Source organism: Erigeron canadensis, chromosome 2 (assembly GCF_010389155.1).
Source record: "Erigeron canadensis isolate Cc75 chromosome 2, C_canadensis_v1, whole genome shotgun sequence".
In the NCBI taxonomy this organism is placed as follows: Eukaryota; Viridiplantae; Streptophyta; class Magnoliopsida; order Asterales; family Asteraceae; genus Erigeron; species Erigeron canadensis.
The window spans coordinates 40,774,727-40,846,815 of record NC_057762.1 but is presented as its reverse complement, the minus strand read 5'-3'; the positions used below and the strand labels follow the sequence as shown (position 1 = coordinate 40,846,815).

Genomic DNA, 72,089 nt, shown 5'->3' with positions numbered 1-72,089 from the left:
ATATATATATATATATAAATGCATATTCACCTCGAACACAATTAAATCATAGCCAAACTTGATCATATATAGAGTAAAGGATCATCATTAATCAAATGTACACAAAACTAATGAGTCAACAAAAGTCAAATTTCTCGAATGTTACACTCGCTTTCTCTCTGTGAGCTTCCAAGTGACTTCTCTGACGTTTCTTCTGTTGGACGAACTGGGCTATGAACTTCTCCTTCAAATCTTCGTAGTCTTTGATGCTCTTCTTAGGAAGCTTGGTGAACCACTCTAAGGCATAACTTGCAAGGTGCTTGGGAATAAGTGGCATACCACGAGCTCCATCCACGTTTCAGTTAACACGGCCGGATCAGATTGCTAGAAGGTCCTCTGGGTCCCTAGTACCATCATAAGCACTGACGATAATGGTAACCTTCTGACCGTCTGGGAAGGCGTAATTTGCCACCCAGTCGCAAAACCTTGACTTTGTTGCAGACTGTGGCACTTTGGTCACCCTTGCTTGTTCATCAGCCTCTTCTCCTGCTGCAATATTTAGCATTTTTAGCAACTCCTTTGTCGGATTGACCGGTTTAGGAGCAGGCTCGACTGGCTTTTGCTTTTTATCTCGTCCACCAACAACTTCATTATGGACTCCATGCCTGTAGGATGTGGAGAAGGTTGTGGGGCCGGCTGAGGTGAAGTTGGTGTTAACGCAACAGAGAGTTGATAAAACCAATCGGTTGGAGGAGGGGGTGGTGCTTGAACTTGCTGAGTGCTTTATCAATTCCAACAAATTGAGAAAACCAATCGGTTGAAGGAGGGGGCAACTAGCCTTATCAATTCCAACAAATGGCTCTCCTGGATGGTCACAAATTGAGAGGAGCTAGCCATTGATTGCAAGTATGTCTGACCTCCAGTAATGGGTGGGCTAGCCATGTTAGTCATGTGAGAATTTAATTTAATAGGGTCAGAAGAAAGCATAGTGATAAAAGATGTACTAGTTGGGGGTGTTGAAAACAAAGATACAAAAGGAGATATAAAAGGTGAAGGTGTGGAAAAGAGTGATCCAACACTAGAACTACGAGACCCCAGGCTAGATCCAAAGCTCACCTTGGGCGGTAACCTAGACTCATCACCAGAAACAACATTAGTTGTATTTGTTATCACTTCACCAGATCTAGAACCATAATCTCAAAATTTTTCACCAGAGATATTTTAAACGTTGGAGATCTCAGAGGTTTCGAGATTTTTTACTGAAGAACCACCTCCATCAAGACCCTTCCCAGACCCAGAAAGTATAACTTGAGAAATAGGAGTCAATTCCTCAGCCATGTGAAGCTAAACAAGAAATAAACAAGAAAAAAAGATGAATTTTGCTTTGTAACAACAAAAAACCGTCAAGTGATCAGTAAATTCACGGATGGCGCCAATGTTTGAGCATGAAATGTTAAGCTTAATTACAAAAAAGGGTTAACCACGAAAATCATCAAAATCTCAAAATAAGAGTGCAAACCTACTAAGTTCTTAACGAACCTAAGGTGAATGATGATTTTCCCAAAAAGATGTTTCGATCTTTGGAGGATATGAAATATGAGTATTTTTTGTGTTATGAATGAATGATTGATTGATGATATGAATGTATTGGTTTTAATGAATGTGTGAATTGAATGAATGATTGATGATATGAATGTATTGGATTTAATGAATGTGTGCGAAATATCTGAGTTGTATATTGTTGAATTGAAATTGTCTTCCTGATAATCGATGATGAGGAACATTTATAGACAGCAATTTAGGGTAACCTCGTATTTTGGGCCTTGGGACCTGGCCCAAATTCCAAAAGGTAGTACTAGGTGAAGAACATTCGGGAAGCATTAGTTGTTTATGTTGCACCGAAACTCCAAACAGGTAGACGTACCCATTTCCGAAACTTCATGGAAACGTTTCCGCATACGAAACACGTATGAAACGTCTCCTTGAAATTTCTGTAGATACCGAAACATTTCTTTTAAGTTTTCATACTGTTTCCAACTAATATCAAGGTTTTAAGGTGCTTTTTCTATTCCCCAAACAGGCTATATTATATACAATTTGATCAACATTAAATTTTTTCTATTCTAAAACCAATCATTAAACACTAAACATTCAATGAGTGATCACTGATCAAACATATATTATTATAGTTATACATATCCAATTATACATGATCTCTCAAGTCTCAAGTCTCTCTCTATAAAAATCGATATAATTTATATTTGTATATTTTTGTATTGTCGTACCCGTATCCTGAATTTTTTAGTTTTGCCGTTCCCTGTTACCATATTGTTCCCGTACCCCTTTGTCGTACCCGTTTCGGTGCTACATATGTTGTTAGTACTTATCACGTCATGTTACTCAACCACGTTTTGAGAGTAATACGTGTAGTAATACTTACGTTTGAACGTTTTGAGGCTCGCTAGAGACTTTCGAGGCAGAAGGCTCGCTAGAGGCTTTCCAAGTAGATGGCTCGCTAGAGGCTTTCCAGGCAGAAGGCTCTCCAGTGGCTTTCCAGGCAGAAGGCTCTCCAGTGGCTTTCCAAGCAGAAGGCTCTCTAGAGGCTTTCCAGGCGGATGGCTCTCCAGAGGCTTTCTAGGCAGAAGGCTCTCCAGAGGCTTTCAAGGCAAAAGGCTCTCTTTGGCCCCACTCTAAGCCTTTTCAAAGCTTTCCATACATAAACTTATATATGTAAATTAACTAATCCACCAGAAGGTTCGATCCATTTGAAGCCTCGACAGTATTTGTCTTTTTTTAAGGTTAGATAAAGGCTCTCTTGGGGCCCACTTCCAGCCTTCACACTTTTTGTCGTTTCCTAAGGTTAAATGAAGGCTCTCCCGGGGCCCACTTCCAGCCCTGACACTCTTTGTCTTTTCCTAAGGTTAGATGAAGGCTCTCATTTGTCTTTTCCTAACGCTAGATGAAGGCTCTCCGGGGGGCCACTTCCAAGGCTTTCAGTCTCACCTTAAGCCTTGCCAAGGTCTTTACATCAAACCCTCTTTAGCCAAGGTCTTACCCTAGCCCATCAGAACTTAATAAGAGTAAATTGGCCACTATAAGAAAGAGTTTTAGATTTCCATGTATATTAACTTTTTGCAAAACTTTTTACAAGAATATCCCAACTAGTGTATTTAGTCATTTTTGAATGAATAGGAAGATCGAGATAGATAGAAGGAAATTAAGAATCTTGTCAACCAAGGATGGATGTGAGAAAACTAATCTTGATATAAAGAAATTACGACGACAAAAAGCTTACTTTTGGAGTAATTTACTTTCAATCTCAAAGCTAAGTGGTAGATATTGAGCATTCTAGACAAACTTCATTCATTATCAACGTCTACTTACCAATGATAATAGCATCATCCGTAAATTGTGAATGTGACAAGTTGACATGCTTCTTCTCAGCCATTACTTCACGAAAAATGCCTTTTGAAATAACATCAACCGTGGTGATGTTGAGTGCTTCTATTGCAAAAATGAAAAGATAGGGAGATACGGGTCGCCTTGACGAAGACCTATCTTGTTAGTCCCTATTATTCTTTTTTATAAATAAACACTTGAACACACTTAAAAGTACATATAAGGAAATAGAATCGAAAGTATATAGTCTTCTGTTTGTCTCTTCCTTACTCCCTTTCTCTCCCTCTTCCAATCTTTTCTTGAAGAAGAAGTGTCTTTATTTATAGGCAATTGTTCCCATTGATACTTGAGTGGATTCCATGTGCCAATCGTTTAGCGGATTCATGCCATTGTCGTTTAATGTTTGATGTTGCACATCCATCGAATGTTAACTAGAGTCATATAGTGCATGTCTTAGTCATCTTGCAGATACGCAAGTGCTTTCTTGGCGTTGTTTCGTGTTAGAAGCTATAAGGGGTCATCAAGTGATTTGTCAATACTCAATGATCAAAGAAATGGTTGTCTTGTTTTGATTATGAGTCGTGAAGGCTAAGACCACATCAGCAATGTACGTCATGTCTTCAAGAAATTCTTTAAAGTTTTTGAACCTTACCTTTCACTACATACCAACATCGACCCCGTAGAGTACTCTTTATAATTACATCACTTAGTGGGGATTTTAATCTCAGCAGATCTCAAACTCACTAATTGGAGATCGATTTACCAAAACAGATGCACGAACGTTGGTAAGACACCTCAAATCCACATCCTCCTTTTGTTGCTAAGGCCCATTTGATATAGACTTAGTAAAAAAAACCATATTAAGGAATCAAAGTCTTTTCTGTAAGATGGTAATAAATCTCTTAGGGTTTTCCCTTCTCATTGATTTTAATTTATATAAATTTACAAATTAAATTCGACCAACTTGAATTATTACATTCGACTACCTTTAACTATGACATAAAAGACACTAATAATATGGTCTAGACTCATACAATATACACGGGCTAATATACCTCTGCAGTCTAAGACGGGGGATTCTGAAGACTAAGACTAGACCGAAAATCATTAAATAAAACTCTTGGTAGTCCTTTGGTAAATATGTCAGAGAAGTTATGACGGGACAGAATGTGGAGAACACGAACGTGACCACGTTGGACTTTTTCTTGAACAAAATGTATATCAATCTCGATATGTTTAGTCCGTCGATGTTGAACCGGATTTTTCGAAAGATAAATGGCACTAACATTATCGGTGTATACCAAGGAGGCTCGACGAAGAGGACATCCAAGTTCGAGCAATAAATTGCGAATCTAACATATCTCATAAACATCTGCAACGCCCCGATATTCCACTTGAGTACTAGACCGAGAAACAACTTACTGACATTTGGAGGACCAAGAAAGAAGATTGTCCCCGAGGAAAACACAATACGTGGATGCATGTGCATGCACACCTGCCGAACGACATACGAAATATCAGGTCGGGTAAAAGTTAGATACTGAAGAGCACCTGCTAAATTGTGATACAACGTAGGATCATCAAAAGGAACACCAGCTTGAGCACAAAGTTTGCCTGCAGTGTTAACGGGAGTAGAGACTTGGTTACAATCTTGCATCATAGCCCGTTGGAGAATGTGAGGGCATAGTGCCTTTGAGACAAGAATAACCCATTTAAAGATCGGGTAACATAACTAAAAGGACCCAGATCTTTCATAGGAAGCTTACTTGATAAATGAGACATAAATGTTGCTTTAGTTGAGCCGACGAAGTAACCATAATGATGTCATCAACATATAAGATAATGTAAGTCGTATCCATACAACGTTTGTAAATAAACAGTGAATGATCATTGGAACTCTGATGAAATCCCAACAAGTCGGTAAAGTGCTCGTACCAAGCCCATGGTGCCTGTTTTAAGTCGTACAACGATTTACACAACCGACACACATGATCCGGAAAGCAAGCATCCCAAAAACCGGGGGGTTGATGCATAAAGACCGGTTCTAACAAATGCCCATGGGGAAACGCGTTTTTAACATCAAGTTGAGTAACAGACCAATCGTGAGTAAGTGCCAAAGATAGAACTGTCTGGATGGTTGTTGGTTTGACAACCGGACTAAAAGTGTCTAAACAATCAATTCCCACCTGTTGTTTTCTACCATCCCCCATTAAACGGGCCTTGTACTGCTCAAGAGTACCGTCTAATTTCAATTTCTGCTTATAAATACACTTGCAACGAATAATATTCATACGTGGAGAACGAGGAACTAAGTTACACGTTTTATTATCAATAAATGCTTTAAACTCATTAGTCATAACATGGTTCCAAACGGGATTAAAAGCCTCGGTCAGGTTTTTTAGATAAGGGAGCAATAGTGGTAGAGGTATGCAAACTAACTAGTTGTTTTGTTTGAAATGACTAGTTTTGCTTCATGTCTACATGGGATAAACATTAGCCGGGAGTGTTGGCGAAGACGGCGAAGAGGGGATATGGGAGTGGGCGGTAGATGTAGGTGGTATGACAGAGGCCTGGATGGTGGTGGGATTAGTCTGTGATGGTAGACGGATTCGGTGTCGGGTGTAAGTCTGGGCGAATCAGGAAGGAGTGACCAGGTATAGTGACTGGTCGGCTGGGGCGTTTCATCATGGGAGGAGCGAGGGTGTGTGGTCGGATGATGGAGAATATGAGGATGGAGATCCGAATCAGCAGTCTAGTGAAGGAAATCATATGACCGAGAAATATGGATTTTTTTGGTCGAAAGGTTATAACATTTGTACCCCCGATGATTGGGGGGGTAACCAAGATAGACGCATGGAGTTGACCTTTGTTGAAGTTTATTGATGGTGGTGGCGGAAAGAAGGTGATAATACAAACACCCGAAGGTGCGAAGATGTGTGTAGGAGGGGGATTTATGATAAAGAAGATGAGTCGGGGTGTTGAAAGATTTTAATTTGGAATGCCATATGTTAAGAATGTAGATGGCCATGTCGAGGGCATGACGCCAAAACGACGGTAGATTAAAAGCATGGGTAAGCAATCTGCGAATTATATAATTAATGGAGCATATTTTACGTTTAGCCTTCCCATTTTGAGCAAGGTGTGAGGGCACGAAAAACGAAATTGCATTCCAAATTGTTTACAAGAATTATGAAATTGGTCATTGTTGTACTCGGTTCCATTATCACATTGAATGGTTTTAATAGATTTTTCAAACTCAGTCTTAACGAGACTATGAAATTGTAGAAAAATCGAATAGACACTCGATTTATTTGTTAAGGGATAAGTCCACAGATAGTTTGTAAAATCATCTAAAAGAAGTATGTAATATCGGTGACCCCTTTGAACTAACAACGGGAGAGGTCCAATGATCACTATGAATAATATCAAACAGCGAGTAAATAACAGATAGTGAATTGAAAAATGGAAGCTTAATATGTTTACCAAACACACATGACTGACAAAGTTTTTTGGTATTCGAACTGGACAACGAAATAGACGAATTATTATGTAAAAAACAAAGTGAAGTAGAATCCGGGTGCCCTAGATGACGATGCCAAATGTATTGAGTAAAGGCTGCAAAAGCTGATGGAGAACAGTTGGTTGGAAGAGATAGCGGATAGAGATCCCCAGAACTATTGCTTATAAAATAGAACGTTTGGTCTGAAAATCCTTCACTAGAAAACCATATGGATCAAATTGAATGGAAACATTGTTGTCCCTAGTGAGTTTTCTAACATAGATTAAGTTTTTGATAAAAGAGCGTGAAATAAGGGTGTTAGGTAGTTTTAAAGGTGGAAACGGTGGTTTTAGGGTGGTTTGACCAATTCCGGTAGTTTTTGGGGGCCATTGCCAACGACGCTCTGTTTAGAATTATTATTGACATAAGGACGCATACCTGAGCTGTTGGACATGTGGTTCGTTGCTGCGCCGTCCATATACCAAGTGTGATGAGTAGTCAAAGACATCGTCTGGAAGGCATAGTCGATGTTAATGGGCGTGTAAGAGTAATCTTGTGCCGACACATATGATGCTGATGGAGCTGTCCAAGGATCCCTGGATTGCGTGACAGTGGTCGAGTTGGGGGAACACTAGGATAGGGGCATGGTGGAATCGGCCATTATGGGTGATACAGAACCTGCCATTGCTGCCATTGAGGTGAGTAGCTAAAGTTTCCGAACTCGGAGTTTCCATTATTACCATGTCCACATCCATGACCACGTCCCCCGCGTCGTCCACCCTTGGAATTTTTGGCCGAGAGATTTGTCTTTACTACAAAGCATGCCATGCACGAACTGGAATTTTAGTTCTGTATGAATTCTTGTAATATAACTTTGCTTTGATACAACTAACTGAAATTCAATACAAAATCGATGATAGTTAAATAAAACACAAAACATAGTGAAAACTACTCAACAAATTTAAATCTGGTTATTATATGAGTAATTACAACAGACTACCAAAATGAATAATATGAGACTCTCATGCTTACACTTTGTCGTCATTTTACAAGAATGGTGATGCTAGCTTGCAACCTTTCTTGAATTCTCATAAACTCTCAACTCTTTGAAGACTCGAATCTCTCTCCTTTTGGCTTCAAAGGAAAGTCGCATCTAATCGATCATGTCTACATATAAATAAGCACAACTACTCAAAACCCATGAGGAATAAAATGACTTATTACCCACGAATAGTTGTTTTTCCTTTGCCGCCTCTCGAAGTTCCACCATTACTTCTTGTTGAGCCATTGTGTTTCTCTTAATCTTCAAACGAGTCTCCTCGGTGACTTTCTGGATGAAGATGCATCCGATGAATCAATACTCTTTTCCCTTTTCCGGCTCAAATCTTTTTCTAGTAGTCAACAAAGATCGGGTTGAAATAACGCTTCGATGCACATGTTTTGAATCAAATTCGGGTTGGGATTCGTCTGAAACCCTGCCACCTCTTCTACATCAAGATGTATTGATTCTTCCATTTCTTGGAGTAACCGTGCTAGTGTATTAACACCGAAGTCATTCCAAAACATGGAAAAGTGTGAGATTTCTTCTAAGTTTTTTTAACTTGATCAAATAAGATTAAAATTTAGAAAGGAAATGCAATATTCTTTAACAATACCTTCTTGGCTAATTTCAATAATCTTCTCCAATGCGAATTTCGTATTGGCTGCTATTTTTCTTTCTGATGAACAGTGTCCGATGAATAGACATCGATGAACAACAATTTTTTTTGCGCTATCACAGGTCGCAAGAAAGACGACTCTGATACCAATTTGGTATGCATCAAACTGATTAAGAAGAAGAAACAGAAACTTGATATGTATCCAATTGATTAGGAAAAAGAAACAAAAGTAACACAACAGTAAATACTAAGAAACAATAAATTTATGATAGGTAAATAAGTGGGTTCGAGCTCCACCAACTCCTAGATTGGATTAGAGTTTGAGTGACTCCTAATTATCCTCATACACAATAATAATCTCAACAACCTGAATAATTAGCTCAACCTTATTTTAAGAACCACCATACAAGATCTAATTTGTCCAACAACACATTACTATAATTAATTAACTAATTATTTAAAATGATACTTAACATCTGAATTTGTTTTCCTATCTTCTAATCTATATCAATATGGTAAGAGAATTGTTGAAGAAAATGTGATGGGCGGATGGGGTTAAAGTTATTTTTTTGATAATATGCTTGTGACTATTGGTTAACCGAGTATCCATCAAAACCGGATTGAGACGCCATGTTACTTGGCGGTGGTTTGCTCGTTTGAGTAGACGAAAATTTGGCCGAGTATCTGTCAAAACCGGGTGGAGACGCCACGTGGCTTTTCATCCTAATTTAACTATTAAGATCCCTCTTAAAATTTAATTTTCGAGCCATTATTTTGTCTTACAATTTCTTAATTAATATTGAAACAAAATGTGCTTTAGTAAAAGTAAGTAACATCTGATGTCGTCTTAGGTCTCAATAAGGAGTATATCGGGTGTTACTCTCTATCTTAGACGGTGGATCAAACACTTAATCTTTGTCTCTAAAAGCAAAAATAATTAACTATATAGTCCAACCTTTCTCCCGTAGTCCCATTGTTGTAGACTTCATCTTCTCAAACCTAAAACTCTCTCTAACATACATATAAGGTAGGTTTACTCCTTTCATTTAAACTACATTTTAATTGTTCCATATTAAATTACCAGAATTTTCTCACAAGTCACAACTTGGTCCATTCCAGTTAAATTATAATTACCTATGCAAGCTGCCAAAGCTCGTTTCCTTGGTTTGGTTCATTGGTTGCTTAAACTTTTTTGTCATTTGAATTGATTTTACCTTGTAATTTTACACCTTTATTATTAGCAACAGAATGGAAAGGATCATTGAGAGGTACGAAAGGTATTCGGATGCAAAGATGCAACTTAATTCGACTAATGAATCACAGGTATGTTCAACTTTTTTTGTTTTAAGTATATCCACAAAATCAAGCCTGATTTACTTAATGAAATACTTGTAGGGAAACTGGTCTCTGGAGCATGCCAAGCTCAAAAGTAGAATTGAGCAATTGCAGAAAACCCAAAGGTATTTGCAAGAAAATATGTAACGTAAATGTTAAAACATGCGAGTATATATCATGCAAGATTTTCTCATTTCATGGTAAAACATATTTGATGTTTTTAAAGGCATTTCATAGGAGAAGAACTTGATTCCTTGAACCTCAAAGAGCTTCAAAGTTTGGAGCAGCAACTTGATTCAGCTCTCAAAAACATTAGGTCAAAAAAGGTAAGAATTTGAGATATTGTGCTTCACTTGTTTTTGTTATGTGTGGCCCATCTTCGTTTAATGAGCGCTGATATGTACACAACGTTTGTCCATTTACAATATTTACGAACTCTTGCACATTGTACATCCAGGTGAACGATAAGTTTACCGCGTATGGTAAACTGTGTTGTGTGCATGTCACTTCCATTTCATTTTAAGTTAAATGGCATACGACTATGATTATTATCATATTTTCCTTGCTTTGAATATCTTCATATTATATCGGGGCCAATGAAATTACTTCACTGGAACTTTGCTATTATCTGCAGAATCAAGTCATGCTTGAAACCATTTCTCAGCTCCAAAAGAAGGTACGACCATTTTCACATCTTAGAAAAGTCAAGCTTTATTAAGTAATTCTATGTGAACCAAGTAGCCGTGTCTTTACTTGACAAGGATTTAGGATAAGAGGAATGGTAACTTATCTACCAATTGCTTTTGGGATATAGTTCTATTGCGGAAAAGCTCTAAATATGTGTGGTTATGTAGTTATGTGTGGATATTCTCCTTTCATGAAAGAAAAAAAAAACTGATAAATGCATTCATGTATGATGCATCTCCAGGACAAAGATTTGCAGGATCAAAACAACTTGCTTTCTAAGCAGGTAAATTTTCTATAAGCAACTGGTAACGATACTCATTTTTTGTTTAAAACATTGCCTTACGAAGTAGATAAAACAACGCAGATCAAGGAACAAGAGAAAGAAGTAGCACGCCATGAGTTAGAGATGCAGAACCATGGTATCGTGCCCTCATTTCAGTTAAATAGCTTGAACAACTGGTAACGATACTCATTCCTTGTTTACAGTTACAAAATATAAGATAAAACCTAAACCTAACGGGGGTGTTTACATACGCAGTGACTCATACATGGCAGGAGGCGATGGGGAAATAGAAGAAAACCCAAGACAAGGTCAACCATCTACTGTCATGCCCCCCTGGATGATTCAATACATGAACCAGTAAAGTGTTTCATATTATTTTCTATTTGAAATGGCATAAGAATGCATATGATGCAGCAATATATCACATATATATATATATATATTGATCGGCCATGGATTTAAAATGGTTTGTAATATCAGAATATAGATGTTAAAAGTAAAATGTGTACGGTTTCTTTTTGTTATGTATATAAGATAAGATGTAACAAAAACGGAATCAGACAACATGCTCGATCGTGTCGTTTGCTACGCCTTTATTTGATATATTTTGTTTGTCTTCTCAAATGAACAACTTTGTTTTCTTTGAAAGGCAATGCATGCAATCCCAAATATGGTATAAGACGGTACCCTTTAGAAACAGCGTTCAAATACAAAACACACACACAAAAAAAAAAAAAAAAAAAAAAAAGCTCAACTGTACAAGTTTGTTTATAAAATAGAACATTAGAACATTCCATATTTCATCATTTATGATTCTTAATTTCTTATAACTAACAAATATGTACAGCTTCAGATGCTTTTGATAAGTTAAGCACCAACTCTAACGGGGTGGGCAATATTGTAGTTGGATTTCTCCGTAAGATGTTCCAAATTGAAACCTTGATCGTATTTTCTTTGGATCACGTCGTCATTCAAGCTTGTAGCTTGGTTGGTTTTCAAGATTGGGTCATTTCATAGTAGCTCAGCTGAATCTTATCATCAAAAGAAGTTCCTTCAACTTGGACCAATTAGTTGGATCATTCACCTGAGAAGGGTATACTAACCAAACTTGATTTACCTCTCACGTGATAGACATGAGACATCTTTTAGCCAGATGGGGTTGCCAAAACATCAACGTATTGGAAAGAGTTACTTGGGCACAACTTAGAGGCTTCGCTTACTGACTTCAATTTCCCGACAGTTTTGCGACGTTGAGGAAGATCTGGTCATTGACTGGTATTAGAAACGAGTCCAATAGCTTGTGCTTGTGGCTGTTGCCTCACTGAATGCATTCTTGGTTTGGGTTTAAATCATCAGCAAATGAGATTTTACAGTTGCAAGTAACCAAACATCTCTTGGATCTACAATAACACCGCCTCATTTTGCCAAAAGGGAAGTGGAGCTAGGAAAACTTGGTCACACTTACCAATATCTCTTATCTCAATTTTACACTACTTTTGAAAGAACAGAAACACTATCACTAAACATCTATAGTTGACTCTGCAAGATAGCATGCTTTTATATTTAATGACTATAACAATTGCATCAATGAATGGACGACAAAAAAAATCTCATCCATGCTTCTACTCGTATCCCGGTGATGTTTATGCGCCAACAAGAAACACAATGGGTGATAACCAGACAGAAATCAAATTTAATGAATGGTGTTACTATTGAGTTACACCCGGTTCTCATCAAACTGTACAATTCCAATGCAAGAATTTCTCTTCTTTTTTTAATCATACTAAAACTTCATCATTTCTGCTTTTTGTAAATCTTTCCAAGTACACAAATGTACAAGTTAGGCCATTTACCTTGACAGCTATCTGATACATCTCCCTCCATTCAACTATTCACTGGCTTACTTCGAGACTTTTTTTAATTCGATACAGTTTATCATACCCTGCAAGAACTCCAGCCCCAGCTACGCCAACAAGCATGTTTGCAGTAACTCCTCGGTATAATGACCAGAAACCCTCATAACGAATGATTTCAGTCAATGCATGTACAGTGTGACGATACTTAGATGGTTGACCAGAAGTCAACATCATTCTCCGCCTTAATGTGTCAAATGGGTAAGCACAAACACCAGAAAATGTTGTCACACTCCAACCCAAGAAAAAACTGGCAACAAAATTATCCTGCAATTTGGTCCCAGAGTTCATAATTAGAAGAAGTGAAGAAGAGAAACCAAAACACCTTTTAAAGAAAATGCTAATAAAACACACCTGAAATGATCCAACTAAGACAACAGGCTTCAAGCTGTCATATAACCCAAAATACATCCCTCTATACAGAGTAATCCCCACTATTGAAATCCCAAATCCACGGTACAACCCTCGAATGCCATCAGTTGCAAGGGTCTTGCGGTATACATCGAATAGCCCATTATATTGTCGCTTTTTGATGGTTGAATTACCAACCGAATCAGTTGCTAAACGGGTACGGGCGTACTCCAAATGATACAGAAAAAATGAAGTGGTGGCCCCCGCAGCACTCCCTGAAGCAACATTGCCAACAAACCACCTCAGATACCCATCTCTCTCTTTTGACTGCCCAAATAGACTTTTGAAGTAACCCTTGAATGCAAAATTGAAAGCCTACGGATATTTTTCAACAATAGTTTCTTCAGGAACCTAACATTTCTAAAACGTTTTATAATTAGATATTACTTCATGAGTTCATGAAATAGACAGTTGTTATATGAAATACTAAAGGGTTACCTGAGTTGGAAAATATCGAATGACATTGACGTGATTACCCCTCCAAAATGAGAAAAAGCCTTCTTCTTTGAAAACCCTTTTGAAGCAATCACCGACTCCCATATATGGTCTGTTCAGTTGACCTCTTTTCAACAGCTCACCTTGATTTTGCAGTATAAGTTTTACTCTATCAATTGGTGCTGCCGCACTTTTTGATATGATGGCTGCTGTACCTCCCATCAAAAAATCAGAAGAAAACACTTCTGATTTTGTTGCCATTTCAAACTTTTCCTGCTTTCTCGAATCTGCAGAAATCACCATAAGTTCATTCAACAAAGATCGTACAGTAAATAACTAAATAAGAGTTCTTTTCAGGGCCTTCAAACATACTTTAAGCAAATGATATATGAACTGATGATGACATGGATGAAGTAGAAACATGTGTGAAAACAACAGGAGGCGACATAGCTTTCTACAGCTCATTTCTTAATTTACTTTGAAAATAATACTGTTGGAACCTACAAGGCTACAATCCTTTTAAATTTCAAGATTCATCTTCTGCTTCTGATTGTGGTCAGAGGCATACATATGGTGACAAGTAAGAGGCTAATCGGTAAAACTGAAAGAGTACATGCTAAGTGCAAAGATAATCTAACAGATTCAGATGCTCTGTTCGGAACTAAAACCAAAACAAATATAATATTTAGTAGGTATTCTCAATAGATAGTTTGGACAAGAGACACTTACCATTTCAACCCAGACCCTATGTATCATTTTAAAAAACATTTTTGTTTTAAAGAGCCAACCGATCTTCACCATATGAGCTTATCATATCATCATTAAGAACTTGAACCATGTGAAGTTCAAGTAGATTTAATACAGCTCAATCACAGTTTGAATTAATTTAAAACAATTAGCAATATGAATAATTATTAGTTGATGAGAAAAATCTATAAGACTTTCCTGTGAGCCGCAACAGCAATACAGAACAACAGCAGCACAAACAAAGAATCATAACGTGATCAGCACATTATGACAAAACACAGGCAATTAGTTAGTTTGTAGCTCACAAAAATACATAAAAGTAGCCAAGAAGGTCACAGTCATAACCCATGAAAATCGACTTTTATGCTACAAAGGAGCTCATTATATTTGGAGGTAATTAGTAATATAACATTCATATGTTTTTCTAAAAACCAACCTATAGAAGCAAACATTCATCCCACAACAATTTGCCCTTTTCTTTTTCTTTTTCTTTTTTTTTTTTTTTTTTTTTGAACAGCTAAAAAGTACTGGAGAAATATGCACAACAATTTTTTCAATATTGAGTGAGGAGAAAACAATATTAAATATAAAAGCTTTATGAAAAACAATAGCTCATGAATAACATCAATAATAGTATAAAATTGAAAGAAATAATAATAATAATAATAATAATAATAATAATAATAATAATAATAATAATAAAAGAGGTGAATATAACCTGGTTATGAGACGAGAAGATGAACAAGCATGGAAAGATTTTATTATTATTTATTTTATATATATATAAAATAAAAAAATAGAACGATTCAGCAGGTGGAGATAATCATCATCATTATCGGTTGGTGGAGATTGGCAAATGTGGAACGCTTTTTTTTTTTTTTTAAAGTATTACTCGTATATATGTACAAAAATAAATAAATAAAAAAGGCTTTATAATTTTCTGAGTAAAGGGGGGATGTTTGGCTTTATTATTGTAACAAGGGATGATATATTCACCAACACATATTTTTCATCTACAACAACTTTTTTGATATTACTATCATACCCTTTTTATATTTTACATTTTTTACCCTTTCATTTTGTATCTTTTCACACAACCAAAAATATATATTATACATTATTTTTCTGTCTCCACACCAATGTTTTAAAAACCGGTATTTTAGTTATACCGTCGTAGAAAAACTTTCCGGTATTATCGGTAATACCAGAAATACTGGCCGGTACGACTATTTTTAATTTATTATATTTTTTGTGTAAAAATCCTACAAAACTTGTTATAATTTAACAAAAATAGTCAAAATGCAATTATAATTTACTCAAAAATAATACCAAATATGTATTTCATAACAAAATATAGGTTTTAAAGTTCACAAATAACAAAAAATAACATTAAAGTATCATAAAAATAATTTTTTTTAAAAATCAAAATTTATTTTTTGAAAATACCGGAAATACCGGTATGGTAATACCGGAAAATACCGGGAATACCGGCCAGTATTGAATAGTGAAAATACCGGACTTAAAATACCAGCATGGTTTCCGGTACCGGTAATACCGACCGGTATTTACCGGTATTTAAAACATTGCTCCACACATAAACTAGCATGCTTCTGATTCTATAGTACAACTTGACTCAATATAATAAACATGACGTAATATTATATCATATGAGCTGCAATTCATAACCCAACAATAATAAAGAATTTTAACTTCAATAATCCAAGTAAAGTGCATTAGAAATAGTAGTTATGAATGGACAATCCCATTTAACAAGATAACAAACGAAATCATGAAAAGAAAATGTCCTTTCAAAAACTAAATACAATGTCAAAAAATATCAAAGATTTTCTAGTAGTACTTCAAATTGTTCCATGTGAACATTCTGATCCTGCACATGAGAAATTTTTGTTAGCCCTAAAGAGAATGATATAATGGGTGCATAATGTTTAAATACATCTTTAGTTGATTACCTCATAGTCATGTTACTCTAACGACGACGTAAAACTAAATAGGAAATCTGATTATACACTTAAATCCATCAAGTTTCCATGATGCCCGTAACCAAACTCCTCGGTAACTTCATTGTTTCTTTGGAACATAGAAGTAGAACTTGAAGAATTGTGTACTTGTGACGATTCTACATACTCAAATCTCGAAGCATCCCTTGTTGTAGAAGTTATTCCTCTTTTCTTTTTTGCTTTTGGCGGTCTTCCTTTTGGTCGTTTAATCACCAGCTCAAAAAAATGTATAAGATTCGTTGATAAAGTTACTAATCATTGAAACAACAAATTCTTTCTTATTCAAGGGCCACAATTGGTACTTCGAATAAAATTCTTTGAGCAACTTAACTACAGTATCATCACCATCATAATCATCTTTCGAATCCAAAGATAATGAATCAAACCTCCAATGTGGATGAATAAGATGCAATGGAAGGGCCATTTCGTGTTCAACGTAATATTAATCCAAGCAGGTTCTTTATGAGAACCTCCCCGGTCACATTGCAAAGTGACATGCTTGCCTTTTCTTGAATCATGTATAGAGAGTCCATATCCTTTAGCATAATAAAATGATTGCACGCTTCGTAATAACTCATCATATGTTTCAAATTGGGAGGTTGCTAGGTAAACTTGTTCACTTTGAATCATTGAACTTTTTATGTCAACTGAGCTCATCTGTTGATTGGAATTATAACATTAGAATGAACCATTTGCTGTTTTTAGATTGTTATTTTATGATATATAACAACTACTCGTATTAAACATAAAAAAAACTTTCATTCACATGTACACCATAAAGTTTCTAATACAGTGGCCACATGAACCAAGTTATGATAATAAACCAAAGATATTTGGATCCAAATTATAAACTAATAAACGATACCCAAACATCATATAAAAGGAGTTTTAAACATGATAACCAAAAGGGAGTTTTAATCATGATATTTCCCTTATGCTTTAAGCATATGATATTTTTCTTCAGAACTCACAGTCACAAACAATTATATAAAAAAAAATGCCCTTAAGTTTGAATGGTAATACTATACATTTAATTTAGGGCTTTTTCAGTTAGTTTAATCAAGTACATGTGATTCCATAGTTGATCCGATTGAGACTGTGGTTGGCTTTTAGATGATATAATTGATATGGAGCATGAGAACAATGGAAGCAAAAGATAGTATTGTATAATTAGGGCTGATAAAGAAAATGAAGAGTCGGTAAAAGAGAAAAAAATGTTTAATTAGTTTTCTTGGCTAGTGAAAAGGTATAAATGAAAGGGTAAAAAATGTAAAATATGAAAAGGGTATAATAGTCATGTCAAAAAAAGTTGTTGTAGATGAAAAATGTGTGTTGTGAATATATCATCTCCCTTGTAACAAACACCAATTCTCAGATTATTCAATCGTATTGCATTTCATTTTCTATAATTCCTTTGTTAATAAAGATCTTATCTCATTTTTTAAATGATTTTTGGTTTAAATCATATAACAACGTTTTTTAAACATTCATTCCTCATTAGATACAATTTATACTTGTACTTCCCATTATAGTTCATTGGTTGAGCACCAAATTTATATGTTGGAGACATTAGAAAGACATTTGAGGGAATTTCACAATAAAGTCCTCCAGTAAAACAGGTTTTAGTCATGCAGAGGGGACAGAGTTTTATCCTAATTGAATGTCGTGACTTCGGGTGGTTTAGTTGGAAGTTTCTCCCCCTACTAGGTGAAAAAGTACACACTTTTGGAAATCATTTGACAAAATCAAGTTAAACCATATCTGATTCTTGGGGGCTTAATACGGTTGAGTTACTTGAGTATATTCAATTCAAGTTTTTGTTATAGGTAGTATGGGTTTGATAAGGATTAGGTGATAATTGAGACACCATTTACCTTTTGGAAATGATGGTTAGTCTAGCATGTGTTTCCCTCAACTTACGTCAGCGTGTTAGTATGGTCAAGGTCACTTTTGATTAAAGAGGTGCACTGATGTGCAAAAATCGAGCTTTAAATTTATAAACTAAAACTATCCAAAAACTCACTACTACGCACTCACGGGCAGTGGACCCGATCGTTTGTAATTTAGTTAAGAGGTAAGTCTGAGTTCGTTCTCAGGGACTGTGAAATGATTAGTTGCTTGTTAAATGGTTTGGAAAACAGGTGTTGCTTCGAAATTCCCCTTTGACAATTAAATAAGTTGATTTGCAAGATGATTGCATAAATAAATAAAAAAAAACAAGTTCAGACAATGTAATTAAAAGTCATCCACCTTGACTTCCCTTGACTTCAAATGTGATTGCATTTGATGAAGAATAAATTCTCTAGAGTTTAAAAGATAGTCGTGACAAGATTACACTACTCACGTGGTACCACCAACTGTGAACAATTATCGAATCACCTAACTACTATTCGAATTACCCAAGTCGGTACCACCAAGACCAAGACAATTCTCCTAACAATCAGTTTTATTGACTCTCAAATTATCAATTGAACCTATGTGACAATAACGTGGTACCACGAACCGATATTAATCACGTTGACAAATTTAATCTCTTCTTAAAATGATATTCACTATCATACCATGAACTAGTGATAATTACTTATAGACAAGTAACCGTTTTAAAATCACATACACATTCAACTGGTACCACCAACGAAGAATCATATGCAACCAATATCGAAATTAATTAATGAAAAGAATTAATATCATCAAGATCATGGAACAACGATAATTAAATAAACCCTTTTGAATTAAAAATATAGCAATCACATTATCCGTCTCGTTTCATCAAGGTGGATGATTAAACAGTTAGCCACTCATGATCAATTCAAAATAATCAATGAAATAGAAAAGAAACATGATGTACCAATTGTTTGAAGAAAATAAATTGCACGACAATAATGTAGATACGATCTAGATGGGTGCCCGTAATATCTTCGATGAGTCCGCCTAAGTGAAACACTTGATTGGAGAAGGAAGAATCCTGATAGAGCAGCTCCTAGAAAGAGTTTGAATGCCTTGAAATTCGTGCCTAGGGTTTATATTTATACCCCTTGAAAAATAAGGCTTTAAGTCGGCCGTTGACTTTTGTTGACCAACCTCCCACTGTGGCGCAGTGGGCTTGTGATGACCTCCACTACGTCGCAGCCAAATATCTCTGTCCAAATCTTCGCGTGCAAACTGGGTGACTGCGGCGCAGTGGGCTCGTGCACACCCCCACTGCGGCGCAATCATGCCCTATGACTTGTCTCCGTTGACTTGCTTGATCACTGCGGCACAGTGATCCTCGATTACGACCACTGCTGCGCAGCCAAAACTCATTGGACAAAAAGTTACTCGTGCATGAACAACCACTGCGGCGCAGTGGGCAAATGTGCACCTCCACTGCGTCGTAGTGGACACATAGACTTCGATAACTTCGTTTTCAACTTTCAACTCGCCACTTTCATCAATTCTTTTGCATAAATCAACTCTCGACTTCATGAATTATTGTATTAGCCAATAGTCTTCCAAATGTGAGCCAAATGACTACGTAACCTGCTAAGCGCCTGATACCACTAACAAACACCATAAACGCGCCAAATGCACACAAAACAGACTTAAAACATATAAATAAATGGCCAATAATGATGTGGGTAATGGGTATAAATTAGTCACATCATGCACACTATTGACTCTGGGTATGTTTGGCAAAATAAGTTGTAGCTGGTGCTGTATCTTTTAGTTCGAGCTGTAAGATGTAGCTTTTAGTTAGAGTTGTAAACTGTAGCTTTTATTTTCTAAAAATGTTTGGTATGATAGCTGTAGATGCAACTTTAAGAGGTATTTGTATAGTTTTAAAGATTAAAAGCTCATTCGAAAAGTTAAAGCTCCTGAAACGCTATTTCAAGTAGCGTTTTATAATGTATTCGTCGTTGATGTTGTATCAAACCTTTGTGTGTAAGAAATATTTTAATAATCATTATTTAAATAATTTGTTCATGACATTTGGTAAAATTAAAAAATAAAATAATGGATTACATTTCTCATGTAATTAATTAAGTCGTTAAAAGATTAATTTGTTAATTAGAATCATATATCATTTTCTGTTAAGCAAATACGTGAACGGTTTGCGTGTGTTGTTAATAAAAACTAAAATAAACAATATTAGATGCCCCTGGGGCATTTGATAATTTGCATTAAATATCTTATATTTTTCATAAACATAGACTTCTATTCTTTAATGATTTTAATTTAATTACTTGTACCAATTTTATCCTTTTCCTATTATATTACATGATGACAGATTCGTATGTGTGAAACTATAATTTGGACAGCCACTTATATTTTGGTACTACTGATTCGTATGCATGTACCAATTTTTAGATATGTCTTCAAATAACTATTAAATTAATTATAGGGTTAACTACAAAAACCATCCCTGTGGTTTGTCAAATTTGCAGTTTTCATCCCTCTGTTGATTTTTTAGCCAAAATCATCCCTGTGGTTTGCACATTGTCTCTACCTCTATTAAGTCCCCCTATGTGCAAGTCATGTGAGAGGTATTTTCGTTATTTTACTCCATTTTCCCCCCACTTCTTTAAAATCATCCCCGTGGTTTGTTCTTTTTACAATTTTCATCCCTCTAATTATTATTTTTCTCTAAAAGTAAGATATTTAATCAAATACATTATCTGCATAATCTTTTATTTATATACATATATATTTACGAATGTTATGATATGTATGAACAACAAGTCTCATTTAAAAAAGCAGGGTAATGGTCCGCTCTATCAAAAAAGGAGTCTTGTTCACATTGGTACTGAAAATACCTAAGTAACAATGTAGTAGAATGAGTGGTCAACAATATTTTTTTTTAAGTAAGAAAAAGTATCAAAAACATCTTTTATCAACCACCCTACTCTGATACTTTGTTTATCCTACAATATCAACCTATGGATAAATATATGACCCAAAAACCCGAGACCCGGCCTAGGCCCTCTCGAACCGAACCGCCCGATAAGGTAATGGGCGGGATCACTGGTTTGATTTTTTGCATTGCCCGGGTTTCGGGTTGGGACAGGTCAAGTCGGTTTTTGACACGTTTTGAACAAATGTCTGAATTAAAAAAATATAACAGGGATGAAAATTGCAAAACATCCAAACCATAGAGACGATTCTAAAGAAGTGGAGGAAGAAGTGGAGTGAAATGACGAAAATGCCCCTCACGTGACTTGCACATAGGGAGACTTAACAGAAGCTGAGACGAAGTGCAAACCACATGGATGATTTTGGCAAAAAAGTTAACAGATGGATGAAAATTTACAAAACTGATAAACCACAGGGACGATTTTTGCACTTTACCCTTAATTATAAGTAGCGTATAAACAAGAAAAGAAAAATCATTAAAGTGAGCACGTATAAAATGATGATTCGTATCCTCGATTTAGAATAAAAACAATAGATTATAACTCACAATAGTTTTATTTGAAGTTAATTTTTAAACTAAACTGCTTACATCTTTATAGAGAAAATAGGATTAAAATCGTCATGTTCTAACATAATTTTCTTTTTCTTGGCTGACCGCTTTGACGCGGCATCATTGCTACCTTCAACTTCTCCTCTTTGTAAACATGTATTGAAGTCATGACCAACGTCTTTACAAAACATAGACTTTCATCCATTCGGATCTCATTTAAATCAGAATTAACTATCAACAAATTGGAACCCTTAGATGAATATCATCTTTGACTTAGAGCCATTAAATCAAATTTAATTATTTCATCTTTCATCAATGACAATTATAATGCTTATAATTTATATGTTTTGTCAAAATATACATTTCTTAACTATTATAATATATTATAAATAAAATAAATAACATCACATTAATAATAATAATAATAATAATAATAATAATAATAAGGGAAAATTCCATAAAAAGGTAACTTATTTACACGAAATTCCTATTAAAGGTAACCTATTTTGTTTTCGTCTATTTAAAGGATCTTATTTTCAAAAAATTCCTAATAAATGGCATATCGTTAGTTTTTGACAAACGAAGCTTGTTAAGTGCCACATCATCAAAAAATTAGGAATTTTTTGAAAATAAGTTGTCAAAAACTAACGATATGCCCTTTATTAGAAATTTTTTGAAAATAGGATCCTTTAAATAGACGAAAACAAAATAGGTTACCTTTAATAGGAATTTCATGTAAATAGGTTACCTTTCTATGGAATAAACCCTAATAATAATAATAATAATCTACCAATATATATAACAAGGTCCTAAATTCTTTTATGGAGAAACAAGAACCGTTAGATGTGTTCAAACTTTTAATTCCAACCTTTAGATCAAAATAATTAGATCATTACCAAATTTATTATTAAGTTTACATAACATTAGTCCTTCTACTTTATATAACTAGTCAAATATAATAATAAATTTAGAAATAGTTTATCAAAAGATATGGTAGTTTAAAACAAAATTGCGTACGTTCGTATCATATTGCGGATATTTACAATTTATGGTTTTTTAATACTTACATGTTCACATCTAAGTTTCCATCATTTTTTAATAAAATTTATGACGAGTTACACTTTTATTAATAATAATAATAATAATAATAATAATAATAATAATAATAATAATAATATAAGAATAGAAATCTACAATATATAGTAAAGCTTAAAAATCAATTCAATCAATTATATAATATCTAACACTAACAAGTATATGATGAGAGTTCCTTAATGTCGTATACCAACTCGATGTTAGAATTTTTTTTTTCACGTTTTTTGTTCACATGTGAAGGTTTTGAAAGAAAAAAAATCTTCTACAACATATGTTTTTATGACGTTTCACAAGTGAATAAACAAAAAAAAACATGTGATCCAATATAAAATTTAGGAGTTCTTACGGTTCTCACAAAAATATGGGTTCTTAAAATAAGGGTCCATATATATATATATATAGGGTTCTAAAATTATCCTTAAAAATATAAAGACTATTAGATATATTTTAATCAATAATTTATAACCCTTAAATCATGTTAATTATATTAAACTATCTAACAAATAAATCATTTTGTGACGAGTTGTAAACCTTCATCTAGAGTATTTTAAGAATCACATCACTTAAATAACTTCATATTGTTCTCAGAGGCCATTGTGACTTTCACATTTGTAACCATATACAATGAGCATCTAACTTTGGTAGCAACTAAATCACTCATAAAGTTGTAAGAGTAAAAAGTAATTACCTACATTATTTAAATATTTTAAAATGTAATGTTAGTGAAAAAATGATAGAATTTTTTCGTAAAAAATAAACATAAAAAATTATCATTGTGGCAATACCTCACTGGTATTCTAATCCCCAAGTGAAGGTTTGGCCTACAGAGTCTTTTGTTCAAACTTAAAAAGGTGAAGATTTTACCTTTATTTAGTTATCGTGATGTTTGAGAGGCCATTAAGCAATCTTTTTCTAATTCTGAATTAAAAGGGTATTTCGTATCATTATATTTCTTTATGAACTTCAAATTAGGAAGTGAATTCTATTGAAATTCACATAAGTTTATACATAATTATCATGAGATTTACAAATCCAAAAGTATCCAAACTCAAATGAATAATATACAATTATATAATTATAAAACAAACATTTAAAATGGATTTTAAAATATACATCAACTAACTTTAAGCCTTTTATAATGGATATACATAATATTTTTACTACTAAGCATTGTTCTTAGATTAAAAAAATACACACTCTAATCCCAAAGTTATCTTTACATTTTTAATTTAATTTATTTAAGTTTTTTTTTTTTTAAGAACATAATGGATAAATAACTAACACCCTCAGTTTTGTTACGCCCATATCGAGTTCGAACCTTGACAACGCCTTAGCGCTCACTTGAGTATGTTAACAATATTACCGCATGTTCATTTGGTTAAACTATAATGACCCTCATACTTTTTCCAAACAAATATTTTTAGAAGTCTCTTTAAAATTTATAAATAAATTTATCAACTAATAAATATATATCGTGATTATAAATTTCATCAATTGTGCCTAATTTTATTATTTTAAAATAGATGAGATAGTATTTAATGATTTTGGTGTAGTTTGGTTATTGTAATATTATGTTTATTTATTGAATAGATATATATTGTAGTTTATATTAGTAATTTCATATTTGATCTTTTTTATAAAATATGAAGATAATTTCTTTTTGAGAATTATATAATTAAAAATATCTTTTAAAATAATATATTGTTTCAATTAATATATTGATATTTAATCTACAATATATATAACAGAGTTCTAAATTCTTTTATAAGAAAGCAAGGACCGTTAGATGAATTCAAGCTTTTAGTTACAACCTTTATATCAAAATAATTGTATCATTACCAAATTTATTATTTATTAACACATCATTAATTTTTCAACTTTAGATAAAATATATCTCTTTTAAATTAAACATTAGTGATGAAAATTGTAAATTAGTGAGGAATAAACACAAAAGTATAAATGAATGATGAAAAACAAAAAAATATAAATTGATACGAGAAAAACTTTTTCCATAATGATATTTTTAACACACTTTTACTATAACTATTACTATAATTAATAATTAAAGTTATTTGATTGAACTTATTTTAAAAATAATATAACTTAGTCACATGTTTAATAACTTAATTTATAAAAATCGAGAGTTATAATCGATAATTGAGGTTAACTTGTCTTATAGAATATACTAACTTTATGTCTATGTCAAATACCCAAATTATTTATAACATATTTAACATAAGATGAATTGTTAAATATGTAAATTTAAATGTAAAAAATATAGTTAAAATTAAATTAAAAGAATATAACTTTATAGCACCTAACGCATATTTTATCTGTTATAAATTTTTTTTTGTATACACTATTTTTTTATATTATGTAATCTAACATGTGTTGTTTAAATTATGTTATGGAGATTCAAGAATCGTTAGATAAATTAATCATAAACCTTAGATTAAAATGATAGTGTTATTTCTAACTTTACTTTTTAAAAAAATACAACGTGAATCTTTATACCTTGATAAATTAGATGAATTCATGATGTATCTTCTTACAAATACAACATTTTAAGTTATTTCCAATTTTAAATTGTACATTATTAACTTTGTTTCCATACGTGAAGTAATATCAAATAAATATTAATGTTTCTATCTATTTTATATGTAAAAGTTCAAGTTTATTAATAAAATAAAATAATAAAATATTCTAATTCTAAACACTTTACTTAATACAACTCTAAAACCCTTCAACTCCTATTTGCTCTAAAATTTAATTTTAATATAGTTATAAAGAATAGACTTAATAACGTTATGATCTGGTCTAAGTTTTAAAAACTTCATGAGAAAAATTTGAATTTATAATCATAATTTTTTAACATCTTTTATTTATATTTATCAAGTTATACATTTATAAAATGCTAACTTCTCACTTCTCATTAACTATATATTTTTCTCGCGTATTATGCGGGACAATAATCTAGTAATAATAATAATATAGATTATTATTCGGACTCTTCATCTATGATTTTATATCGTTTATTTTATTACTTTACAAATTACAATGTGCGAAGTGTACAAATACACTTTTAGTTTAACTTAATACTTAATTTAATTATTATTATTATTATTAATAGTATATCGATTTCAGCTACTACGCCAATTGATACAATTTTCCTATTTTACAAATTTGCATCTTCATCTTCATATATACTATAAGACAGTGAACTAATGACTTATTAATCAATCAAATCGCTCAATTTTATTAAATTAACCCTCGCTTATGTCATCATTTAGATTAACTATAAATTAAAAATCCTAATAATCATTATTTAAATATATTATTATATTGGTATTTATATTAATTTATAGAAAAAGTCTTATTAATTTACACTTATTTGTTTTTCATCAATAATTTACACTTTTTACCACTAAATACTTAATTTATATTTATTTGTAGTCATCAATTTGAGAAGTTTTTCTTAAATTTTTTAAAAACGTTACAAAAAATATTTATATTTAATTTTTTAAAGTTACAATTGTTACTCAAATCAAAAGTCTTAATTGTAATCAAACAATATGAAAACAATCCTAATTGTTATCTAATTATCATAGGACAGTGATTGAAAATAAACATATTCATGTTATGGGCCGTATCAAAATCAAACACATATACTTGAATGTCAAGTATAGTTTATATTTTAATTCTTAATAATCTTTTATAATAATATCACATTATGAGTACAATTGGTTTCAAAAAATTATATAATAGAGAAATTATTGTAGCATATGCTTTGTGGAATGACTATGACAAACAATCCCATCAATATGCATCGGCTAATAATGACAGTGACGAACATGTGGTTATTGTACTACAACTTGCAAAGTATAACACTTAGAACTATATAACTTCAAAATTATAAGTTTTTATGGATTAAATGTATGAAAATCTAATATTGATAATATCATAAACCCCGCGTCCAGTGTCGGACACGGGTCTAAAATCTAGTATTATATTATTTGTTATATTGATATTGATATATTAGTCTTAACACTCGTACGACGTAGGGTATCGATATAGATTGTATCATAAATAAATTTGAATATACCTCATACATGATTCGTAAGTATGAAATCAACTGTGGTTAAAGTAAACCGATGATCGATCCTAAGTTATAATAAACAGTAATGATAAATATAATATATGTTTCATTAAAGTTTTAGATTTACATTAATTTTTTATAATCACATCAAAATCAAATTTTTTAACAATTAGTCCATTGGACGGGTAGTCTCAAGATATATAAATCTTATAATAATTGTGAAACAAAAAATGTATTACCAATACTACAACTTAATGAATATGAAAGATAAAGAAGAAACATATGAAAATTTACTCCATATAAATATTGATTTTAGATTACCCATTTTTTGTCAACTTTATTTAAATAAAAAGAGAAACAAAAACTGTATGACCAATATCACAACTTATTCAATACGAAAGCTAAAGAAGAAACATATGAAAATTAACTCCATATAAATATTGATTCCATTTTATCTTTTTTTTTTCAACTTTAGTTGAATAAAAAGAGGAACAAAAAGTGTATAGTATATAATTTGAAAAAGGAAAATGATTGATCCTCCTAAATTTTTAGCCCAGAGATCCTCCTAACTCTTTATGAATATGACAAGTGTATTTCACTTAATCTCTCTATTAATCCCCCCCCCCTTTGAATTTCCACATGTCAACATCCAATAAATTAAAAGGATTTTTAGGCTAATGAATTAGGAGGATTAATCATTCCCCTTTGAAAAATACATATCAATTCATCAACAAATACCATCTCGAACGTTTTCACGGATTCGTAGATGATGGTTAACATGTGTTGGCTTATAAGATTTCTTTTATTAAAGGTCGGCCAATTTTTTGTTAAATAAATATTAAAATAATAGAGGATTAATAAGGATAGAGTATTAGACTAAAAGAGGGGGATTAGGGGTGCCAAGTGTACCCAACCCCTTCTTTTAGTTATATTATAGATGGTCAAACCCGTCCTTTGGACAGGTAGTCTGAGGATATATAAATCTTATAATTCTTGTAAAACAAAAAATGTATGACCAATATCACAACTTAATGAATACGAAAGATAAAGAAGAAACATATGAAAATTAACTCCATATAAATATTGATTTTAGTTTACCTTTTTTTTTTGTCAACTTTAGTTAAATAAAAAGAGAAACAAAAAGTGTATGACCAATATCACAACTTAATCGATACGAAAGCTAAAGAAGAAACATATGAAAATTAACTCCATATAAATATTGATTTTAGTTTACCTGTTTTTTTTTTCTTTTCAACTTTAGTTAAATAAAAAGAGAAACAAAAAGTGTAGAGTATATAATTTGAATAATACATAATAATTCATCAACAAATACCATCTTATCATTAATTTTTTAACAATTATTTTATTTACCCGCACAATGTGCGTTTATTTTAAGTAGATGTTTAATAAAATGAGTTTTTGATTAACAAATAACTCAATAATTATATCATCATCTAGATGTGTTATGCACCGTTTGTTATAACATATTTTACCATAAATTTTATAGACATAAAAAAATATCCAATATACAATGAGACATATAAAATTAGTTTTACTACAAACTTATTATTGTACTGTGACTTTAAATTTATGTTAACAAATATTTTGAAGTTTTAATAATAACTAAGTACATTAGTCTCAGGATATTATTTTATTAATATCATCTTAAAACAAGCTTAGAATGTTTGAATTCTTACTATTTTAATATATATAATATAGATAGAATAACAATTAATATTATATATCCAATAGATTAATAGCTATATATATATATATATCCTGATATAGTATTATCTATCTTATATCTTATCCAATAGATTAAATCAATAAGTTTTAAATATGCATGATTATTTTATTTATTATTATAAAAGAATTTTAAAAAAAATATATAACGTATTTACATACAACTATATTATCAATCTACTGTACATTTACCCAAACAAAAAAAACCCTTTTTCCAACCTCTTTTTAAATCTATTCTATTAAAATCCAAATAACTCAAAATGTTACTCTACCAACAGAGAGGTTTATCTCAAAACTAATGTTTCCAGCACGAGTGATGTACTTTCAAAAAAGATGCTTATGACAACAAAGTCGACGTTTGTATATATTCTTTATTTATTAACATTTTGTAGAAACAAAATTACAAATTTACCCTTAAAAAAGCTTAATTACATTGTACCATAAAATTTAAACTCAATACTAATGTGCTATTTATGGTGGATTCTAACTCGGCAATTCAAAATATTAAGGATATATTATTTTTCTCTATTTTAATCAATAAAAATCACAATTTCATTTTTTTGTGAAAGGGGTAAGGGAGGAGGGGGAGGGGGGCGAGAACTCGAAAAATGAAATGTAACAGATTGATTTATTTTGTGGAAGGGGTAAGGGAGGGGGGCGAGAACTTGAAAAATGAAATGTAATAGATCGACTGGAGGCAATTATCAGGTAAAAAAGTAGGTGGTTTAGGTTTGATGGTCTGTATGCTTTTAATTTAGCATTGATATGTATAAATGAATATGACATATGGTTCAAAATCTGGATGTGAAAATCATTCATGTGATTCATGGTTTTGAGTATGTGTTCCTGTGTAAAACAAATGGTAATAATTTATGGGCAAATATATGTTCATCATTCTGTGAGGCACACTCAATTGCTAGCCTCCTTAAGATGTTATTAAAGAATAATTGGGAGTGAAAATAAGAAAATATTTTGGAATGATTATTGACTTGATGGTGACAATCTAGCAACTCGGTTTAAAAGGTTGTATGCCTTGACACCATATAAAGAATGTGTCATGTGTGATATTTTTTATGATATGACATGGAAATCCGAATGACATCGGGATATTTATGATGACATGGATAAGTAATAACTTTTGACACTGAATAATTTATTGAATCAGTAAGATTTAATGAGCAACACAATAAGTGTTTGTGAAATTATCAAGGTCAAAAGAACAAATGTTAATAAAGTAAAATTGAATACTTTAATTTGTTAAAGAAATTGTATTTTTCATATATATAAGTATATAAATATATTTACTCGCGTATTACGCGGGACAATAATCTAGTTTGACTCATATTTTACTTAAAAAAAAAATAAACATAAAATTTGATGTGTTTGAAACTCCACTAATACATGTAAACAAGTTACCTTTAAATCCGAACAGAAATATGAATTTGGGAGGAAAAAGAAAATTGCATTTAGTGTATGGAATCTTCAATATTAAATAATACATTTTTTTTTATCTACAATCAAAAATACATAAGGTGGAAGTAGTATATCCGATAAAAAACAATTTGTACGTAAATAACAATATTTCTTGCTAAAAGATAACCACAAATCAATATAATTAAAAGGATATTTGATCAAAGAAGTTTAAAAATGAAAAGTATATAATATTTTAAAGTCTCTATATCATCTAGTCTAATATCTAATATCTAATATATTGGTATAAAAGAGATTCACACAAACGTACAATTAGTCATTGTGTAATACAATAGGAAATGGCAAAATTGGTACCAGTAATTACACTAAACTATTAAAGAATAGAAGCCTATATATATATATATATGAAAAATATAAGATATTTAATGCAAAATATCAAATGGCCGAGGGGCACCTAATACTATGGAAAGTATAAGATATTTAATACAAAATATCAAATGCCCTAGAGGCACCTAATAGTATTTCCCAATAAACAATAATTTACTAATAATCATGTACCTGGTTATACATCGAATCTAAGAAGATATCAAACGTTCTTGAGGATTAGCTCAATGATTGAAATACCATCCCTTTATTTATGAGGTTTTGAATTTAAGCCTTGGGGAGGACATGAGAAAGTCCCTTTATGAAGGCTTGGCTTGGGTATACCCATGTTCAAGTGGCGGATTAGTAGGGGGTTTCCCCAATCGGGTATTTGAAATAGACATTTTTACTTTGAGGGAGCTCTCTAGCACGGAATCGGTTAAGACAACGTATGATAGACCTTCTGCTGTCAAATCACGACACGAAGTTTCCAGCGAAATTCACCTTAAAAAAAAAAGTAAACTACATCAAGTCCATGCAATATACTGTATTAAATCTTGACACATTTTAATTAGTGTTTGTCTGACGTGTATTCTAAATCACGTATTTAGCTATCAACAAAAACGTTTTAGAACTCTTCAAATATAAAAAAATAAATAAATAGAAAACAAACAAAAAAACGTTTTAAAAATGACGAGGTTAAACATTAGTTTGATTCAATCGATTGATCAGGTATGAGCCACGAGGTATTCTTTTAACCATTTTCAAAAGACTAAATTCATATCTTAAAAAAAAGTAACTTTAATTCAACAAATACAATTGGCCTATCCGGAACAAATAAGGCCGGTGCCAACGCTCGGCGTAAAAGCTCAGTGTGACACCTTTGAATGAGGAAGAGTGATTGTGGGATTGGATTTAACTTTTGGCTTTTTTCCCCCTTTAACGGCTATAAAAAAAACCCACCTTATTTAAACTACCATTATTAAACTAAACAAACACATTCTATTATTAAACAAACATATTACATTACTTAAAATACAACACATAACTAAAAAAGACTGTACAAGATAAAAATATGAAATACATTTATTAGCTACAATTACTCTTCATCATCTTTTATTGACATTTTTCCTATGTCACGATAAGCGCTTTCGTCGAACCACTACTTGTCGTGTTGCGGGCATTTGACTTCCCACGTAATTTTGTCTTCCCCGCAATTGTCGTGGTACGATTCGGCCCAAGTGCATTGGTCACTCAACGTGTGACCGGCCTTAAAAAAATCACCGACCACCCTCTTTACCTTCTTGATCTCATCCTGCATAAACAAAAAATATGTCTCTTTGCGCTTCGAGACCTTACGGCCTGGTGCTTCTGTCGTGTTCATGTTGAAGCTTTCAGATATGTCAGTCCAAGTATTTTGGCTTAGGTTAACCATTTCACATCCTTGTATCCAACACCTGGATAACAAATGATCTTCAGATTCAGACCACCTTCGTGCCGACATTTTGAAATTAAATGGTTTGAGGAAGATAAAAATGAGTTGAAAGAAGTTGTTGTGATTTGAAATGGCTTTGTTAAATTGAGTATAAATAGGGGTATAAAAAAAACAAAAACAAAAATGCCTACTAGCCGTTATTTTCAAAAAGTCTAATTTTTTTTTAATTGAGCAACGGTCATCGGTAAAACGAGCCTCACAAACCGAATATAATAATGAAAGTTTAGGGTTTATTTGATACAATTTTGTTAAATATAAAATAAGAATAAATAAAAGTTGGGGAAGAGATGATAAAAAAAGTGGGGAAGAGATAAGGTTTATAGTGAGTGAGGAATAGGTGATTTAAGGAAGAGAAAAACTGATATAACAGTGAGAAAGAGGCAGAAAGAACTGCGAGGTTGGCAAAGGCCTTAGGCCCACCATGATTTTTCGAATGTAACAAAGTCTAGAGCACCTATAGTACATGCCTTTATTAATGTATATCTATATGTATATTATAAAACAAAACTCATCTTTAAAATTTTAATAATTAATAATCAAAACCATATTCCATTATACACTACTCGTCGTAGTTGTCATCACCACCAGTCGTCATCGCTGCCACAAGTTTCAACAATCCATCAAAATTAAACCACATTATATCAATAACCTACACTACTTGCCACCACTGTTACTGTCGCTTGCCACCGCCGTCGCCCCTATTACATCGCCACTGGCGATACCACCGCACACCAACACCATTGTTACTGCCGCCGTCGCCATTATACCGCCAAATCATGCAAATACACTTCCACTGAAGTTAAAGTGATCTCTCGTTGTCAAATCAATATTTTATTATTTTATTTAAGGGTTTTGTTAGTGACAGCCCTTAGGGTTGTCAGTAAAAACTAATTGGGTGTATTAAAATTTGTACCTTGCTGTTAGAAAAATCAGGGGCGGTTTTTAATATATAATGTACAAGTTTTTAAGCATGTAATATGTTGTTAGTAACAGCTTAAGGGCTGTCATTATCATTTTCCTTTATTTAAAGTCTTTAAAATCTATCAAAATCTTATACTCCGTAGTTTAATGAAACTGACCTATCGTGTTTTGTTTTTTAGGATGAAAGCGATAAATGAATTATTTGAGGGATAAAAAAAGAAAACATATTATACTACTCATATCTTCTCATTCTTCAATCAATTCTATATATCACTTTTCTTATGATAAAGTCATAAGTTGGTAGTGGGACGACTTGGGTTACGCTCTTTTAACCAAGGAGTCATAAATCTATAACATTTATTATCCATCTACAACAATTATACTAGTTTTACTGTATGGTATATAACTGTATCAAGCAGACGTTACATGTCTAAAACTTATTATAACTTTATCACTTCCCACCAAGTAGCAAACTAGCAACTTAAAACTTTACCAAATTGCATCTTAAGACTTAAACATATCTTCCAATTCTTCAATCAAGTAGCAACACAGTTTTCATGACAATATTGGTTTAATTTGGATAGAAAAATAAAAACTTTAATGTATTGTTGCAGATTTATCTTTCAACCAACTTTTGTTTGATAAGATCATCCCATATTATATTTTTTACTATCAATTTATCATATCAAATTTTTACTACTTAAGAACATCCCTTTCTTTATTATGACCATTTCTTTCCCCATCAAAGGTATTTTTAGAAAGGGAGTAATATTCATACTAACAAGTTTTATCCATCTACAACAATCGTACAAAACTTATTACACAGTGTACAACTGTACCATGCAGTATTTGTTGTAGATGATTAAAAATTGTTACAGAAATATCATTTCCTTTTTTAGAGAGGGAAATACTGACGTGGTGCTAACATGCCTTCAATAATATATGGAAGAACATCCCCTAATAAAAAGGATATAATTGTACAAGTTTTTTATTTAATTCCCTTCTAATTCAAGAATGTAATCAACTTTTTATTATTATTTATTTTTTAACAGCAATTGTGATTGGATTCAACAGCAGATAATACATTTTATGCATATAGTTTTTATAATTCGAGACCCTTGAAAGCAGCCCCTCGACGCCGTCGTGGTAGGGAAAGACTATCTACATTTTAATCTCTCTCATACACCGTCGAGATATTAAAACCCAAAAACCTATAAAAGACGACATTAGATGTTTACTCTTACTCTTTAAGGCCTTAGCTCCTAAACTAACTATTAAACATTAATAACCTTATCATCAATGATCAAAACTACTTGTCGTCGTTACCACCACCACCACCACCATCACCACTTATTTTAGTGGATAAGATAGTTGCGCTCCAACGCACTAAAAAATAGGACGACGAAGAACAATCGGTGTAGCGTATATGGACGTGTCGGATCACGTAACAGGCAAGCCCTTTACCCTCAAATTCAGACATGTGAGCGTGTCGTCGCCGCCATCACGACGCCGCTATCGCTGCGGCCAATACTAGCTAATTGAATTAATAATTATATTTGTTTGTCTTTTTTAGGAAATAATGCATGTAAATTCACTGGATGCTTAATTGTTAGCTTAAATTGTGTATACCTACTACCTTGGACACGTACAAGGATTTCTCGATCTTGCATCATTCATGTCACTCTCAGCAGGATAGCAAAACGTACGCTTATATAAACAGCTCATATTTCAAGCTTTTTCTCTTGCATCATCTAGCTATATATCTTCTTACAAACTACTATACGTACGTTTACATATATATACGCATGTCGACATACCTTGTTCCCGACCAAAATACTTGCTACCACCCCGAATTTACCACTACCGAAAATAACCAAAACCAAACAACAGATCAACAACAACAAGATGCAGCTACTTACAAAAAACTTCATGAAAACCTTGTTAAAACTCTCCCCAAAAACAAAGGTTGGAGAAGCGAAACCATTTTTCTCTATAAAGAATTCTGGTTAAGCTCCGAGGTCCTCAAAGGCTTGTTATTAATCAACAACTACTTCACTCCAAAACCGACCGATATCTTTCTTGCTGCTTTCATGAAATGTGGTACCACTTGGCTCAAAGCTCTCATGTTTTCCATCGTTAACCGCCATCGTTACAAAGTCATGTCTGACCACCCTCTCCTCGGAACCGGGCCTCAAAGTGCTTTTCCTTTCCTTGACACCCATATTTACCTCGACCACCCTGTCACAAACTTTGATCACCTCCCTAGTCCTAGACTTTTCGCCACGCACTACGCTCATGATCTATTACCTACGTCAATAATCACATCCCATAATATTGCAAATCCTTGCAAGATTGTGTACGTGTGTAGAGATCCAAAAGACGCCTTTATTTCAAAATGGCATTTCATGTGTAAACTTAGGTCAAAAGAATTGCCACCATTGTCTTTTAATGAAGCTTATGAGCTCTTTTGCAAGGGGGTTTCAGAGTATGGACCGTTTTGGGAGCATGTTTTAGGATACTGGAAAGCAAGCCAAGCTTCACCCGACAAAGTTTTGTTTTTCAAGTATGAAGATATGAAAAGAGAACCGGTAAATGAGGTGAAGAAGTTGGCGGCCTTCATGGGAGTTCCTTTTACGGCGACGGAAGAGGAAAATGGAGTGGTGGAAGAGATTGTGAAGTTGTGTAGTTTTGAGAATTTGAGTAGATTGGAGGTGAATAAGAGTGGCGGTGGTGGACAGAGATTTACGGAGAAGATGGTGGTGGAGAACCAGAGTTTTTTTAGGAAAGGGAAGGTCGGAGATTGGGAGAATTACTTGACGGAAGAGATGAAAGACCGGATTGATTCCATCACCCAAAACAAATTCAAGGATTTAGGTCTACTAGCATTATTTCAATAAAATGTTTATGTCGTTTAAAATAGATATAAAATAAACAAATAAGGTAGTAGCTAGCTGCCTAGCTACGGTCGCACCTTGCAAGTATCCCTGTTTAAGCTCATTTAGGACGTTACAATTATATATGCAATCTAATAAGTACGTATTTCCATGAACGTTGTTTTTTGTTAAACCATCTAATAAGTTCATGGATATAGATGCAATCTAACAAGTCTTCTACTCTTCTATAGAATTTTTTTCGGACGCAACGTTTTTTCTGTTCAAATGGTCAAACAAGTTTTCTTTGCAAAAATTTTTGTAAAAGAAGTGGTAATTCCAGATTTATTCTACATGGCTAAGTCGTTTCGGCATGCCACATATAAACCGATCGGACATGCATGCCAATTCCGGGTTTAGACATTTTATGTATAATCCACTATTAACTAACTAATGGGCGTCCTATGTATAATCCAGTATTAACCGATTAATGGGCGTACTTGAGTTTTAGCAATGGCGGATCCAGGATTCTAACTTAGGTAGATCCTTAACTTTGACTTAACGACTTAGTTGAATCAGAGAAAATAAAATGAGTTGGAGCGATCTATCAGGGCATTAATGCAAACATATAAATATCACGGGGTCATTACTTTAAGTTAATAATGCATACGTTACTACTACCATGGCCATCTTCTGGAATGTAAAGATTTTTGAACCCCGACTCGCCACCTTGATAATAAAAAAAATTGACCCCTAAAATAGTAATTTGTATCGTACTAATCAAATGAATAATGATCGTCTGATAACAAATCAGATACTTACAACGAATACTAATAACGTATTAAATTTTTTTTGCTTAATAGTACTAGGAAACTAATAAGGTATGTCAAACCGGGTTCATAATTATGATATTTGCATATCAAATGCGTTAAATTTTACAAACATCAACCAAAGTATTAACACTTGCATACTAAATAAGAAATATGTTAATTATGACAATTATATATATATATAGGTATGTATGTATATATATAGTACATGATGATTTTTAGTGAAAAAAACTTATTATTTTATTTATTTTGTTTTAATACTTTAAGTAGATTATATATATATATATATAAACATATACACATATTAGTTACGGAGTAGTTTAGAAAAAGAGTCCTTTATATAATCGAAAATAATATAGATAATCCAATTTGAAAGGTTCATTTAAGCTAAACATATACCTTTCTCTAAAATATCATAGTCCAAAACAATTTTTTTAGAATTGTAAAATCGAATGGTTTAATCACAATAATAATGATAAAATCATATAGGGTTTAAATTGCAAATGTTAGAATATATGTATTTAATTTGTAAAGGTTTAAATAGTACAAGGTTAAAAGTAAAAAATAACAAATAATAAAATACGGAGTAATAATAATAGCAATCAACTACTCCGTACTTTGTTAATGACCACACATTCCTTTATATTGTATTTTCATCTTCGTCTTCTTCACGCAGCCCGCCGGAAAATTTTCTGTTTTTTTTTTCCCACTTACCAGTAACATGATTAACATAATGGAATCAGTTATCCTCATATACAAGAATAGGATGTAAGGTAGGTCCTAACCACATTTATACATACGTCCTCGAAAAAATTACCACATTGTCTCTAAACTATTTTCGAAATTTATGTAGGTCCTAGGACCCACCTGCTAGTACTGTGAGTCCAGCTCCTGAGTTTTAGTTCAATAGTTGAAAGGTTATCCCCTTACATGAGGTCTTATGTTCAAGCCTTGGGTAAGACATGAGAACCAAGTCCTTTTATGAAGGTTTGAGTTGCTATATACCCAGCTTTTTAAGTCTGTTTGTAGAGATTAGTATGGGGTTTTTCCCCGATCGGGTAATAGTCATTTTTATTTCAAGTGAGCTATCTAGCGCGAACCAGCATATGTTAGATCTTTCGCTATCGAATCACAACACGAAATTTCAAGCGAAATTCACTTTAAAAAAAAAGAAAAAAAAACTAATGGGCAGATTTTGCTGATTTTAAGTTATTTTCATACGACCACAGAAACCAATTGAAACCATGTGCAAAAGCCATTTCTTGTCCCTTTCTTACGTATGCGTGCCAAGTGTATATACAGTGGCATGCATATAGCTAGCTTGCCTCCTCCAATGTACTTCATCAAGACAATGAATAAGTGGCAGCCATATATATAAACTTACAAACTGCGGTACTTATTTGTCGTGCACCTCACATTTAAATTAACCGCAGATAGAAATCATCTATAGGAGAGAGTCTCATGTTTGATGGCGAAAGACATTCTCCTCGATTTAAAAAGATACTAGTAAAACTAATACCTGAGATCGACTTCTTATACCTCTTCACAGGCCGAATGATGTGGGTAAAATGGTTTTAACAAACTTTCTTGTACAAGTGATCTCAGGCCATATCTCAACTGGGTTTTTTGAATCATTAATGACTTCCTCGATCTGGATTGGTAGTAAATTAGTAATCTTGCATCATTTGGTTTTAATCCAGTGTTGTCGTGTTGATTATTTCTTGCATCATTTGTGTTTATTTATTACTTTACTTAAGTTCAATCGTTTCCTATAGAAGTGTATATACAATGCTTAGGTAAGTATAATGATTTACAAACTAATGAGAAATGAATGAACTTTAGTTATGAAGAACTCGAAGTACCCGTGAAACTTAATTTCTGCAGTTCTAATACTCCCTGCAATAACATGACAAAATTAGTAACTCTAAATTAAGTTGTCTCTTAGCTTTAACATTTGATATGTGTGTTTGGAGACTACCTTAATGATCATGATCGCTGCATCTTTGTGCAAAACTTCATTGTATTCGTGACAAGAAAGATTCTGAAGTATCCAAAACAACAAAGTTATCCTCTCAGTTGAGTACAAGAATATAAAAAGATCAATCAGGAAACAGAAACCAACTTGAACACAATTGGGACAACCAGTGTCCACAGAACAGCAGCAAGAAGTAATAAGTTCCAATGCAGCAGTTAAAAGCTCAGTGAAAATAGGTTGAACCTACATTTGGTCACACAATAAGTCACCATGTCACTATTTCAGAAAATGAGAAACATAACAGAAGTTAGGTTCACCTGTGCTGAAATCCCTGTTCCGCCAGGATGAGAATCATAAAGTAGAATTCTTTCAGGCATATAACGAGTGTCATGAGGATTAACACACTCTGCAGCCAAATCAGATGAGTTGCAAATAATATATCTGCATCCAAATAAGATTGTTAAAGATTCAAGGCAAGTATCATAAGTAGGTTAAACATTATAACGCATTTCATTCTGGCTTACAGAGGCACAATATGCAGAAGTGCATGACCGGCAGCATGCAACCCTCCACGAAAGGAATAATTTTCTGTTTCCACAGCTGTTTTTAGTGATTGTGGTACTCGAATCCAAACAGCCTGGTCAAACAAAAGCCAAAACTAAATAATGAGATGGTCAAATAAACATGACTTGAGATCATCATTACCTTCAAACATGTACCTGTGACTCGTATGTATAACTAGGAAGTGACAGGTCAACTGTATCAAATACTTGGTTACTTCTTCTCCATATACGTCTAAAACCAAACCAGGTAGTGGTCACTTTACACGGGTTGGATTGGGCACTTATTCTTGATTTCTGAATGTTACAAATCTTTGCAGGGTAGGCCTAAAAGATAACATTTTAGGATTCAGAGAAGTATTAATGCTAAAATATACGAGTAATATAATTCAGGATTTCAGGATTGGTTTTTTTTATTTATTCAGGCTGAAACTTACAATGTGACCACCTACAACTTCAACATCTGTGTAATCACGGGTCTTGGTGTAATACTTCAAGTCAGCTTCCAAACATAAGGCAACTTTAGTAGATATATCTAAATTCTTGACTAGGTATGTTTTCCCCTGATGCATATAAACAGCACCATCATACACCTGAAAAATCAATCAGCGTACAAATTTAGTCAATAGGTGATGTTATTACACATTTCACAGATCAAAATGTTATCATAAATGACTACCTGAAAAAAGGCTTTGCTTTCTTCAACTTCTTCAAGAACTTTGTCATTTTTCATGTCAATTATTCTGTATCTCTCTGCTTCTATTGCACGTATGCTAACAGCATGAGAAGGCATTTTCTAGCAGGTAACATGAAAACCCATAAGTAAAAAAGCGATTAAATTAACATCGGTAAAACCATTACTTGAGGGGCCTTGAGACTTTAAGGTCATGGGTTCAAATACAGGTGTGAGCAAAATGCTCCACGTGCCGGAGACATGGGTTTTCCCGGAAATAACCAGGTTTCCTCCGGAATTGGAGTTGGGTATATGAAGAAATAATCCCGCTGAGCTCAAACTTGCCGTTCAAAAATAAATAAATAAATAACATCTGTATATATACACACATATAACAAACCTCATGCCCGATGTATTTCCAACTTTGAGCACTTGGATCTCTAGACGGATCGGTAGTAACATATCCTTTACTTTTAAGTGACATTATGGCACTTTTAAGGGCATGGCCAAAGTACTTCTCGTCATGCGCCACACTTAGTGGGTGTTCAAGAGATGCACAAACTAAGTGTTGTTCAAGCACCTGCAGGTTTTTAGCATCCACATGACAACATTCAATTGGGCCTCTGAAGAGTTTGTTAGGATATTTCATAAAGTACTGGTCAAGAGGTCCTTCAAACGCAACATATATAGCAAGTGATAGCTGTTCCCTTCTTCCAGACCTCCCAGCTTGCTGCCACAAGCTAAAAACTGGAATGCTTAGTCTTGGCAAGAACAAATTAAAGAGTGGAAAAAACCACAAAAAGAAACTGAATGAACTCACATACCTAGCTATAGTACCAGGAAACCCTAGATGCAGGGTGACATCTATATGCCCAACATCAATCCCCAATTCAAGAGCATTTGTGGCAGCTACACCACAAATTTTTCCACCAAAAAACTCACTCTCAATTCTTCTCCGATCCTGTAATCATTTAGTTAGACATCATAACCTTATATTCTGAAAGAACACAGAGCACATATTCACCTGAGCGGTATAGCCTTAAAGACATATTCTCAAAGAAAACAAGCAGTTATCGTTTTGGAAAGAAGACACGGGGCACATATTCACCTGAGCAGTATAGCCAGCCCGATAAGCAAACACAGAATTTACAAGATTGGGTGCCGTCTTCTGAAGAATTTCACGCCTTACCAAAGACAAAGGTAATTCCTCAAATCAATTATGTAATGATTACAAAATAAAGGAACACTTCAATTTAAAGAAAAAGAGCACATACGTATAGCTTAATACAAGCTCTGCCAGTTTTCGTGTTTTGCAGAATGCAATGCAACGAAGTCCATGCTGAATAATTTCAGCAAAGAGATAAGAAACTTCCAATATTGGACTGCAAAAAAAAAACTTAAACTGATTTATCAAGACTTATTATATCAAACATTTTTTATCTCTAATTTCCACGGAAAATTCCATTCTCCGTATACCTTGAGCGGCCAACGACAACTTCCCTATCAAACTTGTCAGTATTTGTTCGACTTCTGGTTCTCTTGTTAACCTATGATTTGGTGATTACATGAGATAAAAAAACAAATCACCACCTTGTCATCAGATAGATATATACCAAAGGACCAACAAATCTTACAGTTTTCATGAGTAAAGGAGGATTCCAGAGGACAAACAGTTTGGGCCCAGATGGACTGCCATCCTTGTGAATTAGCTCCATTGTTGGCAAACTTGCAAGCTCCTATAAATTCAGACAAGCAGATAACTACATTGCTAACTCACAGTTCTGTAAATCCACAGAAAGTGAATGACGCACATTCATAAAAGAAATTGCAGATTGCAACTAAAACAGGCATGTGGCAAATTTAATCTTATGCATCTGATTATCAACATACCATCTTACCATTGCATGTTCACGGGGATTGCCAGAAGTTGCAGTGCAAAATATAAATGACGGATCACTCCCATAAACTGCAAATATTAAAGCCACATGTGAAGGCAAATGTTGGCATGCAAAAAAGTACAATTAAAATTTAACTCAAAGACATGCAGACTGATTTTCTTTTTAATTCTACATCTATTATTCACCATGATAAGTGAGATGTGAACATTGAACTTAATAAACAATCCCAGTAAAGGAACATGAGTTGCTCATTGATATCAGTGTTAATCCTTTAAGCAAGATCAGTTCCCATACAAACAGATACCATGAGCACAGAGCCGCCGAAGCCTCCGTATAATAAGAGCAGCATGACATCCAAAAGCTCCCTTATACGTATGAGCTTCATCAACTACCACATACCTGAAACATAAAAAACAGGCTCTTCAACCTAAAAGATAACTGATGCCAGTGGAACTGCAAACTACTAAGAGTAAGCGAGAAATATTACTTTGAATCAGAAAAGATAACTACTGTCAATTTGCATATAAAGACGAAATAATTGTTTATATTTTGCTAACCATAGCCCTTAGAGCTATGGTTAGCACGCAATAAAATGTTATACATACAAATGACAACTCTCTAAGAATAATTCTCAATCGCCATGTACAACACTTTACTACGAGTAAACCATAGCCGAGAGGGCTATAATTAGCAAACTCCTAATTATTGAACATCAAAAAACACAATTGAATACATTAACACAATTTGCAAAGATTAAAGCTGAATATATCAATATAACTTGCAAAATCACCTGAGGTTTGATAGGAATCGCGTAAACTGGTTATGATACGGTAATATTGACATGTGAAGCATATCTGGATTTGTGATTAACTGCAAATAATTTTAACAATACTAGGTAACTAAAAGCCACTTTCCATCGTAATGTAATTTGCCCTGTCTAGAAAAGAGCACAAATTACGAAAGTACCAGTCTAGAATTATCACGCAACCGTAATCTATCTTCCTGAGAAGTATCTCCATCATATATTCCAATGTCTAAGCCTACACCAAAACCTTCAGTCATCGATAACAATGCCCTTAGTTGATCTTGTGCCAAAGCCTGTATGCATATAGTGATAAATTGAAGTGGGTGGAAATAAGCCAAAACTCAATAAAAGTCAAGGAGTCGGACCTTTGTTGGAAAGAGGTAAAGAGCACAAGCTGAGAGATCTTGAGACAATACTTCCAGAACTGGTAGATTGTAACAAAGAGACTTTCCACTAGATGTCATAGTTGAAATAACAACACTCTTTCCAGCAAGGGAAGCCTCAATGGACTCTGCCTACAATTACCTCGAGATCAAAAGGGCATATACCTTGGGCGATCAAGTATACATGAAGATTTTAAAATGTGTACCTGGTGGCTATACAGCTTTAAGACCCCAGAAGATTTAAGCGCAGATTGCATCCTTTCAGATAGATAACCAGGAATCTCCACAAAGTTAGCTATTCTGCCCTTAATCTCTTCCACATGAACCATCTGCAAGATTGTTCATACATAGTAAGTACAATATGTAATATGTGAATTTTACTGAAGCTTTTCATAAATCACAAAGTAATTTCCAGGGACACTATCACAGCAAAAAGTAGCAGTAATAAAAGAGATTGATATTAAAATGATTGGAAAGTACAAAAAAGGTGGATTTTAAAAATTTATAAAGATTTTAAAAAGTGGGAAAAAAGATGAAACCTGTCCTTGCGAACCAAGGCCTGCTCTCAGATGCCCGACCATTTCTGTAGGTAGCAAAGAATTTGCCTCCTGTATGGTTATGTCTCCTGTAAGGTTAAACATTCAAGAATAACTAAAAATGAAAGGGAAAAATGATACCTACATTACATTGTCCTTCAAGTGAAAAGGAATCTAAGGGTTCAGACAAGCTTCTCCTTGTTCGCTTAGCATCTAATCTAGTTTCCTTATGATTTCCCTCGTTTATACGTAGTAAAAGATCTCTCAAGGAGCATGACTTGATTATCATGTTGCCCTTTTGTTCCTGCAGGAGAAAATTTTTCTGATTAATTAATCAACATTTTAAACATACAATTAATGACTTTTAAAACATAGCATAAGAAATATATTGATGTAAATAAAATATGCTCAACCCAACTAGTATTGGGAGAATAAAGGCTACCACACGTGCAATCGACAACAGTACAACACCAAGAATTGACACACAATCTGACTTATTGGAGAGAATAACAAGAGATGAGATAGGTTATAAAATGAACCTCTGGGAAATAGAAGATGAAATATAATGATATCCCTAGAAAGAATGTATCTCTGAATGTAGTAATAAATAATTATAAAGAGAACCTGAACATCTACACATACCATAAAAGATGTAACAGTTGCACATAAATCTGCTTTGAAGGCACCCTCTCTTTTTCTCATTGCACTTACTACTCTTGCGGTAAACATTTTCTTCTTGCCTAGATGGGTAACAGCAAGAAGTTGGCTTAGTTGTAAACTATTGTGAAAATCAAATGAACTTGTAACAAGAATAAACAAAACCATCTTATTTGGCCATATGTTTACCTTTATGTGGGCATCTCTGATCTGATTTTGACTTAAGGATGACAATCGCATTGTTTGACCTTCTGCCCTTCATCTCTTGGTCAATCAATTGTATAATCTGCCAATGAAAAAGAAACATGTATATTTATGTGAACACTACTACACAGACGTATGCATGTTTATAATTCATATGTTCCTAAATAGAGTAGCCAATGTTTAAATTGTAGTGGGATAAGCATGATTAAGTAGTATTATTAAAATTTCAATGTAGATTAAATTGTATAAACATGACTGAAGCAAGTATGACCAAGGAAGCATGGGATTAAGCTGAGTGGTTGACTGTTGACATGAAACATAGATTTCTATAATTCTATTATTTATAAACATGTAAAGACAAGCAAGAGCAACCAGGATCATCATTCTGACTTCAGTATGTGAAACTAACCTGGAAAAACTATTACATATAAAGATTGTAAGACACATAATATGGTCGGCCTCTGATTTTCGTTGTGGCCTATCATTGGACATCTTGGACAAGGCCACGAATATGTTTAGCAATTTATACAGCCTTCACAGTTCTTATGAGAAATAATTACTATTACCGGAAAACTTTAAAGACAGTCATGTCTTGACTATAAGGAACAACTTTGATCGAAGACAGAACATTTTAACTATTCTGTTGTGAAGGTTCATCACAACCACCAGTCTTAGTAATTACTTAAACTAGCAACTCTAAGTGATTACTCAGTCACAAAGTTCTAGAACGCATTCACTTACCTTAGGGCAGAGCAACGAAAGACTCGCAAGATCAGCACATTCAAATCCAAATCCAAACTTCTGTAGCTGGTTCAGTCCTCCCTCCAAACTAAGCAAGGTGGCTTTTCCTTGCTGAACTTGTAGAAAAGTAGAGTAAATGTTCACAAAATAGAACCCCTTCAAAAGAACCTTCAACCACGAAGGACAAATGCATAAACAACTACTTTCAACACCAAAACTGATTCCACTACTTCCTGTATTTGCTTTCCTCAACATACACTCCGATGTTTTTGAATCTGATAAACAATTAACCAACTCCAAAACCTGTAAAAACTTCGCACATCTCTCTTCGCCCAACTCATCGCCATCACATTTTTCCAATACATTCAAAAGCTCGTTCATTCCCTCATCAAACAAACCCTTATCACCTTCTTTCTGAACATTTAACTCCGTTCTCCGAAACTCAACATCCGGCTGCTTCTCATCCCCATCAACCTGTCGTTCCTGCAACGCAGTCAAATCTTCCATCATATCAGACCATGCCGAATCAGCAAACTTCGAGGTCGAACACTCATCATTTTTCCCAAAATCTTTCTCATTAACACTCGTCTCCACGGCTTGCTGCTTGTCCTTTCTTGTAAACGGAACAAGAACGATAAAATCCCCATCGGAAATTGATATACTAGTTATCGTACTCTGCAAACTTAGTTTTCTACCCTGAACCAAAAGTAAAACACTTATTATACAAAACTAAATAAATACGAGTACAAAAAAGTCCTACAAACTTGTATATGTGTATGTATCTATATGTTGAAAGAATAAAACTTAAAAATAAGAACATATTCAATGCTTTCAAATTGATGGTTATAAGTCCATAAATTCAAAATAGTAACATTATGATCAAAGATATACATACATACATACATACATACATACATAGATATAATAAAATACCGTGAGGAAAAGATGGAAATTAGGGGAAGAAGTGGCGGGAGGGAAAGTCTGTTTGAGAAGAAGTTTAAGTTGATGAATTGAGTTATTTTGTGAAATTGAGACGTTAATTGATTCACCGGTTAAGGTTCTGACTTGAATTTCTGTATCCATTTCTATTTCGCTCATTGATTAATGGGTAAATGGACGGATTGATTTTTTTAGGGTTTAAGAGAGGAGGAGGAGAAATGAAATTAGGCGGGGAAGTTACAATATGGCGGATAAGCGGTTTCCCACTTGTTTGGATTTTTTTTTATTTTTCCCCTTATTTTCTTTGCCCAATTCGCCCCCGAAAGAGCTGATAAAAATTGGGCCATATTGGACTGAGCTATGGGCTTCCTCGATTTGATATTTGGGTTTCTACTTATAAAGTTCACTACTTATAAAGTTGTAGCCTTACGATAACTTGACTGAATGGATAAATAGTTTTTATATAGATTAAGTTTATATAATAGTTTTTTATTTTGTTAAGTTAATTAATAAATACTTTTTATTAGGATTAAGTATTTTTGATTAAGTTGAAACTTTTTTATTAAGACTCTAATAAACACTACCTTAATTTTTGTCGCCAAGACTAATTAATAAAAATTCATCATTTACTTTTAATAGTTTAATAATCATCAATCATAAAAAATTTTATATTAAAAAACTAAATTAGGTTCTATTTATCAGCACAACCATTACCAATACAATTACCATTTTTTTTAAATACACATCTCTTCCACCATCATCACTACGAGCACCACCATCACTCTACCCAACATCCTAATATATGTCTGTAAATTTTTACTTAGAATTTAAATAACAAATTTAATTAAAGGACTGTTTAAATCGTTAAAAATAGCAAACACCATCCATACGAGGCAATTCCCTCCAAAACTTTTCCTTGGAGCGCATAGAGCGCACAACGCACACATTTTTACTTTCAATTCTTGTTTTATATAATTTTTAACTAATTATCTAGGACCACGTATATAACCCCGACCCGGCCACTCCCTCACTTTTGACATATGATGCGAATCTCCGACCTTTTTAAAAACCAATCTATTCTTCTCAGCCTTACATAATAGGGACTGGTATTAGTATCACAATTTTTTATACTTTTACCACAACGTACAAACATAACAACATGCAGTACAACTATCTAATTCATGGTTGTGATGAATTAATTAAAGAGATTGGTACGAATATCAATTCTCTTACATGATACTATAGACCACAACTTCAAACTAGAGGAACATTGGAGACCGACCCGACATATAATTGGAATGAAAATCAATTTCAAAAAAATAAATAGTGGTAAAATGGGAAAGAGTGTTAAAAAATGATTATGGAGCAGTTTCCATGTATATCTCCACTTATTACTCTAAAATTCACACACATTAAAACCGCAATTTCAAAACCCTAATTAAAATTCCCTCTTCTCTCTCTTTTTTCACACACACACACACACTCTAGAAACCACCAAATTAATCCGACAACATGAGCACACCTTATACGCTAATGAGATGTCGGATGAAAGATCTGATTTCATGTTTTAATGCATGTAAAGTTGTCGAAAAAGACGACGAATCATCGGATCGTCATCACAACAACAAGCCAAATCCATCCTCCTCCTCCTCCTCAACTAGTAACAATAGTAATATTAATATTGATGGTCATGAAAACAAAAGAGACAAGAAACAAATGGAAGCTGTCACGACAGCCAAAAATAATAGTGGATTTGAGTCTCCGACTAGCTGGCAGTCGTGCGAGTCTGAAGAAGATGAATATATCGTGTTTTACTTTAAGAATGATGACACCGGCGAAGATGTAATTGAAGAAAGTAGAGGCCTGGAAAGCTGGACGGCTAGGCAGCAACACGTTTCTCGCCGGAAGGTTTGTTCTTTTATTTATTTAAATTTTGATTTTTTTTTTTTTTTTATATTCAGAAATAACATTCATGCATTTTTAAGACAGTTATTTTCTTACCAATTAGTAGAAGTTTTTAGGATTTGTATGTATTGATGTATCCAAAATCTTGTTCGAAAATATAACAATTAATTAACGAAATTTATTAAATGTCTCTTTATCTTTAAATGCCTAGCTTGATAATGTTGTACATCCTGTTTGTGTTAATCTTAGCCATATTGAGGCTATTTTTTTAAATTTTTTTTCTTTTGCCAATAATATATGTCAAATATAATTTTAAGACAAGGATTATTATATTACATTTTTTTCTCAAAAAAAATCTTTGGCAAAAGGATAAAGATTTGGCCAAAATATGGAGCATTTATAACTCAATTAATTCTATTTGCGAAATAAACTGATCATTTCCTTGATTAATTTACCTTAATTAATTTAAGAATTGAAATAGCATCGTCTTCATCTTACAATCTCTATTTTTCATTACTTGATATTTTTTATTTATGTGATTTGTTTCCAATGCATCCATCAATAATGTGGTACATAGATATATATAATTGTTGTAATTAAACGCAAGAACTGTATTTTATATATACATATATATTCTGGCGTGTAGAAACACGAAAAGGGCAGGATGCAAGCTGATCATGCAAGATCGGTTCCTCGAGAAATCAGAGAGCGGAAGGAGACTGAGGAACACATGGACATTTTAGAGGAGTCAAGCGACTCGAGTGCTAGTTCTTTTGCCTTTCCAGCGTACGTGTAACAACATATATACTTTTGTTATGTACTGTATATAATTACAACAATTATTAAAAGTGCACTAACAGTGATATAGATCTATGGGCCGGGCTCGATCCTTTGACTAATTGCAGAATACAAAGGGAATGGCCAGGGAGCCCAGTACTGATGCCGAGACCAGAAGGACACAACAAGCCCAGAAGTGTCTGTATTAAGTGTTGTAAATTCTAGCTAGCTGATCATCATTTAATTAATTAAGCATCGATCCATATACTCGATCGACTTTCAAATCGGTCAACATTTCATCAGAACTACTACGCACGGATATATAGAGAAGCTGGTATCAATTAGGCAGCTGTGGCAATTTAATCTTCGTCTAGCTGGCTACATCTTTTTGACATTTGACGAATCTTCAAGAGTATGTCCTGTAACCAGTTTTTTGATATATATATATATAGCGATTGGAAAAATGGTATTTTTAATTAGATCTTGAAACCTATTTACACCTTCTATTTCTTTGTAATTAAAGTTGTTTGGTGCGTTGATTGTTTATTATTAACCATAGGTTAACATGGAAATTTTGCAACCTACAATTATCTATAGTTACCGATGTTATCAACAATAATCCGCCTGCCTGTAGATGTTAAGTTCATCTTCAAATTGATTCGCTTTAGCAAGATTAATTCTAGTATTACTTACTTTGTAGGATATTTCTAACCGGCCAGGTCCTTTTTAATTTCAGGTCACTCATAATAACTTAAATAAACCCTCATCAACAAATTATATGATGGATAAAGTTAAAGGTGTTAGCCATTTATTCGCTTTGCTTTTAAAAAAAAATATATGATGGGCTTTATTTCTTTTCTTTTTTTTTTAATTGCAAACAGATCAAAAAAATGGATAGACAAGAGTTGGAATCCAAATCATTGTAGTCTTTCCAATGCATTGTAATTGCTTTTCTTAAGTTTTCTCTAGTTCCTTGCTAGTTGTTCCAATTTGCCGTTAGAGCTTAATTAAAATGCTTGTTTGTTTCCGCCGTACGTGTTTCTTATATTGGCAAATTGAGGATCTAATTCTAGATATGATCAACTAATTAATAGGGTGTTTCTTTCCTTGCAAGAATTTGATACGGAGTTTTTTTTCTTCTAAATATCGTTGACTTTTTTATTTATCTAGAAATGAACGTAATAGGGCTGTCTGAGTTTTATTGTAAAATTCAGACACGATAGATGAAGGAATTTTGTCTAGAGAATGCACTTCCTCAACAAAAGTTAAATATGGAACATATGTACACAAATGATAACTCTTTGTGTCATTGTGTTCCTTCTTATTGCTGTAAATGGTTTTCTCCTACGAATATTTAATTTTGTTCGTTTTGGGGGTTTGGATGCGACGTTGTCGGTAGCTTTTTTTTAGATGAAGGATCGATTAGATTGTTTGCTTAGTCAATTAGTTGTCTATAGTTATCACAACTTGATCGATGTCTTATATAGTGACACTACAGGATGAAAGCCTTAACATGGTCCAAATTAACTCTTATTCACTTATCTATATATAATAGTGAAGTTGACGCAGACGGAAACTATGGACAGGTAATTGATTCTGTTGATTCGAAGAATGCCCAGAAACAATTCTTCTAAAATTCGTTGATTTTAAAAGAATACCGAAAATTAGGGATTTTCACACAAACACATACATGTGCAGAGAAAAATAAATTTTGATTTATGATGAACTGATCATTTTCCCATGTTCTGATACATATAATTAGAGCTGCAAATTTCAAATGGGCCTCAAAACATAAGTGGGCCAAAAGTTATAACAAAAAGAAAATCTGAAAAAACCGAAAAAACATATAAAATGGTCCAAAACTCATAGAAAAAAGTCGTTTCTGTGGTCGTTTTGACTGGTCATACGCTCAAAACGGAGCCATGTAGCTCAAGTTATGCCCATTTTAGTGAGGGCCTCTTTTGTCTTGACTTTCTAAGTACAAAAGGGCCTGATTATCAATGCTTGAGCTTGGGCCTGCATCAGAAGTGTATGTAAAACTTTCTCGTTTTGATGTAATCTGATGCATATCTATGATGTTAAAGTATAAAACTTTTATTGTGCTTTTATGTTTTATTAATTTCAATGGGGTTAAACATTTCGGATTTCAGGGGCAAGTCTATAATGAGCCTTCAAACTTAGTTATTTATTATTAAAACTACTGGCAAATAAACCGTTACATTGATGCATGTTACAGAATTAGACGAACATAACGGATTACAAACTTTTAATGAATGTTGCTAAAGTTTAACTTAATCTGGTAAATAGTTGACACTAACTCTGTAACTATAACTTTTTAATTACTGTTTAGTAATCCGTTACAGATATCACAGCATAAATATTTTTTGGTCCGTGAAAACGAATTACAACAAAACCAATCCTCATTATAAAAATTGTTTAAGTTTAAAAGTTAATTTGTGATAACATACAAAAAAAAAAAGGTCCTATAGTTGAAGAGGATAATAATCAAATACTTACTTGCTTATAAAAAAAAATGTCTATTTATATTAAATTAAGCAGATAACCAGTTTCTAAAAGAGTCTGTCATTTCTTATCTACTTGACAAACCCATCAATAAGCATAGAACAATAAGCTCCCAAACTAAGTGTCTGTTTGGCAAGAGGCTTTTAAGGGCTTTTAGGAGCTTAAAAACCCCGAACTTTTAAATATAAGCTCATTAGCCCTGTTTGGAAACGCATTCGAATTTACAAGCCCCAGCCCCAAAAAGCTCCTAAAAGCCCCAAAAGGTCTTTAAAATAAAAGCTTGTAGGAAGAGAGTTGAAAAAAAAGCCCCAGCCCCTAGCCCCAACCTCAAACTCTAGCTCCAAGCCCTTAACTACAGCCCCAGCTCCAAGCTTTTGTGCCAAACATACCCTAAGAGATATATGAAGTCCTGACCATTCTTTTTCAAAATTTGATTGCCTCAACAGCTCAAACTGATCCTCATATACCAATGACTTGTCGATTTATATCTATACTATATTATAAAGCATATTCCTTCCAGATTTTCAACATTGAGTTGAAATTTTCAATATTGATTTTAAGTACATCCCCAAAATACCCCTCTCATCTATTTTATATTTATCTAAAATAACTATAATACGCTTTCTCTCTCCTCAAATTTCAATCAATCATCTTTTTTCTCTCTCCTCCATAAATCATTTATTCCTCCAATTCATTCAAAATCTTTTATCTCAAAAACTGTACATCGATAAATTATAAAAATTGTATGGGTGTTCTTAAAATTTCATGCTCTTTCATTAGAGATGTCATTCGATATACTTTCGACAAATTTTTAAATCTGAGGGCGGAGCCCGTACGGCTAAGGCATTTGACTATCATACTCTATCACATATCAATTCCTATAACCTATCATACTCTATGACCTAGGTATCACCCTACCATCTCACCGCCGCAACGCGCGGGTACTTGTTCTCGTAACTACTAAAGACACGAACCAACATTTTCAAAAAGATCAATTTCTAAAAAGCTACATGTGTCTTGGATAAATCTAAAAACATAATTTCTGACTCAAGGTTACTTACAAATAACAAGCAGCCAAGATTCCTTATCAGTTATTCTACCTCATTTTTTTGTTGGGCTTTACCAGGCCCGATTCTAGCAGGTCTTTATTTTACCAGTCCATGAGAAATATGACTAGAATCCAAATGATGGGCTCCTTTTTTTTTTTTTTTTTTTTTTTAAATATACGCTCCCAACTCATTAAGCCTAATATATTAGTTCTCCAATTGAGCATTAGTGCATAACCAACCTAAGTAAATAGATATGATTTTTTTTTGGAATTTTCCCAAAATAAAGTATTTGTTGCATTCTAACTTCTAAGTCTCCACCACCATTTGTTCTTATACGCATTAATTGATATTTCTTTTTTTTTTTTCATTATATAACAAACGATTTTTCTTATCCTCCATGGATATCCCAAAAGAAAAACTACATGCGCGCTCAAGGTTTATATATGACGTGACAACTTTAATGGACTCCAAGTAGCTAGCTCAATGACATATATCATCAATAAATATTAAATTGGATACGTAACATAACAGTGAGTTGAGAATAATACTAGCTAGAATTAAACACATTTCCAAGCACATATAGAATCGTATTGAGCTTAATAATGGATTTGTAAAATACTTAATATAATTTACCTAATGCATACATGGAGTACTGGTATCATATCCTTTTCCCCACCATTTACAACCAAATTAATATGATTAAAAAATCCAACTTTTGCCCATTTTGGATAAATTCTTTAGCTAGAATTGTCATATCTTTCAAAATCAATAACTTCTATAATTTTCAAGAAAATAACAAGTCTTCTACAAACTATGAACTACCCATCCTATAAACCACACTAATGATATCTTAATTTCAATTTGTTCTAAAACACGTTCATCACAAGAAAACTATCGCGTTATATATAGTTGTTTAACTAGATCACATTAGTGTTTCTAGTTTCTCTTCACAAGTTCGTATACTCGTGGTAGGTGTTTATAATTAGTCACAGAATACAAACTTATTTGCAATCAAGTAGACCCGTACGTTGGTTAACATTATTTTCACAGAATACAAAAAGTCATAAAGCAAGTGTGCAGCTAGCCATGAAAACATTACGAAGCAATTCTAGCATCACCAGTAATCGACAGCTAGACAAACATGAAGCATTCAAGGGTCCGTCTCTACTTGTCCATGATGATGATGATGATACTTGTTCCAATAAAGGCTGCAACTTGGATCACAAGACTCTTGCTTTCTTCTTGAGCTTAGATATCGAAAGTTTCAACTCCAATAAAGATTATGAAGATCGTCATCAAAAGGTGATTAATTACAATAATCCTAACCATATATATCCAAACCAATTTGCATTAAGCATCTTGTAATGAGTAGTCTACGTTTGATCCATTTTTAGGATGATTTAAGTATAGAAAGCCGGTATAGTGATCAAAATGGGGAAGCTGCAAGTGAAGTGGATGGATCATTGGTTGATACAGCAGTTGGATTGTCAAATTGTGGTAGCATCTCTTGTAGATCAAGCAGCAGGGGATCGTTTACTTTTCCTGTGTAGGCTTTTGATTCAAATTTTATATTTTTGAATTGTGGTTTTGAAATTGGTCCACTTGATTTCGTGAAATGTTGTGGAATGCAGATTAAGGTCAGAATGGTCCGACAGTCCTGTGAGGATGGTGGAAGCAGCTGGACAGAAGGAACGCCAACGTTGGAGGAGTTGTTTTCTTTGCTTTAAATTGCGAGCGTAACTAACTGATTTTGTGATTTACACACTGCCCGGGTTCTGGTTAAAGATGGTTATTAGCCATTTGCTTGATTGTTGATGATAATTATTGTGTCATATGATTACCAAACATGTAAAAGATTGATTATAAGCTTTTTTATATATATATTGGAAATTTTGAAAACTTTAAACATTTTTGTTAAGTGCAAAAATTTGACTGGCTACATTAGTATATCCCAAATCTCTCGTAATGGATTTCGTCACTCTGTTTGGGTTGATGAATGTAATTTGTACACCAAACAATTCAACAGTAGAACTTGCATTTATGCGTTATCTCGTCTCTAGTAATACACTAATTGTTTTATATATTCATGGTTAATTGAAAGTACATCTTCTTTGAAAAGAAAAGTAATTACACATGGTGCATGTAATAATAAAAGTGCAATCCGATCCTTGTAAGATATTAATGTACGTTAATTGCTGCTTGATGCGGAATGAAGAAATCGCATGTTCAGTCATGTGAAATATTCCTGTTGTTCTAATATATGTGACCCAATTCTTGATGTACTTGCGGATCGGCGGTTACGAAAATGTACACTACTTATTCAAAACTTAAAATTAAACGAGTTAAGCTAGAGTCATCAACTCAATCTGCCTTTAAAGAAAAGAAAAAAAAAAAGGATGACCATTTTGGATTTTGTAAGATATTGTAGATTTTGTGTTAGACCATCAAACTAAATACTTATGGAAAATCAAAATACAACTTGTTATGAAACGTAACAAGTGATGACTTACTAAAACGGGTAGTTTACTTATTTGTGGATCATGTCATAGAACTAATTATTATTTACTTACACGTACCAACCACTTGCATCAGGGTCCTCTCACAAAACAAGGTTTTATGGTTCAAAAATAGGTTGTCATCATCAATTTAATTATCACACTTGTTAGTTGTTACCATTGTGTAGTCCATTTCGCATATTTAAAACATTCGGTCTCGTTTTAATGAGTTTTCTCTTTACTCCTCTGGTTGTAAATTGTAATATGTCTAGATATCTTGTCAAGTACCAAACGTTATTGTTACAGATGGAATTCCAGCTCATGAATTCAACCAACACATGGATTCATGAAAGCATATATAGGTTCTATTCAATTAATTTAAAGATGGAATTTTGCATTTCAATGCATTCTTGTTTGACAATTTCTTTTTTTTTACTCTGTCATAAAGAAACTATTTTTTGATCAAAAGAACCTGGAAAAAAAAATAATAATCTAAGGAACATATGCAATAAGGATGAAAGATCTTTGTAATTAAGCGATTAAACAAATATTGCTACTGCAATTGAACTATAATGTAGACATATATATGGTAACCCCTGCTGAGAAATGCTCCGGTCTTGAAGCCAATCTCTGTTAATTGAAATGCTCCCGTCTTCAAGGCAGCCAATCTCTGTTACTTGACATAATGGCTTACTCATGAAATTAACATATCACTCTTAATTAGCAGCGACCTTCGATTAAGTAGTATAGCATCTTTACCTTTGAAACATATGTCAAGTGTTTGATCCTTACTAGCTTCTTGCAAGGCCGGGAGTTTTTTTCTGCCCTAGGTAGAATCAAGGAGTCTGGCCTTTTAATTTTGGTATGGATAAGGTTGTCTACATGTCAACGTACATCTCTTGTTAATTTGCTATAAACAATATTGGGACCCAAGACCCATAAAATACAATAATGGGTGTGCTTACTTACTCTTTATTAAAATTAAAGTTAGTTAGGCTTGAGTGTCGTTTATATTTCTTGATGTAAATATCATGACTTCTAGCGTGCTGATAACTGTGAAAACAAATACACGATAACGAACCAGAAAACCCCATCCAAGGAGATGATTCTGAATATGCTAGGGGGAAATGGTGGGCGAATATTTATAAAATGACATATGAGAAGTGTCATTAGAAACTTTATATATAGTCACATATAGAAATTATATATGCCACTAAAAAGTATGTGTTTTTAAGTGATGTTCAAATATGTGACCCTCCTAAAGGGTCACCAGGTACCTCTACCTCTTAAGGCTCTTATCACGTCTACCACCGATGCCACATCCTATGTTTCTTTCTCGTTACCCATCGTATCCAACTATTGATACTGGTATGAATCGTATGATTGAATTCACACTACTCTTTTTGTAATATTAGAAATTTACCTGTGCAACATGTAATCGTAGAAGATTTTTGAAAAACTTTCAAATTCAGGTTATTGGATGTATATTCGATCAATAAAAACTTAGTGTTGACGGCTTATATGGTCGTCACATAAACCCGGATAAATCCAATAACCGGGATTTAATAGTGTTTGTCATTATATATAGAACATTTAAAAATGGAAATGGTTATGTGAATTTACATATATTAAAGCAAGCATTGTTTGGGTTTTTAATTTTCATATGAATAACTGCATTAAAGCAAAACCTTGAGTCGTTTATGAAGTTTTGAGTCATCTGCCGAACGAATGAGGTGCTTTATAGTCCAAGAAAGTGGTAAAGCGACGATCTCAAGTAATCTTAAAATCACTCTGCTAGATTTTAAACCTTACACTTCACAAAAGGTAAAAACCTTTACCAAATGAATTAACTCCATATTAACGACCTTAAACCATTTTAACCCGTAATTATATCCGACCTTGAACCATTTTAAACTGCTATTATATATATCCGTACATTTTACCACTACGTACCTACAAACATGTATATGTGGATTATGATTCTCTAAATTTGGTTTACCATTAATTTTGAAATCAAGGATTTAACCATTAATTTAAATTCAATAGTCAAGAGCATAAACTTTATTAGTAAAGTTAGTATTCACTTCGACGATCTCAATCTTGTATATGTATATGAAAATGAAAAACTAAACAAGGAAAATGGTAAGGAGGCGTTTAATGTACTTGAAGCGTGAACTTACCAATTTGCTAAATTTGTCCCACTTATGTTCGAAACACCGGCCAGTCAGGCCCCTATCCCCCATTCCCCACCCACCATTATCATAGAGTGGTTTAAACAGAGAGTTCGGATTCAGATATATTTATCAAACAGGTTTCAAATTTGAAACGACAATTACACATTATACTATAATTGATACAATTGCGTACAAAAGATCGCAACAATTTAACCTTTTTAAATGATCGAGCAATTTCATATAAAACGAAAAAATGTAACCAAACAACACAAAATTCACAAAGTTTGAGTAACCAAAAGCTAACAAGCTAGATCATTCCTTGCAATACAACCTTTTTCATCATGGCCTTTTGAAATAGACCGACTCAAAAGTCTTAAATTAATTAACACAAAACAAGAAATGTTAAATTTGTTACAACCCAAAAACATGTTAACGTATACTAGACAACTAGTATTACAAATTACAATAATATCGCAATAGATATAAATACCTCAATATATATGACTGATTAATTAAGGAAAATAATTAAGCTGATCATGATGATCTTGATGGTTACTATTATCATCCCACCAATATGTTTCTTGATGATCGTCAAACAGCCCCCATCCCTCCTCCGTCGCATCTCCGCCGCCGTTATCCCCACCAATAACCCATTCATGACCACGCTGTGGCGGCATCGATGACGTCATCCCTATAGGTAACCCATCGGAAGATGACGTCATCAGTCCTTTCAACATCCCAATTTCCGACAACATGTTATGGTGGCTGTCCGTATCAAACACCGGAATATCAAAACACGTTTCATGAAAACTAGAATTTGTCGTCTTCGTCGTCTCTGCCACCGGTGCCGTCGTAGTCGCCGGAGAAGAGTTGTTGCTTGAGCTATGTGAGCCGGAAGATGGTTTAACTACGACGGTTGAAGGGTTGCTGTTGTTTTTGGTACCGGAGATGGGCTTTGAGCGTTTGGATTTTTTACGGCAGCCGCCACCGACGGGAACGTTGCGAAGGACGCCGCCTTTAGTCCAGTAACGACGGCAGCCTTTGCAAAAGAAACGCGGCTGAGAAAGATTGTAGTTATTGTAGTAACAGAATTTAGTGTTTAATGAGTCGCAACGTGGACACTTTAAACTACTACCACCACCACCATGCGGTGGTTTTAACTGCCGTAATCCACCTCCCATGGATTGCATAACCATATCATGCATTTGTATACATATATATAGAAGCTAGTAAGAATTTGTAGAGTGTTGTATAATTAAATATCTGAAATATATAATCCCATATATATATATATAGTGATATAATAAAAGGAACTATTTGGTTGATATAATGTGATGGATGATGAAATGAAATATCTAGCTAACTAGAAAATAATATGTGTGTGACAATGAATGGATTCCATATATGATCGATAAATAATGATAGTAGTATGATGGTAATTATATGTATATGTGTGGTGATATGATATTTACGAAAATGGGCTTGAAGAAACTAGCTAGATGGAATTGAAATTATATGGGGGAAGTGGGTGGGGGCAGGTGTGGGGCGTAGGTTGTGGTTAAATAGGTGCCGTCATTTTGGGTGGTGGTGTTTATTAATCACTTCCATTGTTCCATATACGTTTGTTTAATTAATTGAATATTAATTTGCTAGTGCAACTATGACGTGTTTTCATAACAACAAACCTTCATAGGTGTTTTTCTTTTTTTTTTTTACTTTTCTTACTAATAGATGGATACATGCGTTGTACGACAAAAGTGGTGATAGGAGCGGCGGTGTAATTTTTCAGAAAAAACCTTACAAAACTCCAACTTAATTAAAACGGTTAAACTTTCGCCTTGTGAGAAAAATCTCATGACTCTATCTTTCTATGAGTTAAACGTACTTCATATTCTAATAAAAATGGATACTATTATTTACGATGCGGCGGTAATTAAAAAGAGATGAAGTGCTTTTCAAAATGAAAATAATTAACAAGAGATGACGTGGATGATAGCGCGCAAACATCAAGTTTAAGGTGTTGTCGAGTGTCGACTATGTTGTTATGAGTCCAAGTTGTATTTTATATATACTAATTGTAATTATATGAGAAGTTGAGAACTTGTGTGGTTAACTAGCTAGTTGTAAAAACAAAATATACTGGTAATAAAATTATTGTAGTCATGCACATAGATATTACGTTTTTGTGTGACATTGATCTATTCAATTTTTGTATTTTGATGAGAATATAAAGGTGTACGTGTATAGTATGTATCATCTATATATGGTTTCTGAATACTTGAAACTTTCAAAGTATTGATTACATCAAAAGGTATGCCTACAATTATATTTTGGGAAATGATATATCTACAAGAATTATTAGTCTACTACAACAATTTATGCTTTACGCAGTTATAAACTGTGTAATAAAACATGTAAATATGTTGTAGATAACTAATAATCGTTGTAGATTTATCGCTTCCCATTTGAAACAGTGCGCATACGTTTCCTTGTATTGCATGACATGTAAATGAAATGAAGAATATTTGTTTGGTGAAGCATAATCTGATCACTATTGAAATCAAAGTTTTTAATCAGCCGTGAATGTGATTAATTAGTGATAGGTAATAGGTTTAATGAGTGACATTCAATCTCGTTGGGCATTCGTTTGATCTTGATTAGGCCAGTACGTACCTAGCAATTTTATAGACATACGTTTAGCAAGATGAAGGGACTATATCTAACCATTTAAACATATATACAATCTTTACAACATTTTCATGTTCGTTCACCTACTGTAATTTAATTCAAATCACATAACGATTATGTGATAGCGTGTTTAATGTTGTTTGTGTAGTTTGGAGAAAGTAAGTCGAATTTTCGTAGGGGACACATCCTTTTCCTTCTTAACTAAGAAGTTGTTTTTAATGATTGGATGGAATTGAGTTCAATTCATGCCACAATGTTCATATAGTACATATATATATCACTGATATAGTATTAATGGTGGAATTAAATCTCATTATTGGGGGTTTGTTTATATTAACATTATTAAGATGGAGAAGACGGACTTTTCATTTTTGTATACTCATGGTATAATGTTAATTTCTTTTTTGGCCTTCGAGATATAATCTTTAGTCTTTTAAGTTATACTCGTATGTTTGTGACTAAATATTGGCAGAGCAATGTTATCTTGAGAGATCGATTTTGTTCTCGTCTTTCATTTTTTTATATTTTTTTTTATTCTTTTGTTATATATTCATGAAGTTTTATTAAGCTCAATTGGCGAAAAATTGATAAGCTCGACTTGACAAGTATAATTCCAATTACGGGAACTTATCTAAGAATTAGTGTCATAAATGACACTCCAATTAGGGTCTCAATATGAGCCATAATTACATGCACATGGAGCTCCACAATCACATTAAGATTTCTGGTATTTGTCTCCATCAAACCTCATGTAAATGCTCTTCTCGATCGTAAATTATATATCCTTCTTTTATTTTATGTTAGATTAACAATGAATATCCCTAATTAACAACATGCATAAACAATTCAATTGATAATACATGGATTTCGCTCTTCTCTGTTAATTTTCAATTCGTCGTTTATGATAACACATGTTTAATTTCCATTTTAGACATATGTTTAGTCGTTTAGTTTTTTTTCCCATTATTATTAGAGAATTTTATTTTGCAAAAAATGTGAGACCGTTTAAATATTGTATTGTTCCAGGTTATTCACTTCATTCAAATGTAAAAAATCTTAAAACTTTAAATGAAATTAAAAACAAAAGATAAATTCTACGGCCAATATATCAACTTTTTTTCACTTGTGAAACATATCAAATTATATAATTTTATATGTGTTCTTACATATTTTCGATAAATTATTAAATCGCATTTGGGTTAATGTTTTTATCATTTTTTTCTTATAGTGACTTAAATAAATGGTACTATGTGTTTTCTGTGTCTAAAAGTATAGTTGAAAGTTTCTGAAACGGGATGTGTAACCTCACCAAGGAAAATGGATATCCCCACCACAGAGGGTATTAGCGGTGACGTCGCTGTTAATATTGTGGGCCCCCATGTCTGTAATGGTAATTCTGAACGAGAAACTAGCGGAGGCCCTATCAGTGTCCGTCGCCAATACCTTGGTCGGGTTGACTTTTGTCTGGTGGTGTTACCCTCTGACTTCTGAAATGATTACCTTAAAAAAAAATAGAAATTGGAAAGCGTAAATTAATTAAACATGTGGACCACATCATGGCCCATTTACACAAACAACAAACCGTCCATGAACTCCTCATGAAAGCTAAGTCTCTGTGATGACGTGTAGTTGTGACATATTTTTAACTGATTACACGACACAGAATCCCATCCACCAATCATATATGAAGTGTATATGTATGTTACAAAACTTGTTCATATGTATTCGAACAAGACGATTTGGTAGTTATTTACTTATTTTCAATGCTCATTAGTTTTACTTAGTAGAATAGTTTGTTGTGCATATATCTTTTCTTGGAAATTTTGGTCTTTCATTGTCTTTTTTTCCTTATAAGTTATCCATCTTTGGGGTATCTGATTTGTGAATTTGGAAAACCTGATGTTTGGTTTGCAAGAAATGGTTAGGTTGTGTTTGGTTCGTGGATCTCAAATAAATCTTAGTAAGATATGAAATCCCTATGGATTTTTTTAGAACAGCGAAGGGCCGGACCACGAGTATTCGGACTGGATACCGAGGGCTTACCCGAATACCCGATCCCCTCCCCCCACCCGCACCACCCGGTAAATTCACCTCGCGCACCAAGAATATTGGTTAGTAACAATGCTCGAGATGGGATTCGAACATGTAACCCTTGTTACAACATCCGGGATGTACAATCACTGCGTTAGCAAGTGAGGACTGAAATCCCTATGGATTTAAATCCTTTCATGTATTTGGTTGACAAAATAGCCGATGCAATTTGAAATCCCAAATTTTGTTATATCAAAGGATCTTAATGGCATTTAAACATAAATGATGTATAATTCTTTATTTTACATTTTAAATATATCTTAAATTATATTAATAAAAGGAACATCGAAAATGAAAACAAATTTTATGCAAACCAAAGAATTACAGTATTACTTTAACCATAGGAGGATATACACAATAACTTAAAGACAAATTTATTTTATTTTTTTTGGTTTTGCAATGAAAGAATAGTGACGGCTACTGTAGACGAAAACAATTTCTTTCCATCTGATTTTAGCATGCATGAACAAAAGGAGAGGTTATTATATCAGCAAGTTACTTGCCGCACCTATTTGAAAGAATTAGAAGATAAGCTCTTTCTATCAAAAATGTTGGTTAATTATAAAAGGTTGGATGCAGTTTTCCAACATCCTAAAAGGCATTTTCTAAACCGCATCCTGAAAGGTATTTTCCACAAACCAAATGGTCCTGGACACTTACCCCTGGTGGCAATACTAGATATGATATGAAACTCAACTCCATACCAACACAGAAAAAGGGGGGAAAAAGGTGTGGACTGTGGATTTCTAATATCGAGCCATCAAGTTGCTAGCCCAACAACTTAAGTAGTTTTCGGGTTGGTCATTTGGGTAAACCCTGTCGGCCAATCAAACATATAGTAATTTAAATAAATATGATGTTACTAAAACCTAGACCCATTTGACCAGAAAAGAAACTTTGTTCGAGACTTTGGAGCTATTTAAGCAAAACCTGCTAAAAACTTTTGACCCAAAACCAACCCGAATGACTAGAACAAAACTGCCAACGCATATGCCTATACGAATGTCATGTTTAAATGCAAGTCAACCGGGTAATGTTTTGGTTAGCAATCACAATATAGGGATGACGTTTCGAGCCCATTTGTATTCTCTGGTAAGGTTTGAGAGACATAAATTTTACCGACCTATCCAAGCTGGATTATCACTCCTAATTTGAGTTCGTCTCCATATCATCAGTAATGGAATTAAACCGTGGACTAGTGACCACGCCTAAAGTTCTTAGAGGCAACATCCTGATTTTAGTATCCTGAACAAACTTTTGGCCCATGAAACTTTTTTGTTACCTATGAGCTAAGATGGAATGCATATGAAGACCGTCATTGGTATTATGTTAATAATCAGGCTAAAGCCATCTAGTTTAATACCCAGTTCCAAGATGCAACAAAAAAAACTCAAACTCACATAAATATTTGTTACATTATAGAATGCAATCCAAAACATTAATAGATAGCAGTTATAGATTAAAGGGCTTAAGCACCATCAAAGAAAGAGTAGACAATGTCGAAAATGTTTCATGTGCATTAAACTTGCAGTACGTAGTCAAATTGAGTTGAGTTTCATAAGTTCACGTAGCCAAGATATGGGTCTATTATTAAGTTATCAAAGACTACTTGAAGGAATCCCTGCGCACATTCAACAATTTCCAACCCAAGCCGAGCCCCACCCCAGGAAAATTCCCAGTATAATGCAAGATAATTAGCATACACCAACAGTTCAAAAATACACAGGTGACCTGTGCGTTCGCAAATCATATATCATATGTTTCGAAATAGCAAACAATGTATTCATGTATCATAATATTCTGTCGTAAAAGCATTATGACCGGATCCTGTAACCATAAGATTATTATTGAGGTCAAACAAGGAAGTTATCCAAATAAGATAAGATGTTCAATGCTTCATGCAGTCAACCATATAAGCATGTTATCTTTTTTTTTTGAACTGCGAATAAGCCTTGGGTAAGATATATGATTGTTATCTAGCAATACTAGATATCTATTACTTCCCTGTTTCAATAACTTTTACCATGCTGTGATTGAAGATTTTCACTCCTGTCATCACAGTATAACATACATTTACACACAATACACGGCAATACATCCTCATGAAAGCCGAGTCATGAGAGATTGGCAAACACTTTGGAGATTAGGACCCTATGTTTTATTTAACATTCTGCCATTCGTTTATTAACATTTCTTACCATCTTGCAACATTTTGTGTTGTTCCAATCTGTGTATCATGGCTTATTGCATCATTACCTCACAAGTAATGCAAATTAGCAAACATATGACACAAAATTCTAAAGGCTTTATCAGAAAAGATCATTTCACCCATCTATTATCTAAAACACAACTATAATCAGTCACAGAAGGTATTCAAAAAAAACATGTTGAAGATACATACTACTTACATTAACATGTCTGGAGATCGCTTCACAAGGAGTTAGTTGCCCCTAAGTCGACTTATTGCAGCATACAGTTTCCTTCGGGGACCAACAGCAAGAACACCCATCTCTTTCAGATCATCAAGAGTAAGCAAAGGCAATGCTTCTGTATCAACCTCGTGCAGTTCAAACATATCTGCATATCTGCCAAACCCCACATCCTCTAACCATCTACCAACACTATTCAGACTAACGAATTCCGAGCCAAAATCACTGTTTTCAAGAGATTGACCCTTTTGTTTCTTCAAAGCGGGTCCACTGACCTCATTCACCAAAGTCCTTTTGCTCATAGCAGACCCTTGATTATCAGTTGATTCATAAACATCCATAGATGGAGTTGACACAAAGCTCCATGGACCTTCAAAAACAGTTCGTTTACATCTTTTGCTTCGCGGGCCTTTTACGCTCTTCTGTGTCACTTTAGAATCAACCATTTCAGTCTCATTAGTTATGTCTTTTATCGAGTTTGGATCATCATTCTCTCTGTTTTGGTCCATGTCATTCCCTCTGCTTTGTTCCATATCAAGCAAAAACCTCGAAGAAGATAAAGCGGCATCAGAAACCGTAAATTCAGATGATCCTTGCTCAGGGAACCCGTAAATATGGTCATTTTGTGGTTCTTGAAGTATGTTAAAATCGTAAACCGACCATAAGTTGTTCATCATCATGTCAGGCAGCCCATAATTATAAGCAGTAGATACATCTCCTATTTCACCCAATCTAACATTTGGCCATCTTTGTCCCTTTGTTTCCATATGTGACAGCAACATTATCCCAAAATTTCCCAAAATGATTTCTCGAAATAAAATCCTAAAAAATCTGGACAATCAAAAAAACTAAAATAATCAGATAAAATTCTTCGATTGCCAAAAATATAACCAAACAAAATAAGTAACCATACGGGAACTGGTTAACATGAAGTAAATATTGTACATGAAGATATCAGCCACCATATACAAACTTAACTGCAAGTTAACCATAGCAGTATGGACTATCTTTAGCAAAATCCAAATAAATAAATAAAAGATATTAACGAACAAGCAAAATTAAGCAATTAATACCCAACAAACCCAAATAAGCTAAAACATGGAAACCCTGCTAGTTACTAAAAAAAGCCCTAAAATTTATATAATACGCAGATATATATACCAATACAAGCAAGACCCATCTCTCAAATTTAACAACATATGATAAAGATTATATCTTTAAGCAGCTAGATAAGATTATAAAATACTAACAAACCCTAAAATCAAGAAAGATATGATATAAACAAAACTCAGTTCATATTATAGAAATATAATCAAGAAAAGTAAGTTTAAAAACTAAAATTAATGAAAAGATCGAACCTTTAAGAGATGTGGTGGAATCTAGTAGTTTTTTGATAGTTGAATTGATTTTAAAATTGAAAGTGACAAAAAGTTTGTGTGCGTTTTAGGGTTGGCTGATTTTGGATTTGAAGGAAATACAGAGAAAAAGGGGTTGGGGTTGCTACATGTGGATGTAAATAGAGAAGTCAACGTCAAGTCAACTTCAAAGTGTGGTTAAAGAAAAAAGAAGTTTGTATATTTGGGGAAATTTGATGTTTGAAGGGGTGTGTGTTGTGCTTGATTTGGTTAAGGATTTGAGAGGTAGATTTGAGAAAGGTATGTATAACTTACATGTGATCTATGGTGAATATGGAGAAGTTTCTTGATCCTTCTATAGTAAAAAGATAATATAAAAAGGTAAAAAGTAATAATAATAAATTTGTAATTTGATAATGTTGTTTTCTTTTCTTTAGATATATTTTTAAATACCACTTTAATAGTGAGTTTAAGATTTAAATGTCAATTTAAGAGAATTTAATCTCACAAAAAATTGCTACTTATTAGCATTTGTTTTATAGAAATAGTAAAATTAAATCTTGAAAAAAAATCTTAAAGAAATCGAAGCTATGCATTTAGCCCTTTAGCTCGACTGCTAATTGCCTTTCTTAGCATTAGACTAACATTCTCATATGTATTTTTAAGTTTTTATTTAGGTTCAGTTAGAGTTTTAGAGCTTATCTCAAGCTTGTTACAACTTAAGTGCATTTGAGGTTTTTCTAAGTTGATGTATTAATTTGATTTGCTTTAAATGGGTTCCAATTAGCATATTTGATATCTTGTGACTTTAGTGTTAGAAATTGATTTGATTTTAGTGTATTACAGTATTTTTATTTTATTTTTTTACGACAAGATTCTTAAACTTTAATAACCCCAAGGGTCATACGAGCTACTATTTTATTCTCGTAACATTTAAAAGTCAACTTCACTATAACAATATCGACCCCCAAATAAGGTCGACCCCAAAACACATACAAACCGTTACATCATATACAAGGGATATTTACACCATTCTTTCCAATCTAAATCCTTACACTTCGAACTATTTTTTAACCAAATAAAACCGAGGGACTAAGTATCCCCACTCATATCTTCACTCGAAGCTCTGCTATTTGAGAACAATTTCGTGTTTCTTGCATTTGATATATTCCGGCAGCCAATTCTAACTAAGCCATGTACCACTTTCCTTTCTTCCTTACTTAGTCCATTGTAATTTGCAAATTCCACAATAATTATAAAATTGAAAGCAAAACCTCAGTAAGCCGCAACCAATTGCTGAATAGAGACCAAAATCTCATCGTGGTTTCAAAGGATAATATCATTAACAACTTACATGTGTGCATAGTTCCTCGATATTATCAAAAAATTAGTCCATCATTGGTTTCTCTAAGACTATCAACCAAGATCACCCTTGTTGACGACTTGCAAATCCAACTACACATGGATTGCAATCACCAATGCTTTTAGAGAAACAAATGCATTGCAAGTAGAGGTAGTTGTAGAAACTACAAAACAAGAGACCTTGGAATTGAAAACACTTCAGTCAGATACAAATTATACAATTGGCTGAAAAATGCAATTTCCTTTTAAATCATTTCGTTTTAACAAGAAATTAGAAGCTCAGTTTTGTTTAAAATCATTTCCGTTCTCAGTTTCTCCTATTCTCTTTTAAAATAAATACTCAAGGACCTTTCTCCCTAGATACCATATTTTCTGGTTCCTAATTACAACCACTATAAAAAACAAGAATACAATTTCAAACTTAAAGTGTAATCCATTATAATTTATAAGATAACAATCACGTATCTAGACATATAAATGGAAAAATGAATATGTTATATGTTACATCGCTGACCCAACCATTCTACAAGTATTGGCTGAAAAAACATAATTTGTAAAACTGGGATTGGTAACTTGGTTTGCAATTTATATGATATGATAAATGATTAAAAGAGTAGTATAAATCCCATTCCGTTAATGGATTGTCAAATTTGGGCCAAAAAACAAAGAAAGAAAGATAAACCCATTGGATTGATGGATTATCAAACTTTGGGCCAAAAAGTAATACTTGTAATAATAAAGAAAGATATCAAACCAATAAAACAAACATAGATTGGTTCCAAAAATATTTAACAAAAAAGAAACATTTTAAGTAAATCATAGATCGAAACTAACAATTAGATTAAAGTATTCTTGAGTTTGATCTAAATGGCCAAATTCTTGTTTTAAAGCAGATAGATGAAATTCTGAATGAAGTATATAGATATGGTAGTTAACTAATTCAAACCACTGAAATCAGACTATCCAAGCCTCTATCCAACATAAACGAAAGTACGAAACCATCCATCTGTTCTATAAAGCCTAATATCATCAGGCATGACCAAGAATCGGTCCAACCCACCCACAACTCTATCCCGACTACGGAAAATGTACTATCAACACTAGTGTTTGAGGCCGAGAAGAAACAAGTATGAATTTTATGAGTTTACTTTATTAATTACTTTCATAGATAATTGTATATTCATATATATTATGCTAAGTTGTCGTTACATCTTCAAGTAACCATATAGGTTTTCGACTCCATGTCAAACAACAATGGTAGGACCCGATACACTAAGGTCGAGAAGGATATTCTTCTAACACCGATTGAGGTTAAGATAAAAACAATCTGTTCTTATAATTTTTAGGAATTCAAGATACTTAGCCGTTGTGAGATATGAACTTTGAATGATTGATTTTGACAAATTTGTATTTTAGTAAAGCTAACAATATTAATAATGGGTCCATATTTTTTCTTGTGGGTCATTTGAGGTTGGCAAGCTAGGCAATCGCTGTGGTCCTTCACCTAGATATATATGGTGTACATAAATGGTACCATATGTTGCCAAATTCCAGTATACTCCACATCTATAAATATAACTAGTTTTAATACCCGTACAATATACGGATTGATGTATACGGGGGATGACTAATTTTATTACATACGTACATAATAAATAATGAACCAAATAGAGCAAATTTAACTAAGATATATGTAGTCTAATTAAATATCCAAGACTCCAAGTTGCTCAATTTAAACATTTTCTTTGTTAGTCACGTATAATTTAAATGTTTAAAACGTAGGACTCAATTAATTTGAAAACTATTAGCAATGTAATCAACATGAAAGACAAAAAAAAAAAATAAAAAAATAAAAAAATAAAAATCTAACGATAGTTAAAAAGAAAATAAATTTTGAGTAGAAAGATTAAATACGTGCATTTATTTATATAAATCATAATCATAATAGAGTAATAAACATGGTCGAACTCTTTTTTTCTACGTTGTATCATATTAAGAAACCTCTTTTACATTAACAAAAATAATATTAAAATAATCAAAAGGATATAGATTTTATAATATTTATATTAAATAAAATCTTAAGAAAATATATTCTAAAATTTTAGATTTTATTAGTTTAAGTCAAATATGCCACTTGTCATTAAAAACTTGTGCCACATGTCGGCTTAAAAGATATTCAATCATGTTTTAGTTTATTGGTAGATATCCACCACAAGCATTGATATATTTGTTGGTGACATATGAACATAACTTTTTTTTTTTAAAAATGATGTTTGTACAGTAGGAAAATAGACACGAGAGTTATTAATTTAAAGTTGCAGATCATACTTTAAGTAAAAAACCATAATAGTCCGTAACACTTAAAAAGCCGTTCGAAAAAGAAAAAAAGTCCGCAACCCACTTATTTGATAGTGAATTTGATATATAGATAACAATAATCAATTTAACTCGTGTTAAATTAACCGTACCATATACCATATTTGATAGTCAATATTGACAATTGAATGTACAAGGTACTATTTATGCTTTACTATTATGAACAGAAGTTGTTGTTATTATTATTATTATTATTATTATTATTTTAAATATTAATATTAGATTACATTCAATAGAAAAGAAACCTTTTACATGAAGTTGGATGGGAGTCTAGATACAAGTTGTGCTCCCACTCTTTTTTGAATACAAAAACATAACCTATAAAAGATATAAGTACCACTCCTAGCATTATTTGAGTGAATACTAGAAATAGACTTAATACGTGAAAGTGTGTCCAATGCCTCTTTATCGAATTCCCCGAAAGTAGAAAAAGCGAATGGTATGAACTTGTATCCGTATTATTATTATAAACAGAAGTTATTATTATTATTATCATTATTATTAGTATTATTATTAGTGTACTATATGGCTTTTACATGACTGATTTTGACGCTTTCGATAGATTAACTACTTATCATAGGTTTGTAGTCTTATATATACAAACTATACTGTGATAACATAAGGAGTGTCAAATGTCGACTGGCTTTTAATAATATAAAGTCGAAGAAAGAGAGATTATGATGTGAGCCCAATTAATTTGGTATATTTGGACCTACAAATTGGTTTTCAAACATCCGTGTGACTGTGATTTGCCGTGTGGTTCATATATTGGTTGGTTAGGGGCTTGTTCTCCATGCTTTGTAACAAGTAACACTCATTTATTGTTGATTGTTATTGTCTCTTTCGTAATAATCAAAATAGTTCTGTCGGTAGCAAATAAAGTTCATATAGTGTTCAATTCATCGAAAGATCAAAATGTTATCTTCGTGTGCGTCTCCATGAATGTGAATCGATCGATTTGGATCTCACATACATAACATGTTGATAACTGAAGTACTATGCATCTTTTCAATTTATTATGAATTGTATGGGTTTTAAGTAATTTCCAATAGTGTTGAGGTGCCTAATAACTATTTCATTTTGATGCTGGTTCCAAATGAATGTGATTATACCACACCTTACATTTGGTGTTACAATAAAGATGAAACAATGCACCTTGCTATTTAAGGTACTAAATAAGTAAATTGATTAATCTTTAAATTCATGCTGCCTCACTTAAAAATGTACGGAAAAAAACGCAACTACTATTGGAATTTTTTTTATCAGTTTTTTATTTATATAATTGCTAAACAATCGAAAAGGTTTCAACCGTTAGCTTTAAAAGAGTACTTACAACATGATTAGTGGATTTTGAAACTCATCAATCCACGATACACTACCTTTTTTATATCTAATAGAGAACCATACATATAAGAGTAAGATATGACAAAATCACGAATGAGGGTTTCTTTTCGGCTTTCAGATGTGAATGATAACAATTATTGGGTTTAATCTGTTGAATGACAATAAATTTCACATTTTTCACGCCTATATCGACTCAACCTTCTTGTCATGTACCAGCAAAGAGTTAGCCTAGCGGTAAGGAAATCATTTAATGACCTTAAGGTCTCAGATTCGATCCCCGCTTAACACAAAAAGTAATTCATTTAAGGTACCTGTTACCAATGAAACCTAGACCCACATGTGAAGTTTGAATACGCGTGTTCGATCCTTCGGGGTTCCCAGATCATGTGCGGATTAGGATGGAGATATTGTACCGGCATCATATGGCTTATACGGGGTGGGTCAATTGGTATCCAATTGTAGTACCGAGGCTAGGGTTTCCTCTATTACCCTTTTTAACCTTTTTGTCATGTGGGTAGCGATATATACACCATTATTTTTGTCCATATAACACATAACTATTCATTGCGATGCAGATACCACAATCCAAATTATGGGTGTTCATTGGTTCGGTTTTCAGTTATTTGGTCTATTTGGTTCGTTTTTTTCGGGTTTTTTATTTTTATTTTTCAAAACCAAAACCGAACTCAAAATAGAAAAACCAAACCGAAAACCAAATTAGAATTCGGTTCAATTTCGGTTTAAAACCGAAAAAACCAAATATGAAAAACACAAATTTACCATTTCTTTTTGTATAAGTTGTGTTTAACCAAAATAGGTTTATAATTTCAATTTTCACCAAAGTAGTAAATTTAGACTTCAAACACCATATGGATAAACAAATAACATAAGTGAAACAACTAAACTCTTGTTTGACATCATTATTACATATTATTCATCGAAATTGAATTTATCTAATTTCAGAATAATGTTACTCATAATATAATAAACAAATAGACATAAAAAGTAAAAAATACATTAATAATTGTCCATAAAAAAATATGAATTAAATATTTTTAATAATACATAATAATAATATAAGTTATTCGATTTTTTCGGTTTGACCAAATTCATTATCCTTTACCCATGACCAAACCAAAATCCGAATATATAATTCGGTTTCAGTTACAAACTAAACCCAAAACCAAATTCAAAAATAGTTTGATTTCTTTCCATTTTTTAAACGATTCAATTTACAGTTTAACCGGGTAAAAACCAAACCGCGAACACCCCTAATCCAAATGCAAAATAGCCACCAATTTAGAAGTCACACATATGTAGGTAATGAAAGCTTTTATATATATATATTTAAAATTGAAAAAGCACACGAAAGGAATTATCATATGCTGGAATAACTATTTAAAAATGTTATGCCGTATTGTATTGAACTATTTATGGTTCCTCTACATTTATATATCGTTAGTATTATATTAAAATTAGAATAACATATGGTTAGTTGATAA

The 72,089-nt window shown here is 33.0% G+C and overlaps 6 protein-coding genes across 8 annotated transcripts in view; 2 read left to right on the top strand and 4 right to left on the bottom strand.

Moving 5' to 3' along the window:
- Positions 1-11,364, top strand: part of LOC122586851 (truncated transcription factor CAULIFLOWER A-like) — a 21,215-nt gene extending 9,851 nt beyond the window's left edge. The window contains exons 2-8 of one of the 2 annotated variants that reach the window (XM_043758851.1): positions 9,777-9,858; positions 9,931-9,995; positions 10,097-10,196; positions 10,505-10,546; positions 10,799-10,840; positions 10,922-11,016; positions 11,096-11,364. In XM_043758851.1, the coding sequence (XP_043614786.1) occupies positions 9,777-9,858; positions 9,931-9,995; positions 10,097-10,196; positions 10,505-10,546; positions 10,799-10,840; positions 10,922-11,016; positions 11,096-11,201 (532 nt within the window). In that variant the 3' untranslated portion in view covers positions 11,202-11,364. The remainder of the gene's footprint in view (positions 1-9,776; positions 9,859-9,930; positions 9,996-10,096; positions 10,197-10,504; positions 10,547-10,798; positions 10,841-10,921; positions 11,017-11,095) is intronic. The other variant, XM_043758852.1, reaches the window with a different exon arrangement.
- A 918-nt stretch (positions 11,365-12,282) lies between these two features.
- Positions 12,283-15,237, bottom strand: LOC122586849 (ADP,ATP carrier protein ER-ANT1). 2 transcript variants are annotated; one of them, XM_043758850.1, is made up of 4 exons: positions 15,065-15,237; positions 13,603-13,886; positions 13,108-13,479; positions 12,283-13,020 (listed from the first exon to the last, which is right to left on the bottom strand). In XM_043758850.1, exons 2-4 carry the CDS (start codon positions 13,858-13,860, stop codon positions 12,733-12,735), a joined length of 918 nt encoding a protein of 305 aa, XP_043614785.1. In that variant the 5' UTR covers positions 13,861-13,886; positions 15,065-15,237; the 3' UTR covers positions 12,283-12,732. The 2 variants fall into 2 exon arrangements, with proteins under 2 accessions (XP_043614785.1, XP_043614784.1); XM_043758849.1 differs by lacking the exon at positions 15,065-15,237 and having other exon boundaries at positions 13,603-14,978.
- A 19,516-nt stretch (positions 15,238-34,753) lies between these two features.
- Positions 34,754-35,845, top strand: LOC122588275 (cytosolic sulfotransferase 5-like). The gene has a single exon (XM_043760390.1). It carries the CDS (start codon positions 34,754-34,756, stop codon positions 35,843-35,845), a length of 1,092 nt encoding a protein of 363 aa, XP_043616325.1.
- A 2,511-nt stretch (positions 35,846-38,356) lies between these two features.
- Positions 38,357-46,254, bottom strand: LOC122586465 (uncharacterized ATP-dependent helicase YprA). Its single transcript, XM_043758454.1, has 26 exons — positions 46,014-46,254; positions 45,081-45,776; positions 44,325-44,421; positions 44,121-44,218; positions 43,624-43,782; positions 43,482-43,550; positions 43,149-43,271; positions 42,925-43,074; positions 42,721-42,852; positions 42,545-42,624; positions 42,059-42,153; positions 41,755-41,822; positions 41,491-41,592; positions 41,333-41,403; positions 41,131-41,238; positions 40,965-41,040; positions 40,681-40,817; positions 40,257-40,596; positions 39,863-39,979; positions 39,621-39,776; positions 39,343-39,510; positions 39,148-39,260; positions 38,941-39,064; positions 38,771-38,866; positions 38,627-38,689; positions 38,357-38,544 (listed from the first exon to the last, which is right to left on the bottom strand). The coding sequence occupies exons 1-26, from the start codon at positions 46,176-46,178 to the stop codon at positions 38,491-38,493; spliced, it is 3,657 nt and encodes a 1,218-aa protein (XP_043614389.1). The 5' UTR covers positions 46,179-46,254; the 3' UTR covers positions 38,357-38,490.
- A 10,971-nt stretch (positions 46,255-57,225) lies between these two features.
- LOC122589299 (dof zinc finger protein DOF1.7-like) lies at positions 57,226-58,366 on the bottom strand. Its single transcript, XM_043761576.1, has one exon. It carries the CDS (start codon positions 58,145-58,147, stop codon positions 57,455-57,457), a length of 693 nt encoding a protein of 230 aa, XP_043617511.1. The 5' UTR covers positions 58,148-58,366; the 3' UTR covers positions 57,226-57,454.
- Positions 58,367-64,026: 5,660 nt separating this feature from the next.
- Positions 64,027-65,658, bottom strand: LOC122588912 (ankyrin repeat and SAM domain-containing protein 6-like). Its single transcript, XM_043761130.1, has 2 exons — positions 65,509-65,658; positions 64,027-64,981 (listed from the first exon to the last, which is right to left on the bottom strand). The coding sequence occupies exon 2, from the start codon at positions 64,930-64,932 to the stop codon at positions 64,162-64,164; it is 771 nt and encodes a 256-aa protein (XP_043617065.1). The 5' UTR covers positions 64,933-64,981; positions 65,509-65,658; the 3' UTR covers positions 64,027-64,161.
- Between the last annotated feature and the right edge of the window lie 6,431 nt (positions 65,659-72,089).

Coding starts and splice junctions, on each gene's coding strand:
- LOC122586849 (XM_043758849.1), bottom strand. CDS start 13,902: ATGGTGATTTCTGCAGATTCGAGAAAGCAGGAAAAGTTTGAAATGGCA. Junction 13,480..13,602: donor TTCGATATTTTCCAACTCAG/GTAACCCTTTAG, acceptor AAATATCCGTAG/GCTTTCAATTTTGCATTCAA. Junction 13,021..13,107: donor TCTTAGTTGGATCATTTCAG/GTGTGTTTTATT, acceptor ACCAAATTGCAG/GATAATTTTGTTGCCAGTTT.
- LOC122588275 (XM_043760390.1), top strand. CDS start 34,754: ATGTCGACATACCTTGTTCCCGACCAAAATACTTGCTACCACCCCGAA.
- LOC122586465 (XM_043758454.1), bottom strand. CDS start 46,178: ATGAGCGAAATAGAAATGGATACAGAAATTCAAGTCAGAACCTTAACC. Junction 45,777..46,013: donor ATTTCCATCTTTTCCTCACG/GTATTTTATTAT, acceptor CTTTTGGTTCAG/GGTAGAAAACTAAGTTTGCA. Junction 39,261..39,342: donor GTTATACATACGAGTCACAG/GTACATGTTTGA, acceptor TTGTTTGACCAG/GCTGTTTGGATTCGAGTACC.
- LOC122589299 (XM_043761576.1), bottom strand. CDS start 58,147: ATGCATGATATGGTTATGCAATCCATGGGAGGTGGATTACGGCAGTTA.
- LOC122588912 (XM_043761130.1), bottom strand. CDS start 64,932: ATGTTGCTGTCACATATGGAAACAAAGGGACAAAGATGGCCAAATGTT.